The 54,307-nt window shown below is 34.8% G+C and overlaps 1 protein-coding gene across 3 annotated transcripts; it reads right to left on the bottom strand.

Annotated features, from left to right (window-relative positions):
• Positions 1-17,089: 17,089 nt before the first annotated feature.
• On the bottom strand, positions 17,090-43,459 carry LOC146162973 (myc box-dependent-interacting protein 1-like). Of its 3 annotated transcripts, none has more exons than XR_014494515.1 (7): positions 43,272-43,459; positions 40,540-40,620; positions 21,374-21,428; positions 20,953-21,046; positions 20,116-20,196; positions 18,768-18,929; positions 17,090-17,157 (listed from the first exon to the last, which is right to left on the bottom strand). XR_014494515.1 is itself a non-coding variant. In XM_083381515.1 (6 exons), the coding sequence occupies exons 1-5, from the start codon at positions 28,667-28,669 to the stop codon at positions 20,157-20,159; spliced, it is 354 nt and encodes a 117-aa protein (XP_083237641.1). In that variant the 5' UTR covers positions 28,670-28,846; the 3' UTR covers positions 18,734-18,929; positions 20,116-20,156. The 3 variants fall into 3 exon arrangements, 1 of the variants encoding a protein (XP_083237641.1); XR_014494514.1 differs by lacking the exons at positions 40,540-40,620; positions 43,272-43,459 and adding exons at positions 24,878-24,958; positions 28,586-28,846; XM_083381515.1 differs by lacking the exons at positions 17,090-17,157; positions 40,540-40,620; positions 43,272-43,459 and adding exons at positions 24,878-24,958; positions 28,586-28,846 and having other exon boundaries at positions 18,734-18,929.
• Positions 43,460-54,307: the final 10,848 nt, after the last annotated feature.

Here is a 54,307-nt window from a genome sequence, read left to right as displayed (position 1 = left end):
TACGATTAAAATTCCATTATTCGCTTCCCTCCAGCGAGGCTCGATACAACTTGATTGCTTTGGCCATGGTATTAACTGCCGTATCGAAGACAAACAAAAATGCTAGCAAACCGTTTCGCGCAGCAACTGACTGAGTTTTAACGAAATACTCAAAAGCCATTGAAAGGAAAAAAACAAAATGACTAAAAGTAGTAAAACTACATTAATGTATACAACAAACATAATAACTAAATCGTTTGCGATGTAACAGTGCTTGACAAATGGAGGTGTGACATGCTAGTAATCGACAGTCGTGTACTGCTCATAAATGCTACAAAACAAATAATTAAGAGTAAAATATTAACAATTTCTTGCAGAGAAATAGCCCCTGTGTCCCCCCTGACTACGCCTATGACCGTGGCCCCCCAATTACCGCTCCGTGGCCCCCCAGGGGGGCCGAGGACCACGGTTGAGAAACCCTGTCTTAACGTAACCGTGCAAAACCTTTTTCAAGCGCAATTACCTGCGTGGAAATAAAAATCAAATGAAGTATATTGGCTTAATAAAAATAAATTTTTATGTTTCCAACTTGCGACTTTTGTAATTAAGAACTCCTTGAACTATGTTACCGCGCAAAACTAGGTTTATAGAGTTCGCAAAATATCGCATTTAAAGCGGCGGTTTTAATAGTAACCAATTTTCAGTTTTTGACGTGATTTTACTTACGTTGGAGGCAGTATGACACCAGGATTACGTATTTGCTGAATATCACGCAATGCGAACATTGGCTGCTACAACTTAAGGTTTTACGTTTGTGGTTCCCTATTGATATATGTCAGTGGTTTTTTACGTAAAAGATGTTTGACGTGCTTAGCCGTTGGGTACTTAGTCGTTCCAAGTAAAAAATAAGGTTTAGGCATGTTAGTGATTCCCGATCGATATACATATCACGAAATGTTACATTGAAGCCGATTAGGTTAGCGCTTATTTACTAAAGCATCCCGAGAATGATGTGGCGCCGGCAGTTTTGCTAAAGTTGCAAGATTACAAATATTAACCCCGCTGTGCAATTATTTGTAAATTTTATTTTCGTAATAAGAATATCAAAGCCCATACAGAAGCAGGTATCATTTTGAACGTTTCGAATAACTCTTTATTCATTTTCAACATAGAGAGAAGTCACAGATGGTAAGTGTATATATAGTGCTAAGACAGACATCAGAAATAACACGGCACAACCCGGAAATTAACGCAGACCAAGCTTCTATACCCCTCTATCTTTTCAACATCTGATCACGTGGATGGCCTTATCTGCTATCGGCGACCTACCTTCTAATCGCCCCACACCCGGTTTAGATTATGTATCTATCCACGTTTCCTTCTTTCTGATGTCTGTCTTAGCACTATATATACACTTACCATCAGTGACTTCTCTCTATGTTGAAAATGAATAAAGAGTTATTCGAAACGTTCAAAATGCTACCTACTTCTGTATGGGCTTTGATATTCTTATTACGTCTTACTACAACCTCCAACCATTATGCTCCAAAGTTTGTTAATTATACTTGATTTTTGTAAAATATATTTTGTCGGATTATACTAAATTCCAAAGTAAGGTAGATCGCTGTTCGGTAGCAACCGGTAGCAACCGTAAAACTAAAGACAGTTATGTTTGTTAAATGCTTATCAGTTTGTATAGAAGCGCAGCTGAACTACGGGCTTTATATTGCCGTACAGTTTAAACCAGGGGTTCTCAAACTGGGGTCCATGGACCCCTTAGGGGTCCGTGAACTAGTTTTATGGGGTCCATGAAGGTCTAATTGAAATATTAGTGTATATTTAAGAAGTAATCAATTTATCAAACAAAACAGTTTAATTAAAAATAAAATGGTTTTGCACTGAATGTATTAAGACTCATTTCATTTTCACATTTTTGGACCAAAATCAGCAGATTTAAGAAGTCTATTTGTATTGTGACGTAATTTTATAACGTCATTTTGCCTACCGTGGTCCACGCGAGTCCCCAAAAACTTTTAGGGTCGGCGGTAAAAAAAGTTTAAGAACCCCTGGTTTAAACACTGCGACAGAATCTCTGTTTAAACAGGTACTTTTAAACTAAATACCGTTTTGTTTGGTAATTGCTGCTGTTTGCTAAAGTTGCGAGATTAGTGAGACCTAATACTGTTGCTGCTCTCACAAGGGCCGCATCCTACTTTAATTGTGAAAAAGTATTTACTCTATTTAAAATCGAACTAATAAACCGAAAGAGTTAGTATAGACGCATTACAAGGTCGTATGTTATACAGGCATGATTAAAAACAATTTTGCCATTTCTCAGAAAATATACAATGCGCGTATTGTGATAAGTTAATAAGATAAGTTCACTTTGTCAAACACCAGTGCTAGACAGATTTATGATGAGGGTGACATGGAATTAAAAATCCAAAGCAGCAAAGATTTTTATTATTTTATACGACAAAAACTTACTTGGTTTTGGTTTGGAGTATCGGCCATGTTATTCCTTGTGCTTGATTGGTTGATACAGTTTCTTTTACCAAATACAGTCTGTAAAATGAAACAAGATACCAAGTTAATGACAGCATGGGTATATAGCCTACTGTGATATCTGTGATCTCGCCCTGTTGAACTAGCACTGCCCAACGATTGACATACACATAATATTATACCAGGTACAGAGGTACGCAGGCTCAGTGGGAGCAAGTCGTGAGACGATAATTATAGCAGCGTTGCCTGCTGGATCTTGTTCGTACATACAAATAGTGATTGTCAACCTTTAGAACACGGACCAATGTTACGCGAACAGCTTTCTGGCTGCAATCGAAGTTTTATAGAAATGAACGCAAGTGCATTGCGGTATTGCGACAAGACGACCTATAATCTTAAATGTACGGCTAGCGCTGAAAAAATCTTTATTTGGCTTATTAAATCTAAGTAAACTTGAGTAAAAATGGTTTCTTTTGAAACCAGGTAGCTCGAAGTGACATTAAAAACACCACAGATTGGAGTGCGGCAGGAAAAGGTTGAGATCCACTGATTTAAGGTTTTGATGTTATAAACTAACCTGACATTCCTGTTCATACCTTCACAACATTACACATTTACCTCAGTACAGCAGTAAGGCGCTTGCACCAAGTTGCAGGCAACAACCAAACGCTAGCTCTTTGTTGAAGGCGGACTGGTATTTCCTTGTTCTAAAGGAAATTACGTTAAGGCTCCATCCATCTAGTTTGGCCTCCAACCCCTTTACTCATTTCCTGTCTGGAAATCACGCGAGCTATTGTAAAGGTAAAAAAATCCCAAGCTTCAATTTCGTTTGCATAGAAATGCGTATTTTCATCGTTCTATAGTTAGTTTAGTTGCTTCACTGGCGCAATGATAATAACTCCATTAGACTTTTTTACTTGAATTTAGGAATGTCCGTAATTTGGTTTAGGATCGGCGCCGATACAACCCTAGTATCGGACGAGTATCAACGATACCACCATTTGGTATCGGGTATCGGCTTTGATCCGATTAAACTGAAGGATGTGACCAGTGGAAGATTCAGGGGGAGAGAATGAGATTATGCTCCCCAAACATGTACTTGCACCTGTTAACCGCAACAAAACGAAGTAAATACGGGCCTTTAAACCAGGGGCGTCCAACATACGACCCGCGGTATTTTTATGTAAATCTTTCGACTTGGTCAAGTTGCCCGTTTCAGTGGCGCAGCCAGCCGAAAATTAGGGTGGGGGGGGGCAAAAAGTATGAATTTTTTTGTTTAGCTTTTGTCTTTGTATTAACTGCCGTAACGAACACAAATAACAATGCTGGCAAACCGTTTCGAGCAGCAACTGACTGAGTGTTAACGCAATACTCAAAAAACATTCAAAGAGCAAAAACTGTCTAAAAGCAGTAAAACTACATTATTGTGTACCAAACGTAATAATAACTACATCGTTTGTGACGTAACAGTGCATGACAATTGAAGGTGTGACATGCCTGTGATCGACTGTTGTACTGCTCATAAATGCTAAAATAACAAATTATTAAGAGTAAAATATTTATAAATTTTTGGGGGCCATGCCCCCTGAGGCTCAACCCTGGCTACGTCTATGCCCCGTTTGCCCTTTATATTTTTAGGATGTTGTTGCTTTTAACTAGATCGCGATCATTTCTGACTTCGTATTACGTCACAATGCAGTTGAATTTGTTTTTTGGTTTCATTTTGTTTAATTTGCTTTGCTGCACTTTACTTTTTGTCCTATTTTGTTTCTTGCCGTTACACCTTTACGTTTTTATTTTAGAATAAATACCCGGTGTCAAGTAATGATTAGAGCATGTCAAATTGAAGTCAAATCCATGTCTATAAAGTAAACGTTAAACATTAAAACTGGTGAACTCGTGCGAATATGAGAAAAATCTCAAGTAAAAAATAACATAAACGCAACATACAGCAATTGAATTGTTTTATCTTTCAAAATTAAGATAAATTAGACGGGGGTGCGGTTGCTGTATATTTTGTCAGGGGGTGTATTTTCAAGGTTTAGTGTTATTTTTTTTAATTTTAAATTTTTATTTTTTTTTTATTTGTTATGTTTTAATATTTTTTTAATTGACCTAATTGAAAATGTTTTATATTCTTCGTTGTATAGTATGTTTAATAATATGGTATGGCAGAGTTTGGGGAATAAAGGCGCCGTGTAATATTTCACCTAAAAATCAAATATTCTCAATCCGACACTGCTTCCTAGTGGTTTTAGTGGGCCTACAATAGCTCTGAAAAAATTACTTTGGGCCGCGACAAAAAAAGTTTGCCGACCACTGTTTTGATGCATTCATAACAATTTGCCGACCACTGCCTTAAACGATATCCCTTTGTTGAGCTATTGTTTTAAAACAACAATGGAGTTATCGCTGAAGTAGCTGTTTCAGTTAATTACTAGTTTGTTCATAATTTTGAGTCAAACTTTATAGCAAAATTCCTTGGTTGACGGAAGCAGAAAGCGAAAGTAATTCCAAAGTAATGTGGCCTGTTCACAAAATAAAACTACAAAAATGTGATTTGGATGCTGTTGCGGGAAGTGTACAAGTTGTGTGAAAGTGTACAAGCTGTGTGAAAGTTGAATGTGCGGATTGCCTTAAGCGCTGCAGTTTTTTTATTTTTGAAATGGATTTGAATAGCTACTTGCGGTCCATATAGCAAAAGTGTAATAAAGAATGGGGTTAGGTCGTTTTACCTCATTTGAAATGTAATTTTTTTTCAATCAATTTTAATGTTCATGTGAGTTGTAAAAAATAAACAAATTTCTCTCTGCGCAGCTAAAAATGAGTTTTTTTACCGCAAACATCTCGATCTAAATAATTTTTCATAGCTGAGAAAATTTGTTACTTCAAAAAATGCATTGTTCGGTTAAACGTACGTTTGTGAACAATTTTTTGGGGGGTTCATGAAATCCCCTCATCGCTCAGAACTGACTAATGTACACCTAGTGAATAAACGGGTTGCCAGCAACCTTTCCGTTGATTCTCAATGAACTAAAAACGAAACGGTTTTCTTTTCGTGGTAGTCACTAAAACTTATAGTCGACGATATATATACAAGTGGTCCGTGGTTTAACCCGAATACACATATCTGGCCCGGCAGTATAAAAGGTTGCACACCCCTGGTATAAACAATTAAAAAAACTTTTTCGCGCTTTGCGCAAAAACACTTAACTTAAGCTGCTTGTCTGCGCACTGTTGTTTTGACGTTTCCGGCTTTTTACGCCCCTTAAATCAGTATATTGTTTATTAGAGATTATGTGAAAAACATGGCAACCCTAGTAGATAGCATTGCACGACAGATTTCGCTCTGTTATCATTTTATCGTCTTTATTGTATAATTTAGATCAGCGGTTCTCAACCAGTTGGCCATGGCTCACTGGTGGGCCTTAAGAACTTTTGAGGTTGGCCACAGACCAATTTAAAAAAGCTAGATTTAGTTTCATTTGTGTCACTATATTTAATTTTACAGGAATAATGGCTTGGGGAGGAATTAAAAAGGAATGTAAATTTATTGTTCAGTCGCAAGTATCTCACTAATGCACGGTTCAATAAATAATCTGTTTTTAATTATGTTCTGCTGTGTTTTGTTGTAAACCTATTTTACAGTTTTTTCTTTTAAAAAACTATTGGACCACAGAATATTTTGCAACGTAAATGGGCCACGAAAGAAAAAAGGTTGAGAACCACTGATTTAAATGATTGCTTTTACCATTACAGTCAAAATATTTTGCGTAGTTTCGATAATTATATTTCCTTCTAAAAACTGTGAGATTTTAGTCTAGAATTCATTAAGACTATCTCTTACCGTATTGCCGTACGCATTTGTTTATTCAGATAAAAATTTAGATTGCTCATAAATTCAAGTTGACGTTATACATTCCGATGAACTGTTTATACTGCGAGAAATCTAAAGGCTTGTGGAAACATATAAAATTGTTTTTTTTTTTATCAAACAAAACAGTTTATTTAAAAATAAAATGGTTTTGCACTGAATGTATTAAGACTCATTTCATTTTCAAATTTTTGGACCAAAATCAGCAGGTTTAAGAAGTCTATTTTTATTGTGACGTAATTTTATAACGTCATTTTGCCTACCGTGGGTCACGCGAGACCTTTTTTTGAAGCTAAATGGTTTAACATTAGTTTATTATATTCATTAAAGCTATTTAAAATCGAACTAATAAACCGAAAGAGTTAGTACAGACGCATTACAAGGTCGTATGTTATACAGGCATGTTTAAAAACAATTTTGCCATTTTTCGGGAAAATATACAATGCGCGTATTGTGATAAGTTAATAAGATAAGTTCACTTTGTCAAATACCAGTGCTAGACAGATTTATGAGTAGGGTGACATGGAATTAAAAATCCAAAGCAGCAAAGATTTTTATTATTTTATACGACAAAAACTTACTTGTTTTTGGTTTGGAGTATCGGCCATGTTATTCCTTGTGCTTGATTGGTTGATACAGTTTCTTTTACCAAATACAGTCTGTAAAATGAAACAAGATACAAAGTTAATGACAACATGGGTATATAGCCTACTGTGATATCTGTGATCTAGCCCTGTTGAACTAGCACTGACCAACGATTGACATACACATAATATTATACCAGGTACAGAGGTACGCAGGCTCAGTGGGAGCAAGTCGTGAGACGATAATTATAGCAGCGTTGCCTGCTGGATCTTATTCGTACATACAAATAGTGATTGTCAACCTTTAGAACACGGACCAATGTTACGGGAACAGCTTTCTGGCTGCAATCGAAGTTTTATAGAAATGAACGCAAGTGCATTGCGGCATTGCGGCAAGACGACCTATAATCTTAAATGTACGGCTAGCGCTGAAAAAAATCTTTATTTGGCTTATTCAATCTAAGTAAACTTGAGTAAAAATGGTTTCTTTTGAAACCAGGTAGCTCGAAGTGACATTAAAAACACCACAGATTGGAGTGCGGCAGGAAAAGGTTGAGATCCACTGATTTAAGGTTTTGATGTTATAAACTAACCTGACATTACTGTTCATATACCTACACAACATTACACATTTACCTCAGTACAGCAGTAAGGCGCTTGCACCAAGTCGCAGGCAACAACCAAACGCTAGCTCTTTTTTGAAGGCGGACTGGTATTTCCTTGTTCTAAAGGAAATTACGATAAGGCTCCATCCATTTAGTTTGCCCTCCAACGCCTTCACTCATTTCCTGTCTGGAAATCACGCGAGCTATTGTAAAGGTAAAAAAATCCTCAGCTTGAATTTAGTTTGCATAGAAATGCGTATTCTCATTGTTCGATAGTTAGTTTAGTTGCTTGACTGGCGCAATGATAATAACTCCATTAGACTTTTTTACTTGAATTTAGGAATGTCCGTAATTTGGTTTAGGATTGGTGCCGATACAACCCTAGTATCGGACGAGTATCAACGATACCACCATTTGGTATCGGGTATCGGCTTTGATCCGATATTATCGGACATCCCTATGCTTGCAGCATGCCGAATTATTTCCCTAAAATTCGCGCTAAACTTGACACTAGTAATGACATAGGTGTTGCGTGAGATGCAGTTAATTTCTAACTTGAACGTTAAGAAGTTGATTCACATTAAATCTGAAATACTGAAAGTCTGGGCAAACACTCACAATCACCTAACTTAAGTTATTGAATTATGTTTTTTAAGAAAAATATTAACCTAATTGTAAAGTATGATTACTTTTAATTCAATCAATATCTAACTTTTTAAAATTTTTCTCACCAGAACAAACCACGAAAGATTGGAGTTTGTTGCGAAAGTCAAACCTAGGCTCAGAATCCAAACGAGGAAAAATGTGTGTTTAATTGTGGTAGCAGCGCAGTTATCAGCAGCGCAGTTTTAAGTTCCATGAACGGAACTAGCGCTAAATTACAAGCAAGCCTTTCACCACCTGCAATACTAAACGAAGATTGTTTTTACCTGGTGTTATTATGCCACGAATGGCGCAACATCTGCGCCGAGCTGTGTGCCAAGTCAGCTAAATTACAAGCTGAGGTTGAGGGGAAATAAGTTGTGTCCATTGCACACTTAGCACGTGGTCTTAGAGTATGCTTGAAGAGCATAATTTTGCGTTAACTATCATTACTTAAAAATTTATACTTTAAAACGCGCACGACATTATACCTCCTTTTAAGAATCTGCTTCATTTAAACAAATGTCGATGTTACACCAACATCGGATATTAGCGCAGAGACCGAACAGCGAGAAACATACTGCGTATAATGACGTTTTTTAGCGAGAAAAAAAGAAATAAGGTTTGACTTAGCGTTGTCAATTGTCGAATACACACTTGCTAATCAGTCAATCTAAACCAGCGCTTCTCAACCAGTGGGGGCCATAAGAACATTTAAGGTGGGCCACAAACCAATTTAAAAAGCTAGATTTAGTTTCATTTGTGTCATTATATTTCATTTTAAAGGAATAATCGTTTGGGAGGAATTAAAAAGGAATGTAAATTTATTGTTCAGCCGCAAGTATCTCACTAATGCACGGTTGATTAAATAATCTGTTTTGAAATATGTTCTGCTGTGTTTTGTTCTAAACCTATTTTAAAGTTTTTTCTTTGATAAAAATTCTATTGGACCACAGAATTTTTTTGCAAGGTAAATGGGACACGAAAGAAAAAAGGTTGAGAACCACTGACCTAAACAAATAACGAAAGAGAAAAACTATCCAGCGTTTACGGTCGACCAAACCAAAGACGAAAAACGGCGTTTTGCGTTTGATTTTGGATTCGAATTAGATTAAGACGCGTGACCCAATTACTTAAAAATCACGCCGCTTCGAACAGTTTGCTTAACCATGAAAAAAACGATCCAAAAACGATAATATCACTTACAAAAAGGGTGGTAAGAACTCCCGCCCCCACTAGATACGCCACTGGGGGGCAATGGATAGTGTATATTATTTTTAACCTTCATAAGTAATACATATTACACTTACAAATAATACTAATAATCACATTTTGAAATTCCAGGGGGGGCAAGTGCCCCCCTTGCCCCCCCTGCGGGCGCCCATGGGTACCGGGATTACGTAAAAAGCACATCACATGTTATAATTTATGTTAACAAACGTGTGCAACGTTCCAGGTAAAGACTTAAGTTTAACAATGCCAAATTTAGGCAGAGATCGCAGAATATCATGTTTGTTGTCGCAGTTTTAACAGTAAGCAATTTATATTTTCAACGGGTTACGGGTTTGTCTGGCGTTGGACGCAGCTTAATTTGGCGTTTAGTGCATAGGTTTAGCAAAAAAATATTTGTTTTATTTACTTTTTTATTTTTTTGCATTTTTTTAAAACATACTTAAATAAAAGCATAAACGTCAGGAAACCTACACGGACATCCAACAACAAACGTGTTTAGCCACGCAATACTTGGCAGAGTTCGCAAAATATTGCGTTTATTGCAGCAGTTTAACAGTAAGCATCTGTTTTTTCAATGAGGATTTTTCCCACGTTTGACGCAGTTTAGCACCGGGATTACGTATATCACGCTATTAAGCAGATCTAAACAATTGCTGCTACATTGCTACAACCTAAATGGTAAATTGTTATCAAGATGTGTGACATGCTTATCCACGTGATGTGTGATATAGTCGATTATTTAGTCATACCATTTCAAAAACATTACACAGCATTGTAGTTTGTTCGCATGTTAAATACACAAAGGGCGTGCGTGCGACTTTACGCAAAACCTCTTGACGTAGGAGGGTAAAACGTTTCCAAACATTTATAGGGAAATAACCTGCGTGACCGTAAAAATCAAGTCAAGCACATTGCCTTGTAAAAAAATTCATGTGGCAAAATTTCTACTTTATGTTTATTGCCTTTTTGCAGTTTGTTTAACCACGTAAATAAAGCTTAAGCTCGCAAAACATTGCGTTTATTGCAGCGTTTTCCGTAACATTAGACATTAGGACACTTCACAGACAACGTACTACAGCAACCCTAACCGAGTATAAACTGCGCAACATTTGGAATAAGTTTGCAAACTATCGCGTTTATTTCAGCTGTTCGAACACTAAGCAAATTTAATTTTCAAACGTTATTTTTTGTTGGATGCATGATACCTACCAGGATTGCGTATTTGCTTAAATTTCGCGCAATTTATACAATTGGTGCTGCGGCTTTCTTACGTTTGTTAATAATTTTTGATCGACATATGTCACGGGTTTTCGTTACGTAACATATGCGAGACGTGTTTAGCCAAGGTTGTCTGATTAGTAGCTCCATTTGAAAAACACACAACGTTGCAGTTTGTTTGATGTTAAATATACTTTTTTAAATAATCAGCTATAACATGCGGCTTCAGGAAAAAGGTTATACAATGCTGGTAATACGTGATTAGTAATTAAATGGTCGGAGCGCGTTCGCGCCTTTCCTTTAGTTGCCTATTTCAAACACAAAACTGATTTTTAAACGTTAATTTTTGTTTTAACCAAATGCAAAAATAATGGGAGTTGACTGAGACCAAGAATTAAATCTTTAGAGCCACGCAGATAAGTCACACAATTAAACCCGCCATTGCATTAATGCCGCGTTCACACAGGCTGTGGGGTGTTACTCTGATTGTGGGGAAGCATTAGGTTAACCTTTTATTAGACACAAGATATGACATGATTTGAAACACATCACAATCATCACATGATTTGAAATTTTTATTTAATGACACGTAGTGCAAACGTTTCGGCATAAGCGAATTTGTTATGACATTACAAAAATATGTTTGCATTATCTAAGCCTCTTACAAAGTTCTTACGCTATCCGTAACATTACTTTTTGGGTATATTGAGATTACCACGTTTATCTTCCATAATCATTGGGTATAACATGAGGCCAGCAGTAGCAACGTAATATGCAATAGTGATAAAGAGCCACAGTATGGTGGATTGTTTCATTTTGTTTAATCAGACAAAATTCAGGTAGACTTCGTACATTATGATGATTATTGTGTGGTGTAATTCATTTTTAACGAGTTAAAATAACTGATAAATATTATATTTAACTTGGGCAACGCCGGGTATTTCGTCTAGTAAAAAAAAAAATTACTTTTGCAAACCACTTGCACATCTTGACCACCAATTACCAATTGTTTATAATGCAATGAAAATCACTCACCAACTGATAAATCATAGACTTGCTTCACAACATAAATGTAGGACAAGACCCACGCTAACATGTACAGTTTGCATGCTTTGCCACTGTCGCCTCTAGCGAACAACACCGGCTTGAGAGGCTGACAACTTGGCGAGTTTATAAGCATAACGTTAGCGCTGTCCGTAAAGCCACAGCGCAACAATTACGAGAATTTAGAATTCAATTCGGCTCTCTGTCGCCTCTAGCGAACAACGGCGGCTTGCTTTACAGAGGCTGACAACTTCGCGAGCTCATTAGCATAACGTTAGCGCTGTCTGGAAAGCCACAGCGCAACAATTACCAGGAATTTGGAATCCAATTCGGCTCTCTGTCGCCTCTAGCGAACAACGGCGGCTTGCTTTACAGAGGCTGACAACTTCGCGAGCTCATTAGCATAACGTTAGCGCTGTCTGTAAAGCCACAGTGCAACAATTACCTGGAATTTGGAATCCAATTCGGCTCTCTGTCGCCTCTAGCGAACAACGGCGGCTTGCTTTACAGAGGCTGACAACTTCGCGAGCTCATTAGCATAACGTTAGCGCTGTCTGTAAAGCCACAGTGCAACAATTACCAGGGATTTGGAATCCAATTCGGCTCTCTGTCGCCTCTAGCGAACAACGGCGGCTTGCTTTACAGAGGCTGACAACTTCGCGAGCTCATTAGCATAACGTTAGCGCTGTCTGTAAAGCCACAGTGCAACAATTACCAGGAATTTGGAATCCAATTCGGCTCTCTGTCGCCTCTAGCGAACAACGGCGGCTTGAGAGGCTGACAACTTGGCGAGCTCATTAGCATAACGTTAGCGCTGTCTGGAACATTAAGACTTATGTGATAATATTGAACTCTGAAAACGTGTTAGCTTTAAAACGTTAAGTTATCAAACAACTTACTTGGAATAGTCAAATTTTTGTTGCAAACAATTTACCGATAAAGTCACTCTTACCTTTCAAAATTATTAACAGACCGCGAAGTTTAAAGCAGGGCTGCGGAGTCGGTTTAAAACAACCTGAGTCCGATGAAATAAAGTCGAGTCCCGAATCCGGCTCCACAGCCCTGATTTTAAGTCATACTTTGTACTAAATGTTCTGGGTGCAAAGTTTTAAACATTTATAGTTGCGCCCAACTTTCTAATAGTTATCGTCTCTCGTATTTTATGTAAACTACTTCAAACCAGTGGTGATAGTAAGCCTGAAAAACATACTGGAAAAATATAAGTTTGCTTTAAACGTGTCGCAATCTCCTTGGATGCAATTAGATTAAGATCTCAGATGCAGATTTGCGCACGACATCAAACGATAAGCTCACTTTTGCGATCGCGGTCGCGGTCATTTAACGTCTGTCACTTGCCCAATTCAATTCGCAATCGAGCGAAGTTTTATCAAGACACTTCTACAAATCACATTGAACTGACAAACTCTCCTCACCGCGAATTTTAAACTCGTTAGCATGTTGCGCAACAAAATTCCTAAAAATACGAACTTTATACTTAATCTCTTCTTTGACAATTTTTCGCATTTTCAATTTGTCAACAAAGTGATCCAGCACCACACGAACGATCAAAATTAAAAGATCCAGTCGCACTCTTTATCAATTTAATTCTATCATCCTGTACGTCACGACTCTTACTTTTCACCAATGTTTTTCGCACTACCTGTACAAGACACACCCTGAACATTCAACAAAGCACCACTGCTACTACCGCAACTGTCTGCACAAAACACAGCGCCACTAGTTTTATCACATTGAACTGACAAACTCTCCTCAACCGCCAATTCATGTTTATTTAAGTTTTTGATATTTTTTTAATTTAGAAAATATAGGGCATTCTTATAGATGTGGTGAAATCTTTTCTAAAATATTTAAGATAAATATGTTTAATTTGCCGTTACATTTTTGTGCTGACCCTGTGTGTTGGCTAGCTTTTGGTAAAGAATAGTTTATATATATGCACCCCGGTTAAGAAACACTGCTTTACACACATGGAACAAAGTAAATTGCCTATCACTCCATTTCTTACTCACTCCCACAAAGCGATCGCAGAAAGCGCGAAAAAAGTGCCTTTATTTCGTTAAAATTTTAATTTAGGAGACGCGACGCATTGGATGAAAAATACACATTTCTCGATTTAATGTCCTATATACATAATACTTGGGCATATTTTTTGCGTAACTTATCTTGTTTGAAAAGTGTTACTAAAACTACAATGGCCTGAGGAAAACAGTCGGAGTCGGAACCGACAATAACTTTACCAAATTTTTTTTCGAAAAAAATGAAACTATACCAAAAATAAGTAGACCATTAACACCTAATGACTTCACGCCAATACCTGTTACCTCTATTTTTGAAAAAGTATTGCACCATCAACTTCTTAATTTTTTGCAAAACATGAAACTATCAGTAAACATCAACACGGATTTAAAAAATATCACTCAACCTCACTTGGCGCAACAGAATTATATGAAAACCTATTTAATTAACCAAGAAAACCACAGATATAGCTGTATAGCCTTCCTTGATTTAGCCAATGCCTTTGATGCCATAGTGCTTGTTAAACTTTTTTAGTTTCGTTCACCTCTAGCATCTATCTCCAGATTTCATTCACCCTTGTCTCATGGTATGATAAAACTGACTTGCACCCCTACGAAAAGCAATTCGGAATTTTTAATTAAATATCACTGAGACAACTTGAAAATAGAAAAGTTTGTTATTGGTCGCGCGGAGCTCGGAAAAAATTGGATTTAATTGGTTGAATTGGCGCTAAACTGTAAAATCAGGAGGCTATTCGCAAAACATTTCGTCCCCCTGTTGCTAGCCTGCTATCCAATTTAATAAATATGGATTGAAAATAGTTCGAATGGTGGATGACTTTTATCGTTTATCTATAAGTTAGAAAAATTATAATTAAATAGGGCCGTTACCTTCGATGATATGAAAACATGCAATGGCACTCAAACAGACTTTGTCAAATTTTTTTTGGCAGCTTTAATGTTAAAGTTTGCAAAAACAGAGTTTGTACAGCGCTGTAGGAGTGGTGTACAACCAAAACGATACCATTAGAATCATAGCAAAAAATAAATATTAACTTAGAGCTCGCCCCCCCCCCTACGAATTGCTTGGAGCCCCCCTAGAAACCTTTTTTAAACCAGCAATTCAGCATCTTTCATGGCCTAAGTATTTTTTGGAAATAAATGCAACGCCTTGCCTGAAAGTCTTGCTATAAGTATTAGCAACTAACTCGAAATGCGAAAAAAGAGGACATTTGGGCATTTTTGACCGTCCTGGGAGGACCATTCAGTTTTCTCAAGAAAAGGGGACAAATCCTCCTAAAAGAAGACATATGGTAGGCCTAACTTATACACTCAGTGCAAACCAACTTAAGTATTACAATAAGCATAAAAACACCAAAGAACAACAGGTTTTAGTCGATTTACTTCAGAAAGTTGTTTACTAGTGACTATAGGGTGCTCCTGAACTTTCGTTCACCCTTATTCACCCCTTTTGGTTGGTTCACCCCTGCAAAAATTTTATTCACCCTGGGGTGAACCATTCACCACTTTAAGAAACACTACCATAGACAACCAAATATTACTTAAAAAAATAAATCATTGTGGCATCAGAGGCCCACCCTTGAAACTAATACAAACTTTTTTATGGCAGAGAAAGCATAGTACAAAAGTAGGAAGAACTCTTTCTAATCCGTCGATGCCTGTATGCGGTGTCCCACAAGGTCGTATATTAGCACCTCTCCAGTTTCAAATCTACATCAATGACTTACCAATAAACTCAAATATAAATTGTAGTTTATACGCAGATGATACTGTCATTTATATCTCCCATAATGACATTAAAAAATACAACAAATAGGCCTAATTAAATAAATATAGAAAAAATTGAGCACTGGTTTCGGGCTGACAAACCATCAATTAATCATTCTAAAACACATTACTTGGTAACCAATTCAAATTTCAGTATTAAAATAAGGGTGAATAATCCAAGAAAGGTAAATCCAGCTAAATAATAGCTGGCCTCAACATAGATGATAAATTGTCATTCAAACTTCATATTAAAATGATTGAACAAAAGTTTCTATGGGAGTTGCACTTTTATCAAAAATGAAATACTATTTAGACACTTCTGCACTTCGCCTTTAATATTGTAGCTTAATAAATACTCATCTTCGATATTGTGTTGTAACCTGGGTAGAGCTTATCCGACTAAATTAAAACATCTTGAAGTATTACAGAATAGAGCAATCCACATTTTAAGCGGCACCCCTCCCCAAATACTTACATTCCCATAATACAAGGCTGCGGGGTAAACAAAACTATTTCCAAGTCGGCGCCTCCACCAACTCAGGAAGAAAAACCATAGGATTTTTAGGCCAAAATATTGGGCGAATTTAGAGATAAATATTAAACTAAGTGATTTGTTAAGGCAGCTAAACTAATGTTGTTGAACTCTTACCACGAGGGAACGTAAACACAAAATCAAAACAAACCCAAGGCAATTGAAATGGTAAAATTGGCTAATCTGCGAAACAGGAGCAATAATGAAGTATTTTACACAAGATAAAAAACACTAGTTAAAATTTTAGGTACAAAAACACTGTGTGCAATCAGTTCTGCATCAATAGTTGTTATAAATCATACCATTTATTTCTCAGACAACTTAGGATTTTACGTAAAAGAACGTTACTTACAAGAATCAAACTGAATAAAGTAAAACAATGCAGTGAACTTGAATGTTAGCGAGGTAATTACAAACAACGGTAAAGTATAAAAATATCGACTTTGCAAGAACAAACAAGACGCTAAAATGTGTGGACAGCAAAGTACCGGGGCGGCCACCAAACAAGCGAGGTCGTCATTCTCGTCGAAGCAAAGTTGTGAAGCGACGTTTGGCTTTGGCACAAACTCACTTATTACAAGGCAACGAGCAAAACGGCAAAGCGCTTTGGGGAGACGAGCGCTCGCTCAAATAAACACGGCTGTGGTTTGGGAAAGAGTCGGCCAAACATGAACAAAACAAAAGTAACAGCGGTCAACAAAGAGGGATGACGTCACATGTTGCATCTAAACGTTCATAAGAACACACATTTCGTTGATACAAGTTTTAGGTTTTAGGTCGCAGAGGTGTTAGATTTAAAACAAAAGCGACATTAGAAATATGTTATTAAAAAAACGCCTTTATGTATTGTTTAAGTTGCGATGAGACGCAAAGATGCCTTTCAACTAAAAGTATTTTATCAAAATGGAACATACTACAACCCCAATTAAAAAAACTAAAATTACGCACAATAGGTAAATAATACAAGGCGTGGCGTGTTGCCCCACCCCTGCCCCTCAGTTCGCTTCCATCAACAGGAAAGCTAATAAATGTTTCGCATCACGGAGGGGCGATTGTTGGTCGCTCGAAGCAATCCAAGATCAGTCGAACTTCAGAAGCCTAAACGCACTCTTTTCTCCTGCAAAACACAAGATGAAAATTTGAAAGCTGATGAAAGTGTTTTCAACTGAAAGAAGAATTCCAATCCGTCACATCTGTGTACAACAATTGTAATCTAGCCCATCTGATGTTGTTGTATTTACATCGGGGGTAAATTAAAGAAGTGTTGTTAAACTGGGTCCGTAGGTGAGTTGAGAACCAACCAGCCACATATGCCCCCCACAGTTTATCAAGAGTTTCCATATTAATAACAACTGTTTTGTAAATGACTTTAAATTAGCGCAAACCCATCAATTAACTTATTTTCCTTGCTGAGAATGTTACTTCTCATACATTAAGGCTATTATGTCACACTGTTCGTATTTGTGGTTTAAAAAAATAATTACAATATTTAAGAACATGTAAAAAAGTGACAACATTTTAAATATTTTTTTAAGTTAAAATCGTATTTCACGGTCGTAGAAAGCTTGTACTAAATATTAATTTAGTTGCAGGGATGCCAAATTAGACATAAAAATGTAGTATGTAAAATCATTTAAAGATGCATGGTTAGAGAATGAAAATTGAACAATAGGTAAGAAGAGGCACTTTGCATAATAAGATCCATTATGTTTAGTATAATGAGCTAAAAGATGTACATTATGTAGTGAGTGATGTTACTTTTCACAATTTACATTAGAAAGGTGACAAGCGAGAAATAATTTAGGATAATATAGTAAATAAAAAAAAGAAGTCGCGAAGTAACGGTGATAAGAACTGCAACGGAAAAATACACCCGCAAGGCGAAAGTAGTGAGGTCAATGGGAAGCAACAGATACGCAAGAAGGAATTAGTAATAAAAATAAAATGAAAAAGAACTCGAGGATGGAAATGCGCGAATATACCATTTATGTATTAAACAAATACAAGGGGACTGAGAGCGTGTCCACGTTGAGAGCGGGTTTGTTTATACAGCGGCACAAGCCCGCTCTCAACGTGGACACGGTAAGGGGCAAATCATCATAAGGGCAATAATATTGCAACTGGGCAAAAAATATATAGTAGTCAAACAATAAATAAAAACACAATGGAACAGGGTTTACAAGACGGGACAAGAAAATCAAGCTGAACCCGATATCATTTTGTCAATATATTACACACAGCGTATTAATACAGAATTCCCATTAGTAAAGTTGGTTGCTATGTTTTAAAAAAAAGAAATTATGAAATATACAAACTACTTTTTTAAGTGGCTTAAATGCAATTTAGTTATCACAGGGTTTTAAAAGCAAATAGAATTGCTGTTTAACTATGAAATAATTTTAAAAAGATCGGTTATATCCAGTCCTCATAAAAAAACATTTGAAAGTGTAATAATATTTACAAATGATCAAATATTACATAGTTTTGTTTTTAGATAAATTTAAATTAAAAAAGTTTAATAATATATACAAACAATTTCACACCTTAATATTACAACGTTTTAAACCAAACAAACTTAAATCACAAAATCACCACTGAAACTTTGTATTACATAAATATATTTTTATTGGAAAAAGTTTGATAATGTTTACTACAAAATCAAATATTACAGCCTAATCCATATATTAGGGTTTTTAAACAAGAACAAATCAAATCACATAAGTTCACCTCGGAAAGTTCGTTGTAGAAAGCTTTCTCAGCAGTTGCGATGTTCGTAACAATGTCGGCGCACAGGACGACCCGCGAGTCGAAAAGGTCGGGCAGTTCTTCATGAAGTTGTGAGTTCAGCGTCTCATAAGTATCATGGGCCTCTGTCACGTGATCCTGGGCCTATCACGTGAATATCATGTTCAAAAGATAATCCGCAATAAAACATAAAGTATATGCGGAATGCAAGTTTATTTAAAATCTATTTTTTAGCAGTTTTATTTTGACGACCACTCAAAAGTTTTGAGATCTCCATTTTGTTCAAATATGTAAAAATACGCATAGTTGCTGAACGTTTGTTGATTGTTGGCATTTTATAAAACAAATGTAGAAATAAACTTTAAAAGGCCTACTTACAAAGGCAAACTGCTAGTTCTGTGCTGCAAGTACATAAGTAGGCCATAAGTTAAGACCAACTCAGTACAACCTAATATTTAAATGCAACGCCTTGAAAAACAACTTTTTTTAAGTACACAGTAAATATATGTGAAATTCAATCTATTGTCAAAATGGCTCTATATGTTCAATGAAACAGATGTACACACATATGTTTCATTGAATAAAATATATGGTACTGTGGATCCCCTTCAATATGAGGTTGCTTGTACTAACAAATTGAGCTAGTATTGGCGTATGGTTGTTTCTCGACTTGCTCCTCTCTGAGCCTGTGTAGCTCAGTTGGTATAGTGACGTTTCCGGTATGACCGAGATCGTGAGTTCGAACCTCACCACAGGCTATAGTAGGTAAATAGAAATAAAACATCATTGATTAAACGTTTTTAAAAACAACTGAGAATAAATATATTTTAAGAGCTTCGACATCAATTTCAAGTTAATGCAATTGCATTTATTTAATATAAGCCTATAAAAGAGGGGCCATATTTTGTTCCACATTTTCTAAATTTATTTCCTGATGAATTATATTTTCACAAAATTTGGTATCTCGCAGCGGTCGTCAATTCTTATCAGGCCATTTGTAATAAAAGCATCATGAGGGCAACAGTTTTACTTAATTGTTTAAATTTTTCTAAAATAACCAGGGTCTTGCTTTTCTTTGGCATTTTTATAGTTGTTTGTCTTTTTGAAATGACAAAAATCTAAAAGCATTTTCAAGAGTTTTGCACAAACACGAAAAAATAACGGCAGTCAGTAAAACATCTAAAACATTTTGCCCACTCAGCCAAGGCCCTAGTAATGCAGTACTTCATGTTGTTTAAATCAATGTTTTTCGAATAGGTTAAAATTTTAATTTTTTGGTCAAAAAGTAATCGCCCTAATCATATGTGTAAAACACTCAATTTATTCAAACCTGAGTAACATGATCTTGTAGGACAGATATGACCTCTGTGTTCAGTCAGGCATGAAGGTCACTGTGCAGAAGATTCGTCGTCTGAAAAATAAAAAAATTAAATTGGGTTGGAAGTATGATGTCCATACCTCATCCCGATAACAGTTTGATTAAAAATTTCAGGCAGCATTTGTGATTGAATGCAGCAATGATACAGGGTGCGGCAGAAAAACCTTACCACATTTTAAATTGTCACTGTACCAAAGCTGTAGCAGTCTGACAGGAGGTTGAATTGAAACTTTGCAGCAAATGACTTACCATTTGTGTTTCAGATGTTAGTTTTTATAAGTAAATAATGTTTTGTGCAAATTTAAAAAAATTTGTATCTGTATGTAAAATGGCCTGGACTGGCGAACACTGTGCATTTATTGTGGAAGATTTCGTTAAAAATGGGTAATCTGTGACTCGAGGGCGCCATCTACAGGATGTAATCTTTAAAACGTAGATACATCAAATGGTAACCTTTTGACTTTGAGATAAGACAATAAATGGTTTGATTGCTTATAAATTTTGTCTCTTTTTCATAGTTTGAAATGCGGTAGGTTTTTCTGCCGCACCCTTCGCCAGTCTAGGCCATTTTACAAACAGATACGAAATTTAAAAAATTTACACAATACATTACAGGTATCTGTACGAACCAAAGGTACATACTTCATTGCATTACTTCACCAAAAGTGTAGAACCATAAAACAAGAAATGTTTTGAAAAAAGTTCGCCCAGGTTAAGTGGATTGTGGCACAAGCTAGCATCTGATCAGTATTTCATTCTACTCACAACTTTATTTCAATCAACACTTACTTTTGAGAGTGTTGCGACCAAATCTTTTCCCATCCAACCGTCTTCGTAAACCTCTCCAACGATGCATAGAAATCATTGGCTGCCGACTGCATTGCTAAAAGTTAAAAAAAAAGTTTAAGCAACTTTAAAAAGCTAAAGTACTTTTGGTTTTAAAGAATCTCATGCAAACAATTTAATTTTTTTTTTCAGAAAATATATTTTTTACAGAAACTGATAATGCTTGTTGTTATGCGACGGAATATTTATTTTTGTGAATTTTAATAAATAATTTAGGCTTTGTATATGTTTTTTAAATCAACAGTTTAAATATTTAGGTTTAAAAAGCGAAAAAAGAAAATGTAACAACTATAATTCTCAAAATATCTTGTTAAAAAAATCAAAACTAATGAATCAGTAGAAATTTCAAAAATATGAACTTTACCGATTATGGATTGCAGGTATCTTTTCATATCTTGCTGGAACTTTGTAAACTGAACCTGAAAAATCAAGTAAATATTTAGAAAAAGTGATTTTTCAACCCATAGGTAGCGAACTAAAACTTTGTCGCCATTTGATCTGGTCGGGTAAAGACTAAAGTAATTCACATGCTTAGATTTATTGAGGTTGCTTCAAGCAAGATTTCTACTAAATTTAAAAAATTTGGGGAAATCATGAGTGAATTGAGTAAGCAATACAAAGACATCTGACTTGTTAATACTAATTTATTATGTTTTTCCCTTAAAAATGTTCAGCGGGTAGAATTAGGTCGGCAAAGCTTTGCTGGTATAGCTCAGTGTTTGGGACGCTGTGAAAAAAGTTAAGAAACACTAATATTCTAAGAATACAGTTAAAGTGTGAAAATTTATATTGAAGATTTTTTGAAACATTTTTACCCAAGGGAGTCTTAAACTGCTTGCAATTTTTTACAAGGGATTCATTTTTGCATATCTGAGTACTGTTAGATCAATTGAGGCCAAAATAAATAAAAAACATGATGAAAAATACAGGTTTTCAACTAATTTTTCGATTTGCCTGCAGACCTGGTAACATTCCATGGAGCAACACGTGTTGTTTTAATTACTTTTGACTGATAAATTACAAGCCAGAGAACACCCATTTCATTAAAAGCAATCACTCTAGTGATTCTTTAAATGTTATATACTTGTTTAAAACATGAGGGCTTATGTTTTTCAAAAAACCAACAGGATTGAAACAGTTTTATAATGAATGCTTTCAATAATCTTTGTTAATATTCACTGTGTGGCAGTGAAATAACAAATAATTCAAACTGTTGACACTAGTCTTTGGAAGAATACATTTTTTTAGGTTAGGTTTCATTGAAAATGAATTTGTGGCTAATTATGTAAAGAAAGCTTAAATGTTGACAAAACACTTCAAACATAATCAATTCTTTATCAAAACACTGAAATCTAGACTCTAAAAGCATTAATATTAATAAACAAGCATTAATGCAATACAGCTAGAAGCATTTAATTCACAAAAACAAAGATAACAACAATTTAACTAATATATATCAAACTGTTGAATCCACTGTAATAGCACTAGCATAATTCAGCAAAGATAATGTCATAACAAGGTGTGGGTTATTTATTAATGCCTTTGCTGGTTTTTAGTTTTATATTTTAGTGTTTTATTAAAATTATTTGGTGTCCTTCAGATATGTTAAAATTTTTATTCAATTAAGCTCGTTGAATATGTATTTGAGTTTATTAACCTATTGGTTAAGTTTTATTTTGCATTACACAAAGTTTGAATTTTTGAAAGCAAGAACACTCATTTTAAATTCTTATGTTTTTCAACAAATTATATAAAACAGATTTCAAACTATCCACGAAAAGCTACAAGAAATGGAGATTGAAGTGCCACAGGTTTTGGACGATGACTTAATTAACCGAATCTCACTTTCGAACAACAACAACAGTTTGAAACATGAGCCGCTGACAATACACACCACTGTGACATCATAATAGTAACACTTGAGAACACTTCAATAATAGCTAGAGTGAAAAGTAAGGGACTTAATAGACTGCTTTTGTAGCAAATACGTTTCAGTGTTTTTAATTTCCTTTACTACATTTTATTCGTTTTATCTTCACTTTATTTCCACAGTTAATGATGGCATGAGTTATTGCTAAAAGTTGGAAAATATAGAATCTGTTGATTGCATTGAATGTTATGACATTTAAGTTGTAATAGAAACTACTATCTCTTGCAATATACTGTTTTTAAAATTCTAAACTCTTTTCAACATTTTTCCAGTAGATTAGAATTCCCAATCTAGAAATTGCCTAAAATCATAAGGAATTGCAATTTGTTTCCTGAGAAATGTGAATGACAAAATTCTTAAATCAAAGGCAATTTTTAGGCTGTATTTTCAATTGCAGTTCAGATATTTGTTTTAAATGAGAAACTTAAAAACGCCATTGTACATTTTAAGTAGTTTGGGTCAAAATGGAAATTACATTAGAACTAGAATTTAAACATACAAGGAATCCCTAAATAACATTAGAATTAACTACAAACTAATCCAATTGATCGCAATAAAAACTATAGCTATCTAGTTATTAGCAAACGTGTTTCATGGAATAACAACACTATGATGTAATGCTTTGGAATGTGTTTGTAAAGTGGAGATATCTTGGGGTAATCATTAATCGAAATGCAGCAGCGGCTGGAAGTAGGTCACCGCAGGGAAATGCAAGTATTTGCAAGCACATATCTCCACCAAATATCACTACTCATAACTTACAACATAAGTAACTCAAATTAAGTATTTTGAGGAATAAGAGTGGTTTGCTGCTGTGCCAATCTCAGTAAGAAATTAAAATTCAAATAATTTTCAAAAGCTTGTAACTTGAAACTCAATTCATGTTTGCTAATTTGACAATTAAGGCCATTTGCCGGGATTTAAATTTTAATTTGTGAAATGACTGTTGTGACAGTGATTTCTAAACTCTAGTTTTTATTTTCACCTAAAATGTCTATTGTCCAAAAGCATTCTGAGTTTCTCGTTTGAAAAAAGTTTTTGGCCATGAAGCTGAAATGTTAGACCTAAAAATTGCCAATCTTGGTCCAAACATTTCAAATGCGACATAAATTCAAAACTTTTCAAAGAAAAAATTTTAGTTTTTTGAAAAACCTAAATTGGATCGCTCAATAGTTTTTGAATAGAATTCTAAAACAAAAGAGTTTAGATGCCGAGTTTAACACAACAGCAAACATAGTTGAAAATTTGGAAAGAAATGATAATTTAAGCTGACTGACAAAATTCAAAGACAACCAAATACTTGTGGCAACTCTTATTAGCGATAATATTAACAAATCATTTATAATCTGGTAATCTTAACTTATCATGATATGCTACATGACAGTTTAATAAAATTATAAATTATTTACCAAAGATAGTTTTAAGGAAAGCGCTATTAACACTGGATAAATGACAATACATTTATTACTATCTAAAAAAAAATACTATTGCTGTGCGCTTAAATTTGTCTAAATTCATTTGCTAAAAGTTTCTACTTTGACCTGATAAAGCAGCTTGTGCAAAAGCTTGTCGAGGATTTAATACAATTTGTTGTTTTAAAGTGACACCTGATTATCCTATTTAGAATCAGACAAATATGGACATTTACAAAGAATCAAATGTGAAAATAATTGCAGATATTTATTCGCTTTCTTTTTCTGATTGAATGGAAACAACAGAATCCCTATAGGAACTTCCTTTCGGCATATTTCAAGTGTTAGTGAAAAAACAATATTAGGTTAAGCAAAATGTAAGTTTACCAAGAACATAATTATGTATGTAGCTGAAGTGCAACTTTTCAAAATATAAATTTACCAATTCGCTACAAATCTGGTTTTAAACATTTTGGAGACAAAAGTGCAGGAAGTGACTCGTGGTTGTTATTTAATCAAGATTTACCTGTTGCTTAGTAACAAGGTGAACGTAATTGTCGATGATTTCATCCTTGGTTTCATCGCCGCGCCCGAGCGAACGCAGCATCTGCAAAACACAAAACACGATAACATATGACAAACGCAGAGAATGACTCGTACAAGTAAAAACAAATCCATATGGTTCATTACAAATACTACTGTAGGAAAAAAGCATAAAATTTAAATCAAACAGGAACACTTAAAAACATTATTTTCTCAAGGAATGGTGAGATTTTTGCAAGTTACAGTAACCATAGCGACTTCATTTCAAAAGAAATATTCAAAGAAACTATATTCAAGATTGAATCTCTAAGTCAAAAGTTTTATTCCGATTAAAATTTCTCTTTTTTAAATGTGTAAAGTGTGTAAAGTATAGTTGGTAAGATAACTATAAAATCCTAGTTAATCTGACAAAGTTTCCGCTTTCAAATAATCATGACTTACTTATAAAACGGAACAAACAATTAGGTTCATTGCAAATGTTCTATTATAAAAATTCAAATCCACTAAAAATTAAAAAACTCAAGTATAAGACTAGGGATGTTTAAAGTAGAATATTGAACCTTGGATTCCAACAAGCTGGACATGTACTACAGTTTCCAAATTGCTGGAAATAGCAGTTGTTAAGAATGTTAACATTTGTTAGAATATATTTTTGATTACAATATACACAGGTTAACACTGTGGGCCTTGTGGGTTGTATGAGCAATGAGTCCTCCTTTAACAGGGTTGGACCTAAGCACTCGCCCGCTCGCCAATGCGAGTGCAAATCCCGACTGGCGAGTGGCTATTGCCAGGAAATTTCAACTTGTGTTAAGCACCACTACTAAGCAAAATATTACTTAGCGCCAGTTATTTCCTTAAACACTAAGGTGCAAATACGTTCAACACTACACAAATAATAAGGTTAATCGAAGTCACGTTCGAAGCTCGTATTAAAGATTCTTTGTCCGTGGTAAGATCTTAATAAAGACTCTTTGTCCCGTTTTAAAAAATTGTTTACCGGCAAACAATCAAAGACGCTATTGCTGCAGTGGTAAATAGTTATGAGTAGGGATGTTCAAAGTAGAATCCCAAGGTATTCTAGAATAATAGGTTTCGAATCTAGAATAACGAATCCAGAATAGCGAATCCTAGTATCTTTTTATTAAATAAAACAACCTTGGTTTTGTTTGGGGAAGGGATTAATCTTAATCTACCCCAGAGAGCCTACAATCACAGCAATAAATCGCCCAAACAATTTGCTAACATGTGTACATTATAATAAAAAAATCTCCAATATGTTTAACATTCTTAACAACTGTCATTTGAAGCAGTTCTGTAAACTGTATTATATCAACTGTCCAGGTTGTTGCCAAAACTTATATTTTTGCCAATAGTGAGTACAATGAAACACTGCACACAGAAGTCTTAAGCAATTCGGTCCTGTTTTTCAAAGCATTGTTGGGTTTTAGTGCATCATTTTTGACTAACATGATCTGTTATGCAGTCAAATAATGTACTGCAAAGAATACAAAGTTACTATTGACATAACGAATTCTTGACAATTACGCTGTGAATAACTCCATAACCTCACTGAATATTGGCCTAAAGTTGACCTTAAGTAACCCTATAGCGCATTTTGTAGACGGTCAGCACGTTTTACAACGTAATGTTACTTTTGCAACTTAACGCATTTAGGGCAATTGCGAACTCCACACCAGACATTACACGTTAGTCGCTCGCCCGATAACGTTTGATTGACACTTAATTATTAGACGAACGTTATCGCGAGACGCGGTAATTGGTCGCCCGAAAAAACGCTGACACTGCACTACCAGGTTACATTTAAAGCAAGCACTATAAATCGGTCGCCGCAGCGACATGCCAACTTACCGCACGCGTTTGAACAATTAGGCGCAACAATCGGCGGTAAAACATTAAATTATATCGGTTCCAATTACCCGAAATAAACGGCAGAATTGGATTCGAATCCCATCTGGATTCGAATCCAAGGATTCGATATTCTACTTTGAGCATCCCTAGTTATGAGATTTATTGTTTAACTTAAAGGTTAATTTTTAAAAGTTTAACCCGGTCATTGATGCTCATGGAAAAGTTTATTGGACTTGCGATGTTCCCAGCGATAAGAATTTTACTTTTCTGTATTTATTGAATTGTTTGCATAAGAAAATTATAAGCAATTACTGGAGTTTTTGGTAACAATAAGTTTGAATGTAAATGTCTTATATTATTTGTAGGCAGTGTTTTTTAAGACGTTTAAGAGACCGAAACGGCCACTGAACACTACGGTATTTTAAAAACCATACAGCTGAGAATTACCAATTAGTTTACGTAGGTATGTTGTTGCGCTCTCTTAAGTTCATAGCCCCGCACAGAAACTCTAGTGCATACAGTTGTTAACTATGTGAAAGAATGGTGTAGTTGTAAATTTACAATTATTTTGTGATTATTTGCTGTTTAACCAGCTACTATACTGTTAGGCGAAGTTTTGCGTTTTGTTTCTAGCGCGAAGCAACCAGTGGTGAAATGTCCTTCAAGCATAGAAAAACCAGAATACGAAAAAAAAAGTGCGAGCATTTTAAAAAAAATGATAAACGAACAGGCCGTGGCTACTAAATTGTCAGTGTTATTTATTTCACTGAAAACTGTAAAAAATATTCACTGCTTAATGGGTCAATAATTTGTTGAACCATGCATGGAAATAAACGACCAGACTCTTAAAAAACAAATGTTTCGCATAGAAACCACAAGACAGGTTAACGATAACCCAAGAAATGGCAATTTGCAGACGGCGTGCCAACGAATTTGGCTATTGTTATTCCGTCTGGGCGAGTGCTGATGGATAGCTGCTCGCCTTGCTGGCGAGTATAAATTTTTTCTTAGGAACAACCCTGTTCAAACAAAATCAGGGTTAAATAATTCAATAAAAATATACTAGGATTCAATATTCTGGATTTGTTGTTCTAAATTCGAAATCCAAAGTTCTAGAATCTCATGGGATTCCACTTTAAACATTCCCCATATAAGACACATTCAGACTATTAAATAAAAAAAAATTCTGCCTAAAAAGGTCATTTTTTTCAATTACTGTAACTGTAAAAAAAATAAATACAACACAAAGTAAATAACTCAAACACAATGGAATCCTGCTTTAGAAAATCATGACCGAGTCTGCATTTGATTGAACCTTTCGACAAGATCTTGGGTGTGGAGCTTAAGTTTGCAGGTTAACTTTTTTATGCACACCAGAGGTGCAGAATCTTAATACAACTCGACCTTTTTAGAAAACCTGTCTGCATTCTGTAGCTGTTGCACACCCAACCTTTTTATAAAGCAATTTGTGTGTACACTACAATTTTATTGAAAATTTAGCGAGGTTTGGTGATTTTAGGTGTTTTTTCAGCAGACGCTTGGATAAAACAAAGTATGAAGACTCTAATCTGAAACTCACAAGATGAACCAAAACAGATGCTAGAGAATACATTATTTTCTGAAATAAAAAATTTACACATAAATTTTGAAAAAAAGTTGAAATGTGGTTGAATCTGGAACGTCGTTGTGCATAAAATCATGATTACACAATTGCACACCTGAAAATTTGGCTCTGCACACCTGATGTCCTCAAAAAGTGTAATCAAGTGCAGACTAGCACACAGTTAGTAAATTGACGCAGCCAACATTTGATACTGACCTTTTCCCGACCTCTGAACGCCATTTTCGTGACGTTACGCTTCAACCGAGCGCTACTTTCCCTTCTATTTCCAGAGTCCGACATTTTGTCGCAAATTTATGAAACAATTTGAAATTTAAAGCACAACTGAATTCTTTGATTTTATACTTTATGTCGTAATACAAAACATATGTTCGACTGAATTTTAGTTTTGCAGCCTGTTTGGAAATGGTAAATTGATGTTAAAACTGAAAAATTATAAAAAAATATTGCTAATGGTACGTAAAATTCTTAAAAACCTGTGGTCTAAATGTTAATTGGAAATCCTATCAAACTGAAACTTTCAACCCATAATCTTGTAAGACCCAAGATTGCATTCTGTAATTTGTGGCCGTAAATAATTTAAACCAAAAAATACTTTTGCATAAATCTTTTTTTCAAATTCGGCATAAGTCTAGAATCTTACAAATTTTTTTTTAAGTAACCAAAAGAGTTGTCCAAATTGAAACTGCAATAAATAAATAAATAAAGTGGTAAATACTTCGATAAACCCAAACACTTACTCGCAACCTAAACCAAATAATGTTAGCAATATAAACCCCCGGACAAAAATGGGCGCTGGTCTAGAATCCTACCACAGTTCTAAAATCAACGCACAAAATTTGGGTGTGGGTGGGTCAAGTATTATTATATTCTTTGTTTAATAATAATACTTGACTTACCTTAACTAACCCAAACGCTAACCTGTACCCTAACCCAAATGGTGTTTCATTGTGGTAGGATTCTAGACCAGCGCCCAAAAATGTGCTTCGGTTACCGTATTTAACTCCCAGTTTGCAATTTCAATTTTGACGACTGGTTTCATAATTGTTTTTCATCATTGTACAAAAAGGTGGCAGAATTCTGAGCCTGTGTCCCAAATTCGGCGCTCTTTCACTATTGTACGTAAACATTAATTAAAAAAAAAACTTTCTTCAAATGCCGCATACCACAACACATATTGTTTGGGTTAGGGTGCGGGTTAGCGTTTGGTTGAGGGTGGGTCAAGTTATTATTAATAATAAACATAATATTACTTGACCCACCCTCACCCAAACGCTAACCCGCACCCTAACCCAAACAATATGCGTTGTGGTATGCGGTATTACTTTGTTTTGTTTTTTGCATAACTTTTCACGTACATAAGTGAAAGAGCGCCGGATTCTAGACCAGCGCACTTAGCCAGAGCCTAAATAATGTGCGTTGATTTACTAATGGTTTTGTTTATTTACAGTTTGAACGCTGTGGTAGAATTGTAGACCAGCGCCCAATTTTTCGCCTTTTGTATTGCTGCATTCCGACATAGTTTTTTAACTGTACAATATTAAAAAGTTTGACGAAAACTTTTGCAAATGTTTTTATTTTGCTGCAAAATTTTTGTTTCGCCCTTTTCATAGAATACTTAAACACAGAGTAACTTCGAGTCCAAATCAACACTGACCTCTAAACTGCAACCTCGAGTCCAAATCAACACTGACCTCTAAACTGCAACCGATTCCCGTCAAATTAAAAAACAAACGAATTAAAACTGTTGTTAAGCTTCGATTGGAATCACAAACTTTCTAAATTGACAATTTAAATTGCTTGCAAACATAGTTGTTTGAATAATTTGCTTAAATGTGGCGATTTATCAAGTTAGGTGATTTCTCTAGCACCGTCTACCGGTTACTTTTAATCCACCGATAAAAACTCAATTTTTTCTGTTGCTTTAAATCTGTGGTTTGCTGAACTTTAACTCTATCTGAGCAGGTTTGTGTGACAAAAACACACTTAAGGTATTTACCCTCAGGATCAATTAAATCTACGTGATTGGGTATTTCCGCATCGATGAGAGGCTTCAAGCAAAATGTTTGGCTTTCAAATCTAACGCTCTTTGACACCAAAAGCTAGCCAAAACACAGGGGTCAGCGCACAAATGTCACGCCAAATTAAACATATTTATCCTAAATATTTAAGAAAAAAAATTTCACGCTAACTATAACAATGTTCTATATTTTCTAAATTAAAAGAAATATTAGAAATATAAAAAAATATTAATATTTAATATTAAAAAAAAATATCAATGTTCAATATCATATTCAGCATTTAATATGCGTATTATCGCGAATTTTCATACTACCAACAACCGACCAAAATAGACCAAATATCAATTTACACACTGGCAGACCAAATAATTCGTGTAGCGCTTTATCATACCTTTCCAACGATGCCAAACATGACCTGGTGAAATTCGAGGATATCGGCTTTTATCGTCGATAACCGATATTAATATTTATAGGCGATCGCGGTCAGTTTTAAACACATGTCACTTGCCCAATTCAATTCGCAATCGAGCGAAATTTTACCAAGACACTTTCTACAAGTTCAATTGCTGTTGACGAACCAGGAACATCTGGTTGAATGTTCTGAAAATCCTCCTCAGAAATGTTTGTTGTTGCAGAAGCCGCAAATTCATCTTCTTCGAATATATCTTCGTTAATCGAAAAGATTCCACATTTTCTAAAAGTATTTACAGATAGTGATACAGTTGCAGCTTTCCCAAACGATTGAGAAACAGCTTCGGCGATTTGAAACTGTGTAAATGCTCTTCCTGGATGCTCACGCAACCAACGTTCAATTGCTTGTTCGTAGTACACGCGAAAAGGTTTAAAGAAGGACACATAAAGTGGTTGTAATTTATGAGTGGTATGTGGAGGTAAGCTGACCATCACTATGCCATTATCAGAAGCGTAATCCAACACTACGAGACTCTTAGTATGCGAAGAATGGCCATCTAATACCAGTAAAATTGTTTTTTCCTTCTGGCAACTTTTCCCTAATTTGTCGCACCAGATTTTTAAAGTGAACTATTTCAGACACAAAACACAAAGCTGCTTTTAGGTTATATGTTAATTTTTCTTTTTTATACTCGGTTTTACCCAAATACAAAATATTGGGAATTAACGGTGACCAAGAACTAGATTTTCGAGCCACGCAGATAAATCACATAATTAAACCCGCCATTCCATTAATGCCGCTTTCACACAAGCTGTGGGGTGTTACTCTGATTGTGGGGAAGCATTAGATTAACCGATTTCAGACACACTTAACGTCAAACAGATTAGGGACGACCAGCGCCTTTGCTTTTTGCAGTTTACGCCTAACGCCTTTCGATCACCGCGTGAAGCATAAAAACACATCTCATGATTTGAAATTTATATTTAGTGACACGCAGTTCAAACGGTAAGGCATAAGTAAAATGGCATTTAAATAAGTATTTTCAGTATTCATGCCTCTGACGAAGGTCTTACGCTATCCGTAACATTACTTTTCTGGGGGTATGTTGATTGCCACATTTATTTTTTATAATCATGTGTAATCATGTGCAGGGGGGGCTAACCAATCAGATAACAAGATCCACATTTTGTTACTTGGTTAACCGCTAAGGGTCGCACCTTGCACCAGAGTTTCAACCTTATAAGGCTGACGGCACCCCTCAGAAATAATTAATAGATTGCGACACCCTTACAAGATTTTTCCGTAGGTAATCCACTAGAAAGTTACAATAAACGGAACTGGAACAACACACATCAACTCTACACAACTTACGAAGTTTTAATTTGATTTATTCCACTCTAATCTTACACAAAAAGTTGAGCAAAAATCAGATTCTTAAAGATTGACAAATATGTCGCGGCACCCTTGAGGATTAGAAATGGCACATTGAGGTGCCGCGGCACCCTGGTTGAGAAACACTGCTTTACACACATGGAACAAAGTGAATAACCAATCACTCCATTTCTTACTCACTCCCACAAAGCGATCGCAGAAAGCGCGAAAAAAGTGCCTTTATTTCGTTAAAATTTTAATTTAGGAGACGCTACGATTGGATAAAAATACACATTTTTCGATATAATGTCCTATATACATAATACTTGGGCATATTTTTTGCGTAACTTATCTTGTTTGAAAAGTGTTACTAAAAATACAATGGCCTGAGGAAAACAGCCTGAGTCGAAACCGACAATAACTTTACAAAAATTTTTTTCGAAGAAAATGAAAATATACCCAAAATAAGTAGACCATTAACACCTAATGACTTTAGGCCAATTCCTGTTACCTCTATTTTTGAAAAAGTATTGCACCATCAACTTCTTAATTTTTTGCAAAACATGAAACTATCAGTAAACATCAACACGGATTTAGGAAATATCACTTAACCTCACTTGCCGCAACAGAATTATATAAAAACATATTAAATAACCAAGAAAAATATGGATATAGTTGTATAGTTTTCCTTGAATTAGCCAAGGCCTTTGATGCCATAGACAACCAAATATTACTTAAAAAACTAAATCATTATGGTATCAGAGGCCCACCCTTTGAAACTAATAGAAACTTTTTTAAGGCACAGAAAGCATAGTAAAAAAATAGGAAGAACTCTTTCTAATCCGTCGATGCCTGTATGCGGTGTCCCACAAGGTCGTATATTAGCACCTCTCCAGTTTCAAATTTACATTAATGACTTACCAATAAACTCAAATATAAATTGTAGTTTATACGCAGATGATACTGTTATTTATATCTCCCATAATGACATAAAACAGCTTCAAAAAATAATTAAATAAATATAGAAAAAATTGAGCACTGGTTTCGGGCTGACAAACTATCAATTAATCATTCTAAAACACATTACTTGGTAACCAATTCAAATTTCAGTATTAAAATAAGGGTGAACAAACTGAAACAGGTAAATTCCACTTAATATTTAGGCCTCATCATAGATGATAAATTGTCATTTAAACTTTATTTTAAAATGATTGAACAAGAAATTTTTAGGGAAATTGAACTCTTATCAAAAATGAAATACTATTTAGACACTTCGCCTTTTATATTATAGATTAAACAATACTCATCTTTGATATTGTGTTGTAACCTGGGTAGAGCTTATCCGACTAAATTAAAACATCTTGAAGTATTACAGAATAGGGCAATCCACATTTTAAGCGGCACCCCTCCCCAAATACTTACATTCCCATAATACAAGGCTGCGGGGTAAACAAAACTATTTTCAAGTCGGCGCCTCCACCAACTCAGGAAGAAAAAACATAGGATTTTTAAGGCCAAAATATTGGGCGAATTTAGAGATAAATATTAAACTATTACCATACAAGTGATTTGTTAAGGAAGTTAAACTAATGTTGTTGAACTCTTACCACGAGGGAACGTAAACACAAAATCTAAACAAACCCAAGGCAAATATAACGGTTAAATTGGCTAATCTGCGAAACAGGCGCAATAATGAAGTATTTTACACAAGAAAAAAACACTAGTTAAAATTTTAGGTACAAAAACACTGCGTGCAATCAGTTCTGCATCAATAGTTGTTATAAATCATACCATTTATTCCTCTGTTTCCACCCGATCCGTCAGAAATCAGTGCAGTTCTAAGCAAAAAGGTCTACGAAAGGATCAAAAAGTTCGACTTTTAGACTTTGAGGTCGTGGACAATGCACTAATTTGCATTAACAAATGTGCATAAGAAGATTAAGTTTAACAATACTTGACCCAACCAAACCCAAACGCTAACCAGCGCCCTAACCCAAACAATGTGCGATAATTTAATAATTATAACGCTTCAGGCCCCAATACATCAATTTGTGACGTAATAATCTTAAATACAATGGACGAGAAACCATCCGAGTTAGGGCTTTTTTCCCCAGCATTTAAAGAATTATTAAAATAACGCACATTATTTGGGTTTGCGTTAGGGTTTAAGTGGGTCAAGTGTTATTAATCCTATCTCATACTTTTTTGTTATCTTTTCTGAACTTTTAATGAATATTTTTAATTAATCTACGCCGGGAGTTTACCTAAAGGTCCAAATCAGTGCATTGCCAGGACCTCAAGGTCTAAAAGTCTAGACTTTTCTGCCATTGGATGGCCTGATTGTCGTAGATCTTTTTTCTTAGAAATGCACTGATTTCTAACGGATCGGGTGAATCAGTTCTGCACCAATTACAATTATAAATCATAACATTTATTTCTCAGGCAACTTTGGATTTTACGTGAAAATAAAACGTTACGAAAATCAAACTGAATAAAATAAAACAATGCAGTGAACTTGATGTTGGCGAGGCAATTACAAACAACAGTAAAGTATAAAAACACCGACTTAATAAGAACTAACAAAACGCTAAAATGTGTGGACAGTAAAGTACCGGGGTGGCCACCAAACAAGCGAGGTCGTCAATCTCGTCGAAGCAAAGTTGTGAAGCGACGTTTGACTTTGGCGCAAACTCACTTATTACAAGGCAGCGAGCAAAACGGCAAAGCTCAAATAAACACGGCTGTGGTTTGGGAAAGAGTCGGCCAAACATGAACAAAACAAAAGTAACAGCGGTCAATAAAGAGGGATGACGTCACATGTTGCCTCTTAATCTCCATAAGAACACACTTTTCTTTTATATAAGTTTTAGGTTGAGAGGTGTTAGTTTTGAAACAAAAGCGACATTAGAAAGATGTTATTAAAAAAACGCCTTTATGTATTGTTTAAGTTGCGATGAGACGCAAAGATGCCTTTTAACTAAAACCATTTTATCAAAATGGAACATACTAGAAACCCAATGAAAAAAATTAAAATTACGCACAATAGGTAAATAATAAAAGGCGTGGCGTGTTGCCCCACCCCCTTGAACCGTCCCTGCCCCTCAGTTCACTTCATCAACAGGAAAGTTGATAAATGTTTCGCATCACGGAGGGACGATTGTTGGTCGCTCGAAGCAATCCAAGATCAGTCGAACTTCAGAAGTGAAAACGCACTCTTTTCTCCTGCAAAACACAAGATGAAAATTTAAAAGCTAATAAACGTGTTTTCAACTGAAAGAAGAATTCCAACCCGTCACATCTGTTTACAACAATTGTAATCTAGCCCATCTGATGTTGTTGTATTTACATCGGGGGTAATTAAAGAAGTGTTGTTAAACTGGGTCCGTAGGTGAGTTGAGACCCAACCCTTAACATCTGCCCCCCACAGTTTATCAAGAGTTTCCATAATAATAATAACAGTTTTGTAACTGACCTTATATTAGAGCAAACATATTGCAAACCAAAACCTATTGATGCATGGTTAGAGAATGAAAATTGAACAATAGGTAAGAAGAGGCACTTTGCATAATAACATCCATTATGTAATGTATACGGAGCTAAATAATGTACATATGTAGTGAGTGATGTTACTTTTCACAACTTACAATAGAAAGGGGACAAGCGAAAAATAATTTAGGATAATATAACAAATAAAAAAAAGAAGTCGCGAAGTAACGGTGATAAGAACTGCAACGGAAAAATACACCCGCAAGTCGAAAGTAGTGAGGTCAATGGGAAGCAACAGATACACGCAAGAAGGAATTAGTAATATAAATAAAATGAAAAAGAACTCGACGATGGAAATGCGCGAATATACCATTTATGTATTAAACAAATACAAGGGGACTGAGAGCGTGTCCACGTTGAGAGCGGGTTTGTTTATACAGCGGCACAAGCCCGCTCTCAATGTTGACACGGTAAGGGGCAAATGATCATAAGGGCAATAATATTGCAACTGGGCAAAAAATATATAGTAGTCAAACAATAAATAAGAACACAATGGAACAGGGTTTACAAGACGGGACAAGAAAATCAAGCTGAACCCGATATCATTTTGTCAATATATTACACACAGCGTATTAATACAGAATTCCCATTAGTAAAGTTGGTTGCGATGTTTTAAAAAAAAGAAATTATGAAATATACAAACTACTTTTTTAAGTGGCTTAAATGCAATTTAGTTATCACAGAGTTTTAAAGGCAAATAGAATTGCTGTTTAACTATGAAATAATTTTAAAAAGATCTGTTATATCCAGTCCTCATAAAAAACATTTAAAAGTGTAATAATATTTACAAATGATCAAATATTACATAGTTTTGTTTTCAGATAAATTTAAATTAAAAAAGTTTAATAATATATACAAACAATTTCACACCTTAATATTACAACGTTTTAAACCAAACAAACTTAAATCACAAAATCACCACTGAAACTTAGTTCACCTCGGAAAGTTCGTTGTAGAAAGCTTTCTCAGCAGTTGCGATGTTCGTAACGATGTCGGCGCACAGGACGACCCGCGAGTCGAAAAGGTCGGGCAGTTCTTCGTGAAGTTGTGAGTTCAGCGTCTCATAAGTATCATGGGCCTCTGTCACGTGATCCTGAGCCTATCACGTGAATATCATGTTCAAAAGATAATCCGCAATAAAACATAAAGTATATGCGGAATGCAAGTTTATTCAAAATCTATTTTTTTAATAGTTTGATTTTGGTTACCACTTCAAAGTTTTGAAGATCCCCATTTTGTCCAAAAAAGAAAATGTAACAACTATAATTCGCAAAATATCTTGTTAAAAAAATCAAAACTAATGAATCAGTAGAAATTTAAAAAACATGAACTTTACCGATTATGGATTGAAGGTATCTTTTTTTTTTTATCTTGCTGGAACTTTGTAAACTGAACCTGAAAAATAAAAATAGATATTTAGAAAAAGTGATTTCTCAACCCATAGGTAGCGAACTAAAACTTTGTCGCCATTTGATCTGGTCGGTTAAAGACTAAAGTAATTCACATGCTTAGATTTATTGAGGTTGCTTCAAGCAAGATTTCTACAAAATTTAAAAAATTTGGGGAAATCATGAGTGAATTGAGTAAGCAATACAAAGACATCTAACTTGTTAATAATAATTTATTATGTTTTTCCCTTAAAAATGTTCAGCGGGTAGAATTAGGTCGGCAAAGCTTTGCTGGTATAGCTCAGTGTTTGGGACGCTGTGAAAAAAGTTAAGAAACACTAACATTCTAAGAATACAGTTAAAGTGTTAAAACATTTTTACTCAAGTGTCTTAAACTGCTTGTAATTTTTTTACAAGGGATTCATTTTTGCATACCTGAGTACTGTTAGATCAATTGAGGCCAAAATAGAAAATAAAAACATGATAAAAAATATACGGTAAGTTTTATAAATTAGATTTGTTTTTGTTTTGGACTGCAGACCTGGCATCAATCTATGGAGCATCGGTGAAGAAGTGCTGTTTAAATGCATCATCCGACTAATAAATTATAAGCCAGATAACACCCATTTCTCCGAAATTACTGTAGTTATTCTTTAAATTTTATATACTTGTTTAAAACATGATGAGGTCTTAAGATTTTCAAAAAACCAACAGGATTGAAACAGTTTTATAATGAATGCTTTCAATAATCTTTGTTAATATTCACTGTGTGGCGGTGAAATAACAAATAATTCAAACTGTTGACACTAGTCTTTGGAAAAATACATTTCATACAATACATCAGGTTTCATTGAAATGAATTTGTGGCTAATTATGTAAAGAAAGCTTAACTGTTGACAAAACACTTCAAACATAATCAATTCTTTATCAACACACTGAAATCTAGACTTAAAAAAAGCATTAATATTAATAAACAAGCATTTTGCAATACAGCTAAAAGCATTTAATTTACAAAAACAAAGATAACAACAATTTAACTAATATATATCAAACTGTTGAATCCACTGTAATAGCACTAGCATAATTCAGCAAAGATAATGTCACAACAAGGTGTGGGATTAATGCCTTTGCTGGTTTTCAGTTTTATATTTTAGTGTTTTATTAAAATTATAAATGTTGCCTTGGTGTCCTTCAGATATGTTGAAATATTTATTCAATTAAGCTCGTTGAATATGTATTTGAGTTTATTAACCTATTGGTTAAGTTTTATTTTGCATTACACAAAGTTTGAATTTTTGAAAGCAAGAACACTCATTTTAAATTCTTATGTTTTTCAACAAATTATATAAAACAGATTTCAAACTATCCACAAAAAGCTACAAGAAATGGAGATTGAAGTGGCAACAGGTTTTGGATGATGACTTAATTAACCGAATCTCACTTTGGAACAACAACAACAGTTTGAAACATGAGCTGCTGACAATACACACCACTGTGACATCATAATAGTAACACTTGAGAACACTTCAATAATAGCTAGAGTGAAAAGTAAGGGACTTAATAGACTGCTTTTGTAGCAAATACGTTTCGCTATTTTTAATTTCCTTTACAACATTTTTCTTCACTTTATTTCCTTGTAATTTGATTAAGAACTGTTTCAAAATTAAACTCACTCCACAAACAATTTAGTCACATTTAGGCAAACATCAGATTTGGACAACTAAACTTTTTTGACGTATTTCTAAAATTAGATTAGAATTCTCAAAACTAGAAATCAACTAAATCAATTAATAAGGAATTGCAATTTGTTCCCTGAGAAATGTGGATGACAAAATTCGTAAACCAAGATTGGCAATTTTTAGGCTGTATTTTCAATTGCAGTTCAGATATTTGTTTTAAATGAGAAACTTAAAAACGCCATTGTACATTTTAAGTAGTTTGGGTCAAAATGGAAATTACATTAGAACTAGAATTTAAACATACAAGGAATCCCTAAATAACATTAGAATTAACTACAAACAGATCCAATTGATCGCAATAAAAACTAAAGCTATCTAGTTATTAGCAAACGTGTTTCATGGAATAACAACACTATGATGTAATGCTTTGAAATGTGTTTGTAAAGTGGAGATATCTTGAGGTAATCATTAATCGAAATGCAGCAGCGGCTGGAAGTAGGTCACCGCAGGGAAATGCAAGCATTTGCAAAAACATATCTCCACCAAATATCACTACTCATAACTTACAACATAAGTAACTCAAATTCAGTATTTTGAGGAATAAGAATGATTTGTGCCAATATCAGTAAGAAATCAAAAATTCAAATACTTTTCAAAAGCTTGCAACTTGAAACTCAATTCATGTTTGCTAATTTGACGATTAAGGCAAGTTGCCACTATTTAAATTTTAATTTTGTGAAATTACTGTTGTGACTGTGATTTCGAAACTCTAGTTTTTATTTTCACCTAAAATGTCTATTGTCCAAAAGCATTTTGAGTTTCTCATTTGAAAAAAGTTTTTGGCCATGAAGCTGAAATGTTAGACCTAAAAATTGCCAATCTTGGTCCAAACATTTCAAATGCGACATAAATTCAAAACTTTTCAAAGCAAAAATTTTAGTTTTTTGAAAAACCTAAATTGGATCGCTCAATAGTTTTTGAATAGAATTCTAAAACAAAAGAGTTTAGATGCCGAGTTTACCACAACAGCAAATATAGTTGAAAATTTGGAAAGAAATGATAATTTAAGCTGACTGACAAAATTCAAAGACAACCAAATACTTGGGGCAACAATTATTAGCGATAATATTAACAAATCATTTATAATCTGGTAATCTTAACTTATCATGATATGCTATATGACAGTTTAATAAAATTGTAAATTATTTACCAAAGATAGTTTTAAGGAAAGCGTTATTAACACTGGATAAATGACAATACTTTTATTACTATCTAAAAAAAAAAATACTATTGCTGTGCGCTTAAATTTGTCTAAATTCATTTGCTAAAAGTTTCTACTTTGACCTGATAAAGCAGCTTGTGCAAAAGCTTGTCGAGGATTTAATACAATTTGTCGTTTTAAATTGACACCTGATTATCCTTTATAGAATCAGACAAATATTTACAAAGAATCAAATGTGAAAATAATTGCAGATATTTATTCGCTTTCTTTTTCTGATTGAATGGAAACAACAGAATCCCTATAGGAACTTCCTTTCGGCATATTTCAAGTGTTAGTGAAAAAACAATATTAGGTTAAGCAAAATGTAAGTTTACCAAGAACATAATTATGTAGGTAGCTGAAGTGCAACTTTTTAAAGTATAAATTTACCAATTCGCTACAAATCTGGTTTTAAACATTTTGGAGACAAAAGTGCAGGAAGTGACTCGTGGTTGTTATTTAATCAAGATTCACCTGTTGCTTAGTAACAAGGTGAACGTAATTGTCGATGATTTCATCCTTGGTTTCATCGCCGCACCCGAGCGAACGCAGCATCTGCAAAACACAAAACACGATAACATATGACACACGCAGAGAATGACTCGTACATGTGAAAACAAACCCATATGGTTCATTACAAATACCACTGTAGGAAAAAAGCATAAAATTTAAATCAAACAGGAACACTTAAAAACATTATTTTCTCAAGGAATGGTGAGATTTTTGCAAGTTACAGTAACCATAGCGACTTTATTTCAAAAGAAATATTCAAAGAAACTATATTCAAGATTGAATCTCTAAGTCAAAAGTTTTATTCCGATTAAAATTTCTCTTTTTTAAATGTGTAAAGTGTGTAAAGTATAGTTGGTAAGATAACTATAAAATCCTAGTTAATCTGACAAAGTTTCCACTTTTAAATAATCATGACTTACTTATAAAACGGAACAAACAATTGGGTTCATTGCAAATGTTCTATTATAAAAATTCAAATCCACTAAAAATTAAAAACTCAAGTATAAGACTAGGGATGTTTAAAGTAGAATATTGAACCTTGGATTCCCACAAGCTGTACATGTACTACAGTTTCCAAATTGCTTGAAATAGCAGTTGTTAAGAATGTTAACATTTGTTAGAATATATTTTGATTACAATACATACAAGTTAACACTGTGGGCCTTGTGGGTTGTATGAGCAATGAGCCCTCCTTCAACAGGGTTGGACCTAAGCACTCGCCCGCTCGCCAATGCGAGTGCAAATCCCGACTGGCGAGTGGCTATTGCCAGGAAATTTCAACTTGTGTTAAGCACCACTACTAAGCGAAATATTACTTAGCGCCAGTTATTTTCTCAAACACCAAGACGCCAATACATTCAACACTACACAAATAATAAGGTTAATCGAAGTCACGTGCGAAGCTCGTATTAAAGATTCTTTGTCCGTGGTAAGATCGTAATAAAGACTCTTTGTCCCGTTTTAAAAAAACAAATGTTTACCGGCAAACAATCAAAGACGCTATTGCTGCAGTGGTAAATAGTTATGAGATTTATTGTTTAACTTAAAGGTTAATTTTTAAAAGTTTAACCCGGTCGTTGATGCTCATGGAAAAGTTTATTGGACTTGCGATGTTCCCAGCGATAAGAATTTTACTTTTCTGTATTTATTGAATTGTTTGCATAAGAAAATTATAAGCAATTACTGGAGTTTTTGGTAACAATAAGTTTGAATGTAAATGTCTTATATTATTTGTAGGCAGTGTTTTTTAAGACGTTTAAGAGACCGAAACGGCCCACTGAACACTAAGGTATTTTAAAAACCATACAGCTGAGAATTACCAACTAGTTTACGTAAAAACATGTTGTTGCGCTCTCTTAAGTTCATAGCCCCGCACAGAAACTCTAGTGCATACAGTTGTTTACTATGTGAAAGAATGGTGTAGTTGTAAATTTACAATTATTTTGTGATTATTTGCTGTTTAACCAGCTACTATACTGTTAGGCGAGGTTTTGCGTTTTGTTTCTAGCGCGAAGCAACCAGTGGTGAAACGTCCTTCAAGCATAGAAAAACCAGAATACGAAAAAAAAGTGCGAGCATTTAAAAAAAAATGATAAACGAACAGGCCGTTGCTACTAAATTGTCAGTGTTATTTTTTTCACCGAAGACTGTAAAAAATGTTCACTGCTTAATGGGTCAATAATTTGTTGAACCATGCATGGAAATAAACGACCAGACTCTTAAAAAACAAATGTTTCGCATAGAAACCACAAGACAGGTTAACGATAACCCAAGAAATGGCAATTTGCAGACGGCGTGCCAACGAATTTGGCTATTGTTATTCCGTCTGGGCAAGTGCTGATGGATAGCTGCTCGCCTTGCTGGCGAGTGTAAATTTTTTCTTAGGAACAACCCTGTTCAAACAAAATCAGGGTTAAATAATTCAATAAAAACATACTAGGATTCAATATTCTGGATTCGTTGTTCTAAATTCGAAATCCAAAGTTCTAGAATCTCATGGGATTCCACTTTAAACATTCCCCATATAAGACACATTCAGACTATTAAATAAAAAAAAAATTCTGCCTAAAAAGGTCATTTTTTTCAATTACTTTAACTGTAAAAAAAATAGATACAACACAAAGTAAATAACTCAAACACAATGGAATCCTGCTTTAAAAAATCATGACCGAGTCTGCATTTGTTTAAACCTTTCGACAAGATCTTGGGTGTGGAGCTTAAGTTTGCAGGTTAACTTTTTCATGCACACCGGAGGTGCAGAATCTTAACACAACTCAGCCTTTTTATAAAACCTGTCTGCATTCTGTGGCAGGTGCACACCCAACCTTTTTATAAAGCAATTTGTGTGTACACTACAATTTTATTGAAAATTTAGCGAGGTTTGGTGATTTTAGGTGTTTTTTCAGCAGACGCTTGGATAAAACAAAGTATGAAGACTCTAATCTGAAACTCACAAGATGAACCAAAACAGATGCTAGAGAATATATTATTTTGTGAAATAAAAAATTTACACATAAATTTTGAAAAAAAGTTGAAATGTGGTTGAATCTGGAACGTCGTTGTGCATAAAATCATGATTACACAATTGCACACCTGAAAATTTGGCTCTGCACACCTGATGTCCTCAAAAAGTGTAATCAAGTGCAGACTAGCACACAGTTAGTAAATTGACGCAGCCAACATTTGATACTGACCTTTTCCCGACCTCTGAACGCCATTTTCGTGACGTTACGCTTCAACCGAGCGCTACTTTCCTTTCTATTTCCAGAGTCCGACATTTTGTCGCTAATTTATGAAACAATTTGAAATTTAAAGCACAACTGAATTCTTTGATTTTATACTTTATGTCGTAATACAAAACATACGTTCGACCAAATTTTAGTTTTGCAGCCTGTATGGAAATGGTAAATTGATGTTAGACCTGAAAAATTAAAATAAAATATTGCTAATGGTACGTCAAATTCTTAAAAACCTGCGGTCTAAATGTTAATTGGAAAGCCTATTAAACTGAAACTTTCAACCCATGATCTTGTAAGACCCAAGATTGCATTCTGTAATTTGTGGCCGTAAATAATTTAAACCAAAAAATACTTTTGCATAAATCTTATTTTCAAATTCGGCATAAGTCTAGAATCTTACAAATTTTTTTTTAAGTAACCAAAAGAGTTGTCCAAATTGAAACTGCAATAAATAAATAAATAAAGTGGTAAATACTTTGACAAACCCTAACACTTACTCGCAACCTAAACCAAATAATGTTAGCAATATAAACCCCCGGACAAAAATGTGCTTCAGTTACCGTATTTAACTCCCAGTTTGCAATTTTAATTTTGACGACTGGTTTCATAATTATTTTTTATTATTGTACAAAAAGGTGGCAGAATTCTTAGCCTGTGTCCCAAATTCGGCGCTCTTTCACTATTGTACGTAAAAATTAATTAAAAAAACAACTTTCTTCAAATGCCGCATACCACAACACATATTGTTTGGGTTAGGGTTAGCGTTTGGTTGAGGGTGGGTCAAGTTATTATTAATAATAAACATAATATTACTTGAACCACCCTCACCCAAACGCTAACCCGCACCCTAACCCAAACAATATGCGTTGTGGTATGCGGTATTACTTTGTTTTGTTTTTTGCATAACTTTTCACGTACATAAGTGAAAGAGCGCCGGATTCTAGACCAGCGCACTTAGCCAGAGCCTAAATAATGTGCATTGATTTAATAATGGTTTTGTTTATTTACAGTTTGAACGCTGTGGTAGAATTGTAGACCAGCGCCCAATTTTTCGTCTTTTGTATTGCTGCATTCCGACATAGTTTTTTAACTGTACAATATTAAAAAGTTTGACGAAAACTTTTGCAAATGTTTTTATTTTGCTGCAAAATTTTTGTTTCCCCCTTTTCATAGAATACTTAAACACAGAGTAACTTCGAGTCCAAATCAACACTGACCTCTAAACTGCAACCGATTTCCGTCAAATTAAAAAACAAACGAATTAAAACTGTTGTTAAGCTTCGATTGGAATCACAAACTTTCTAAATTGACAATTTAAATTGCCTGCAAACATAGTTGTTTGAATAATTTGCTTAAATGTGGCAATTTATCAAGTTAAGTGATTTCTCTAGCACCATCTACCGGTTACTTTTAATCCACCGATAAAAACTAATTTTTTTCTGTTGCTTTAAATCTGTGGTTTGCTGAAATTTTACTCTATCTGAGCAGGTTTGTGTGACAAAAACACACTTTAGGTATTTACCCTCAGGATCAATTAAATCTACGTGATTGAGGATTTCCGCATCGATGAGAGGCTTCAAGTAAAATGTTTGGTTTTTAAATCTAACGCTCTTTGACACCAAAACCTAGCCAACACACAGGGGTCAGCGCACAAATGTCACGCCAAATTAAACATATTTATCGTAAATATTTAAGAAAAACATTTCACCACAACTATAATAATGTCCTATATTTTCAAAATTAAAAAAAATATTAAAATATTAATATTCAATATTTAAAAAAAATATCAATATTCAATATCTTATTCAGCATTAAATATGCGTATTTCCGCGAATTTTCATACCAACAACAACCGACCAAAATAGACCCAAATATCAATTAACACACCGAATGAACAAATAATTCGTGTAGCGCTTGATCATACCTTTCCAACGATGCCAAACATGACCTGGTGAAATTTGAGGATATCGGCTTTTATCGTAGATAACCGATATTAATATTTATGGCGATAGCGGTCATTTTTAAACGTCCGTCACTTGCCCATTTAATTCGCAATCGAGCGAAATTTTACCAAGACACTTTTCAAATTGATCTGACAAACTCTCCTCAACCGCGAATTAATGTTTATTTAAGTTTTTAATATTTTTTTTAATTTAGAAAATATAGGGCATTCTTATAGATGCTGTGAAATTTTTTTCCTAAAATATTTAAGATAAATATGTTTAATTTGCCGTTTCATTTTTGTGCTGACCCTGTGTGTTGGCTAGCTTTTGGCAAGAATAGTTTGTTGCGATATTTTGAACTGCTGGTTTGTAATTGCAACGTTATTATCTTTTGACCGAAGGTTTCTAAGAATATACCTTCTTCAAAACTAAAATGTAGCAAAAACATTGCTATTTTGTGTAGGGTAAGGTTGCCCGTGATGGGACATTTTTGTTTCATATCATTGTAGCTTTAAACTATAACAATAAATTCAAACTATTTTTGGTCGAACTGTTAGTTCCGTCATCCCGGCTTGTTTAACACTTTCAAGTTTTCCTTTAGCATTTGAACTTTTTTGGTAAATGGTGATTTAAAAATCGTACTTTTGTCCCGTCTCATGAAACTTTGGAAAGCATGAGCCGCGAGATGGGACACATGCAAACTATATTATATTTCTTAACATTATTGATATACTTATTTTACAACGCTTAATGTATACCATAATGATACAAAAGCTTTCAACTTACCTACGAGAAAACATGAATTTCAAAATAACCATTGAAAAGACAGACATTTCCATTTATTTTTAAATTTATTACAAACAACGAATATTAGAAGTTTAAAACTGACAATCATGAGCTTATGTACATATATCACATATAAAGAGTGGTCCTTCTGGGTCAGCACATTTCTCAAGTGTCCATATTGGCTGCATTGTATCCAGTCTTCTGCGGAGGTCAAATAGCTTTCACCACACACAACGCAGGACCAATCTTTTTTGGGTGAGGTTCCTTTTCCATCTTGTGGTCTATTTTTTCGGAATAAATTTTGTTTTGTTTGCATTGTTTTGTTTTGTTTTTTGTACTATAGTGTAATTCTGTTGTTTCCAATTCCCTTTTCCTTCTAAGTTTTTTTATACGGTAATCCTGTTAGTAAAGTAGATGACTGCGCCCTTCCACTTCTTTTTTGGTTAGTGGCGACTGGTGGAGGGCTGACGTCATAAACCGAGATGGATTCTAAACCCTCAATATTAACGTTTTTATCTTGCATAGAATTAAAAGCTTCTTGAGAAATTTTCGGACCTTTGTTCAACAGTTATTGATTCAATTGCAGTTGACGAACCAGGAACATCTGGTTGAATGTTCTGAAAATCCTCCTCAGGAATGTCTGATGTTGCAGAAGCCGCAAGTTCATGTTCTTCGAATATATCTTCGTTAATCGGCCAGACTCCACATTTTCCAGATGCATTTACAGCTAGTGATACAGTTGCAGCTTTCCCAAACGATTGAGAAACAGCTTCGGCGATTTAAAACTGTGTAAATGCTCTTCCTGGATGCTCACGCAACCAACGTTCAATTGCTTGGTCGTAGTCAGAGTTGTAATGACTTAAATCATTGACTTGACTTAAGTTACTGTTTTCAAATGACTTGACTTGGACGTAAATCATTTTGTCAAATAACTTGAATTAAGTTTTTTTCATTTAAATTTATCTCAAGTTTTGCACATTAAACACTCTTATTGCTGTATATTGCGTTTGTGTGTTTTTTTAGTTAAATTTTTGCTTATAATCGGACGAGTTTGCCAATTTTAATAGTTTAACAATTTACTTTTATGTCAATGACATGACTTGAAATTGACTTGCTCTCATAATGACTTGACTTGGACTTAAGTTATTTTAAAATGACTTGTTTACAACACTGGTCGTAGTAGACGCGAAAAGGTTTAAAGAAGGACACATCAAGTGGTTGTAATTTATGAGTGGTATGTGGAGGTAAGCTGACCATCACTATTCCATTATCAGAAGCGTAATCCAACACTACGAGACTCTTAGTATGCGAAGAATGGCCATCTAATACCAGTAAATTGTTTTTTTCCTTCTGGCAACTTTTTCCCTAATCGCACCAGATTTTTAAAGTGAACTATTTCAGACACAAAACACAAAGCTGCTTTTAGGTCATATGTCAATTTTTCTTTTTTATACTCGGTTTTACCCAAATACAAAAATTATTGGGAATTAACGGTGACAAAGAACTAGATGTTTCGAGCCACGCAGATAAATCACATAATTAAACCCGCCATTCCATTAATGCCGCGTTCACACAGGCTGTGGGGTGTTACTCTGATTGTGGGAAAGCATTAGGTTAACCGATTTCAGACACACTTAACGTCAAACAGAATAGGGACGACCCCACAGCCTTTGCTTTTTACAGTTTACGCCTAACGCCTTTCGATCACCGCGTGAAGCATAAAAACACATCTCATGATTTGAAATTTATATTTAGTGACACGCAGTTCAAACGGTAAGGCATAAGTAAAATGGCATTTAAATAAGAATTTTCAGTATTTATGCCCCTGACGAAGGTCTTACGCTATCCGTAACAATACTTTTTTGGGGGTATGTTGATTGCCACATTTATTTTTTATAATCATGTGCTATAGCAGGGGGGGGGCCAACCAATCAGATACCAATATCCACATTTTGTTACTTGGTTAACCGCTAAGGGTCGCACCTTGCACCAGTGTTTCAACCTTATAAGGCTGACGGCACCCCTCAGGAATAATTAATAGATTGCGACACCCCTACAAGATTTTTCCGTAGGTAATTCACTAGAAAGTCACAATAAACGGAACTGAAACAACCCACATCAACTCTACACAACTTACGAAGTTTTAATTGGATTTATTCCACTCTAATCTTAAACAAAAAGTTGTAAAAGTTGTAGCAAAAATCAGATTCTTGAAGATTGCCAAATATGTCGCGGCACCCTTGAGGATTAGAAATGGCACACTAAGGTGCCGCGGCACCCCAGTTGAGAACCACTGCTTTACACACATGGAACAAAGTGAAAAACCAATCACTCCATTTCTTACTCACTCCCACAAAGCGATCGCAGAAAGCGCGAAAAAAGTGCCTTTATTTCGTTAAAATTTTAATTTAGGAGACGCTACGATTGGATAAAATACACATTTTTCGATTTAATGTCCTATATACATATTACTTTGGCATATTTTTTGCGTAACTTAGCTTGTTTGAAAAGTGTTGCTAAAAATACAATGGCGAGGAAAACAATCTGAGTCGAAACCGACAATAACTTTACAAAAAATTTTTTCGAAAAAAATGAAACTATACCAAAAATAAGTAGACCAGTAGTACCTAATGACTTCAGGCCAATAGCTGTTACGTGTATTTTTGAAAAAGTAATGCACCATCAACTTCTTAGTTTTTTGCAAAACATGAAACTATCAGTAAACATCAACACGGATAAGAAATATCACTCAACCTCACTTGCCGCAACAGAATTATAAAAAAAGAAAAAAAAAAACAAGAAAAACACAGATATAGCTGTATAGTTTTCCTTGATTTAGCCAAGGCCTTTGATGCCATAGACAACCAAATATTACTTAAAAACTAAATTATTATGGTATCATAGACTCACCCTTGAAACTAATAGAAACTTTTTTAAGGCAGAGAAAGCATAGTAAAAAAGTATGGAGAACTATTTCTAATCCGTCGATGCCTGTATGCGGTGTCCCACAAGGTCGTATATTAGCACCTCTCCTCTTTCAAATTTACATTAATGACTTACCAATAAACTCAAATATGAATTGTAGTTTATACGCAGATGATACTGTCATTTATATCTCCCATAATGACATAAAAAAATACAACAAATAATTCAAATTATTATAGAAAAATTGAGCACTGGTTTCGGGCTGACAAACTATCAGTTAATCATTCTAAAACACATTGCTTGGTAACCAATTCAAATTTCAGTATTAAAATAAGGGTGAACAAACTGAAACAGGTAAATGAAATACTATTTAGACACTTCGGCTTTTTATATTATAGATTAAACAATACCCATCTTTGATATTGTGTTGTAACCTGGGTAGAGCTTATCCAACTTAAGCAGCTCCCCTCCCCAAATACTTACATTCCCATAATACAAGGCTGCGGGGTAAACAAAACTATTTTCAAGTCGGCGCCTCCACCAACTCAGGAAGAAAAACCATAGGATTTTTAGGGCCAAAATATTGGGCGAATTTAGAGATAAATATTAAACTATTACCATACAAGTGATTTGTTAAGGAAGTTAAACTAATGTTGTTGAACTCTTACCACGAGGGAACGTAAACACAAAATCTAAACAAACCCAAGGCAATTAAAAATGTAAATTGGCTGATCTGCGAAACAGGCGCAATAATGAAGTATTTTAAATAAGAAAAAAAAACACTAGTTAAAATTTAGGTACAAAAAACACTGCGTGCAATCAGTTCTGCATCAACAGTTGTTATAAATCATACCATTTATTCCTCTGTTTCCACCCGATCCGTCAGAAATCAGTGCAGTTCTAAGCAAAAAGGTCTACGACAATCAGTGCATTCAATGGCAGAAAAGTCTAGACTTTTAGACTTTGAGGTCCCTGGCAATGCACTGATTTGCATTAAGAAATGTGCATAAGAAGATTAAGTTTAACAATACTTGACCCAACCAAACCCAAACGCTAACCAGAGCCCTAACCCAAACAATGTGCGATAATTTAATAATTATAACGCTTCAGGCCCCAATACATCAATTTGTGACGTAATAATCTTAAATACAATGGACGAGAAACCATCCGAGTTAGGGCTTTTTTCCCCAGCATTTAAAGAATTATTAAAATAACGCACATTGTTTGGGTTAGCGTTAGGGTTTAAGTGGGTCAAGTGTTATTAATCCTATCTCATACTTTTTTGTTATCTTTTCTGAACTTTTAATGAATATTTTTAATTTATCTACGCCGGGAGTTTACCTAAAGGTCCAAATCAGTGCATTGCCAGGACCTCAAGGTCTAAAAGTCTAGACTTTTCTGCCATTGGATGCCCTGATTGTCGAAGACCTTTTTTCTTAGAAATGCACTGATTTCTAACGGATCGGGTGAATCAGTTCTGCACCAATTACAATTATAAATCATACCATTTATTTCTCAGGCAACTTTGGATTTTACGTGAAAATAAAACGTTACGAAAATCAAACTGAATAAAGTAAAACAATGCAGTGAACTTTAATGTTGACAAGGCAATTACAAACAACAGTAAAGTATAAAAACACCGACTTAATAAGAAAAAACAAGACGCTAAATGTGTGGACAGCAAACAAGCGAGGTCGTCATTCTCGTCGAAGCAAAGTTGTGAAGCGACGTTTGGCTTTTGGCACAAACTCACTTATTACAAGGCAACGAGCAAAACGGCAAAGCGCTTTGGGGAGACGAGCGCTCGCTCAAATAAACACGGCTGTGGTTTGGGAAAGAGTCGGCCAAACATGAACAAAACAAAAGTAACAGCGGTCAATAAAGAGGGATGACGTCACATGTTGCATCTAAACGTCCATAAGAACACACATTTCGTTAATACAAGTTTTAGGTTGGAGAGGTGTTAGTTTTAAAACAAAAGCTACATTAGAAAGATGTTATTAAAAAAACGCCTTTATGTATTGTTTAAGTTGCGATGAGACGCAAAGATGCCTTTTAACTAAAACCATTTTATCAAAATGGAACATACTAGAAACCCAATGAAAAAAACTAAAATTACGCACAATAGGTAAATAATACAAGGCGTGGCGTGTTGCCCCACCCCCTGGAACCGCCCCTGCCCCTCAGTTCACTTCCATCAACAGGAAAGCTGGTAAATGTTTCGCATCACGGAGGGACGATTGTTGGTCGCTCGAAGCAATCCAAGATCAGTCGAACTTCAGTTGTAAAAATCCACTCTGTTCATCTGCAAAACACAAGATGAAAATTTAAAAGCTGATAAAAGTGTTTTCAACTGAAAGAAGAATTCCAACCGTCACATCTGTTTACAACAATTGTAATCTAGCCCATCTGATGTTGTTGTATTTACATCGGGGGTAAATTAAAGAAGTGTTGTTAAACTGGGTCCGTAGGTGAGTTGAGACCCAACCCTTAACATCTGTCCCCCACAGTTTATCAAGAGTTTCCATATTAACAACAACTGTTTTGTAACTGACCTTAAATTAGCGCAAACATATTGCTTAACTAATTTTCCTTGCTGAGAATGTTACTTCTCATACATTGAGGCTATTATGTCACACTGTTCGTATTTGTGGTTTTATGCTGATTTGCATAATAACCATGTTTCCAAAGTACCCTTAGAAGAGACCACCGATCAGTGTTTCTTAAGTTTTTACGTCATGGTGCACCTGTAGACCTCTAAACACGTGGTGGCGCACCATGCGAGCGATATCAATTGAGTATACTGGAGCTTATATGTATAGTTTCAACGTTACAAATGCAAAATGCACAAAACAATCTATTTGCATCACAGCGCCAAGTTGCACAAAATATTGACAATCGTCATTAATTAATTTCCAGGGTTTTCCTTCAAAATAAAGAAAACCGTTTTTTATTGACAAATATAGCTTTGTATCTAAAATAATTACAATATCGAAGGACATGTAAAAAAGTGACAACATTTTAAATAGGTTTTAAGTTAAAATTATATTTCACAGTCCTAGAAACTTGAACTAAACATCAATGTAGCTAAGTACACTACAGTTTTACAATATATTTGTGTTACATCACAATGGAAATGTTACGTCACACTCGATTTGCAACATGGTGCAAAGCAACCAAATTGTGTTTAAGCATGTTTCCCAAGCCCCAGCGTTAGTTAATTTAATATAGGTATATTTATAAGTTTTTGTGGACCCATGGTTGAGAACCACTGTTGTAAACTATGCCAACAAACGTGTGCAACGTTCCAAGTAAAGACTTAAGTTTAACAATGCCAAATTTAGGCAGAGATTGCAAAATATCGCGTTTGTTGTCGCAGTAAGTAAATATAAATAAATAAAACTAAGTAAATTTCCTTCATAAAGTAAAATTTTAATGTTTCAAACTAAGACTATTATGTTTAGGAACTTATTGATGCCTGTTACCGCGTAAAATTTAGGTAGAGTTCGCAAATTTACGAAAAATTGAATTTTTATTTTTAAGCCGTTTGTTAGCGATAGTGATTGAGGCCAAAGCCTAATGACTTCTTACAATGTGTTTACCCACGCAATACTTATCAGAGTTCGCGAAATATTGCGTTTATTGCAGTAGTTAACAGTAAGCATTTGTTTTTTCAATGAGGACTTTTCTCACGTTTGACGCAGTTTAGCACCGGGATTACGTATTTGCTTAAACATGACGCTATCAAGCAAGTCTAAGCAATTGCTGCTGCAACCTAAAGTTTAACGTTTGGGAGTTATTCTCAATTGACAAACGTCAAGGGTTTTCGTTACTTTTAAGATGTATTGCATGTTTAGCCAAGTGTTGTGCGCTATAGTTAACCGACTTCACATCACATGATTTGAAATTTCTATGTAGTGACACTCAAACGTTTAGGCATAAGCAAATTTGTTATGACGTTTAAAAAAATATGTTTGCATTATTTATGTCTTTTACGAAGATCTTACGAATAACCGGTAAATATTATTTTGGGAAATACTAATTTACGGAATGATGAATGGTCGGAACGCTCACTAATTTAAGTGTTACCCCGTTAAAACAATTATTAAACCAACGCACAATATTTCGGTTAGGGTGGGGTTAGCGTTTGGGTGAAGGTGGGTCAAGGGTTATCAGGGGCGTATCAATAAATTTAAAAAGGGGGGGTCCCGAAATTTCAACTTGGGGAATTCCCCGATTTTTCGTCGGACGTTAATGACGTCATAAAATAGTGACGGATATTACGTCATAAAATAGCGATTGCGATGACGTCATAAATAATACCGCTTAGTGTGCAATCGTTAACCAAGTAAATCGAAAACAAGTGAAATATATGTGATTGATAGTGGTCGATCCATGTACGGGACCACGCTAAATTACAAGCACGCCACCTGCAATACTAAACCAAGATCGTTTTCCCGGGTGTTATTCCACCAGCACAACATAAAAACGCCACTTAAATAGTTCTAAAATCAGTGTTGTTAACCTTTTTAAGAAAGGGGCGCCTGGCGAGCGAAGCGATCGCGATTTTTTTTGGTATAACGGCATTTCTTATTTAATTTTTTTTTTTAAGTTTTATTACATTGCCGAAACTAAAAAATACAAAAATATGTCCAATATTTTTGAATACGTTTTCCATTTGTCCGCGACGCACTTGGCAGCCCTCTACGGCGCAACGGTGAAGCAGCGCTGTTCAAAAGACAGCATTAAAATGTAAACAAAACGGACGTATGAAAGTCATTCGCGCGAAGCGCGAAAATTTTTCGGAATTACGTAGTTAAAATAGTCGAAAAGTATATGAAATGGCACACTGCGAGAAAATGTTCTCACGTTTGACGCAGTTTAGCACTGGGATTACGTATTTGCAAACGTTTAGGCATAAGCAAATTTGTTATGACATTTAAAAAAATATGGTTGCATTATTTATGTTTACGAAGATCTTACGAATAACCGGTAAATATTCTATTTAACCTGGGCAACGCCGGGTATTTCGTCTAGTGTTAAATATTTTTTTAAGTTGAAATTGTATTTCACGGTTGTAGAAAGCTTGTACTAAACATTAATTTAGTTGCAGGGTTGCCAAATTAGACATTAAAAACATAGTATGTAAAATTATTTAAAGATGCATGGTTACAGAATGAAAATTTAAACCAGTGGTTCTCAACATTTTAGTTTGTTCTTCGACGCCGCCAAGTTTTTTTTTAAGTCGGCTCTGTTTTGTAGTGAGCCAGGCGATGTCATTACATTCGTCGAGATGATTTCTCAATTTTCCTTTTATTAACGCGTTACTATTAGCCT

Source organism: Ascidiella aspersa, chromosome 2, assembly GCF_963924565.1.
Source record: "Ascidiella aspersa chromosome 2, kaAscAspe10.2, whole genome shotgun sequence".
Taxonomy (NCBI): Eukaryota; Metazoa; Chordata; class Ascidiacea; order Phlebobranchia; family Ascidiidae; genus Ascidiella; species Ascidiella aspersa.
This window is presented reverse-complemented; position numbering and strand designations above follow the sequence as displayed.

Excerpts from the sequence above, each read along its gene's own strand:
- LOC146162973 (XM_083381515.1), bottom strand. The coding sequence starts at position 28,669 with ATGTCGGACTCTGGAAATAGAAGGGAAAGTAGCGCTCGGTTGAAGCGT. Across the intron at positions 21,047-21,373 it reads ATACCTGCAATCCATAATCG|CAATGCAGTCGGCAGCCAAT; the intron begins GTAAAGTTCATA and ends TTTAACTTTTAG. Across the intron at positions 20,197-20,952 it reads TGGTCGCAACACTCTCAAAA|ACGACGAATCTTCTGCACAG; the intron begins GTAAGTGTTGAT and ends TTTATTTTTCAG.